This window comes from Cyanistes caeruleus, chromosome 1 (genome assembly GCF_971803275.1).
Source record: "Cyanistes caeruleus chromosome 1, bCyaCae1.hap1.1, whole genome shotgun sequence".
NCBI lineage: Eukaryota > Metazoa > Chordata > Aves > Passeriformes > Paridae > Cyanistes > Cyanistes caeruleus.
In genome coordinates, this window is record NC_141701.1 from 11,310,629 (window position 1) to 11,382,717 (window position 72,089).

At 41.4% G+C, this 72,089-nt stretch overlaps 1 protein-coding gene and 1 long non-coding RNA gene across 5 annotated transcripts; one reads left to right on the plus strand and one right to left on the minus strand.

The window, feature by feature from the left end:
- The first annotated feature begins 11,931 nt into the window (after positions 1 to 11,931).
- On the plus strand, positions 11,932 to 19,120 carry LRATD2 (LRAT domain containing 2). Of its 3 annotated transcripts, none has more exons than XM_086879340.1 (2): positions 11,932 to 12,343; positions 13,114 to 19,120. In XM_086879340.1, exon 2 carries the CDS (start codon positions 13,119 to 13,121, stop codon positions 14,013 to 14,015), a length of 897 nt encoding a protein of 298 aa, XP_086735466.1. In that variant the 5' UTR covers positions 11,932 to 12,343; positions 13,114 to 13,118; the 3' UTR covers positions 14,016 to 19,120. The 3 variants fall into 3 exon arrangements, with proteins under 3 accessions (XP_086735466.1, XP_086735475.1, XP_023777271.1); XM_086879349.1 differs by lacking the exon at positions 11,932 to 12,343 and adding an exon at positions 12,598 to 12,682; XM_023921503.2 differs by lacking the exon at positions 11,932 to 12,343 and adding an exon at positions 12,712 to 12,942.
- A 36-nt stretch (positions 19,121 to 19,156) lies between these two features.
- LOC111925125 (uncharacterized) lies at positions 19,157 to 38,884 on the minus strand. Of its 2 annotated transcripts, XR_015283916.1 has the most exons (4): positions 29,403 to 29,590; positions 26,490 to 27,015; positions 21,924 to 24,149; positions 19,157 to 21,235 (listed from the first exon to the last, which is right to left on the minus strand). It is a non-coding gene; the product is annotated as an uncharacterized LOC111925125 (long non-coding RNA). The 2 variants fall into 2 exon arrangements; XR_015283917.1 differs by lacking the exons at positions 19,157 to 21,235; positions 29,403 to 29,590 and adding an exon at positions 38,809 to 38,884 and having other exon boundaries at positions 21,926 to 24,149.
- Between the last annotated feature and the right edge of the window lie 33,205 nt (positions 38,885 to 72,089).

Below are 72,089 nucleotides of genomic sequence, written 5' to 3' on the forward strand. Positions count from 1 at the left end.
CAAGTGCATAGGGGAAGAACAAAGCACTCTGCAAAAACTGTTGTGAAACTGGAAACAGGAAGCAGCACAGGGCTGCATGAAAATGAAGTGCAGCAAGGAGCCCAGCACTTTAGTTCTCTTCCTGGCAGCTGCCACCACGTATGCCAAAGATTGAAAGTGGCTCTATGCAGTGTTGATTGTCTGAAAAACAGGTACAGGACTGGACACACACAATCCCTTTCAGCAGCATCTCATTCTGGTGGACTGGTGGAAGGACACCATTGCTATTGGCATGAAAGGGGAGGGTGAAAGGGCATTGCAGAAGGCTCCATCCAGGCATGGGCACCACAAGGGCCCTCTGGCACAATAGAAGCAGATCATGGTGTTTGGAATCTGGTAGGCACAAGGAGAACTGACCAAGAGGACTAAGGATGGTAAGGTAGTGGTGATGCTCTCTGAGGCATCAGCACTGCACACTTGAACTTTAGCAACATATCTGGTTTTTTTTATTGTACATTTTGTTTGTAAGTACATCTCAAGCTCATATGCATTTGAAGCTGGGAGAAATGAGGATGTATCTGTTCTCCACATCATAGGTCTATCTTCTTCCAAAGGGATAAAGCAATCCTGCACGATCGGTGAACATCAGCAGAAAACTCCCTCTTCATGTAAGCAAAGGGATGGATGCACCCTCCTGAAGGAATTCCACAATCATCTTCTACTGAAACCTGGCACAAGCAAGCCCAGTGACAATGATAAAAGTTGGGGCCATGCTTCCCTGAATGGGGAATAATGCAACATTAATTCATCCTGGTTTTTAAAGAGGAAAGCTAATAACATCAGCCAGGAATTTACGAAAATTGAACTTAGGCCACTGACCCAAGACACAGCAATTTGGAAGCTGGAAGAGAGATAAACAAAATCTATTACATGGCAGCAGCATTTAACTATAGCAAGAGTGCTGATATCTGACATCTGAGTCTTGGATCAGTAGCTACAGATACCATAAAACCACGGTGTGCAATTAGACACAATCTGTGATGTGCATTTCATAATAAGGCCAGCAGTACCACAGCATGGTTACTGACTTCGTTCACAAACTACAAGCACAATTTTTCCAGGTCGCACTTAAGGTCATTTTTAGCAACAGCAAAAAACATTCTTGTTTCCTGACAGGTATTTACAATCTTCCTGAGGTCTTCTTAATTAGTCAGATTTTATTTTGCTTATGGCATTAGCCTTGGGGAGGGAAGGGGGTGGTGAACCACAGGAAAAAATGAGGAAAAAAAACCCTGTTCCAGAAAAGCAAAATCCATAAATCTGATAATATTCCATTTTTTCATTAGTATGCAAAAATAAAACACATTCTAAATTTTTACTGAACCACAGTAGCTGTTTTTTCTGTCTTCATTTAAAACAGCTTAACCCCTCAATGCGTTAGTGGTAAGTACTGCTTTTCTCTTTTTTTCCCATATGAGTTACAAACAAAAAATTAGATCTGACCCTTCCTTCCCCAAAATCATTATCAAAATCACATGCAAAATTGAGCCTCCTGGAAACCAAATTTACTTGAAGCACCTTCGCTCCACTTGGCTAAAGAAGGAGCAATAATCCGTGTGCTGGTCTCGGCTTATAAGCCATTTCTAAGAAACAAATACCTTAATCTTAGCAACAACAGGGTTTGGTATTTCTAACCAGAAGCTTTTAACAGAGAAACCTTTCTGGAAAAGTTAAAGCCTAAGCAATCAACTTTTCAAAGCCTCTTTTGTGGAGTGAATAAGGCCAGCTTCAAGCCAGAGGAGCCCAGACATGCTCAGCTCAGTGACTTCACCCCAGATGCCACCCAGCTGCCCATCACAAGCACTGAACACAGCAGTACCAAGGAGACCACAGCCCCTGAGAGCCAAGCTCCCACGGCCCTGCCTGCAAGAGTAGCACCTTCTCACAGGCCTGTTTAGATCAGTGAAGAATGGAGGCAACCTCATGCCTTAAAGCATGAATTTATTTGGGATTTGTAATGCCTGTCTTCCGTAAGACCTGACGCTGCCGTCACTTCAGTACTGTGTCGATTTCCGACTTAAACCCATCAGTACCAACATGCCAAAATTTCTGATGGGAAAGGGAATTCATGAAACCCTTGACTGTAGGAAGCTGTGAAAGCTCGTGTCAGCCCCATCCTAGGGCAGTGACAAGGTCCCCTGGGTACCACCCACAGTAACTGAGAGGGTGCTGCTCACTGTGAATAGGGTGCACACACAGCTCCACAACAAACAGCTGGGGGACAATCAGGGGAGCAGTTTGGGGCCATTTGTTCAGGTGACCCAGTATATCTGCAAGGATAAGGAAAGTTATATCTCAGGCATCCACAGACAAAGATATTTCCAGGCAGAAAAGTGTTTCTGCCTTTGAAGTCCAGGAAATTCAGAACTTAAGTAGACAAGGAGAGCCTCGAGGATTTCTTTTCTCTTCAGAGTTTCAAACTGAGCAGAAGATTTTATCTAGTTCTTACTGAACCAGATTCCAGGATGGAATTGAAAGAAGCTGCAAATTATATTCACTGGATCTGGTAGGAATTATTAATAAGCATATTTATTGCGACCTGTGAGAATCATAGAATAATAATTTGTCCTGAAAGAGATCTGCAGAGATCATCTAATTCAACCCTTTGCAAAGAAGGTCTGCTTAGATCAGGTTGTTCTGGGATGGATCCAGATGAGTCTAACACTTTCAAAGATGAAGACTAAACAACGTCTCCAGGAAAAATATTTCCATATTTGACCACTCTCTTGGTAAAAAACCAAAACAAAAACCAAAACAAACAAACAAACAAAACCCCAAAACCTCCAAAACCCCCATCCTTTTAATATTTGAAATGGAATTTTCCAGATTTCAGCTTGTGTCTGTTGGCTCTGTCACTGTCCTTCTTCTGCTGGGGAGCCCAGAACTGAAGCAGAACTCCAGCTGCAATAAGTGTTGAACAGAGGGGAAAGATCACTTTGCTGGACCTGCTGGCTACACTCATTAATACAGCCCAGGACACAGTCTGCCTCGGAAGGACATGCTTAAAATCTGATTATTATATGGCTTTAATTAGTCTGTACTGGAAACCTAGAACCGGCAATGTTTCCACTCTGCACTTATAAAAGAAAGTGCAACAGAGACTGTGACTCAGGCCACAAATTGTTCAAAGTTTCTCATGGATGAAAAGTGAAATGAAAAAAAATCCAAATTAAAACCAAAAACAAAAATCCCCAAACCAAATCAACCAAAAAAAAAATAAAACCTACAAAAAAAAAAAAACAAAAAAAAACCAAAAAAACCCCACATATTCACTAGATTGGTGAGTCTTGCTAAATTTCATCAATACACAAAATTATTCTGTGTGGCACAGTCATGGAGGCACTTCTTTAGAGGATCTAAAATCAAACTAATTTGTCATTTTTTTCTGTTGTAACCAAGTTACAGTTCATTAATATATCCCAAAGTCACCACCTTTATTTGTGTTTTACTGTTACTTTGAATAAGGAAATGGCATAGACTGTAGGAATTGTTTTAGCCTGATCTATTCTATAGCAGCAAAATAACACTGTCCTTTTTCTGATTACTCTTAGGATCAGTAGATTGTAAATGTTAAAAAGAGAGGGCACCCAATAGAATTAGACAATTGAATCAATGTATCCATGAAAGAGCACAATGTACACAATTTTTCTTCCTTTGAAGTAATTTGGAATTTTTCCCTCAAGTTGACCAGGGGTTGGATTTACTTTACAGCAACATACTGTCAGGTGAAAAAAATGAGAATCTGAATCTTCCATACAGGAAGGTTTTTATACAGCTCATTCTGATACAAAAGTGCACTGAAAAATGGCTTTGCATTGAAATGACTTTGAATTTAAGGCAGTAGAGATTTAAGCTGATCGCTACAGACATTTGCTGCAGTGTTTTGGTCCCTTGGCATGGTGGCCTCATTGCCTTCCAAAAAACAGTGTTTCTATCTTCTCCTACAGATGATTTATCTTTACCCACAGCTTTGCTCATGCTGTTATCTCCTTCATGTGGAACCACAAAACACTTGTATCAGAGCAAGAGAACACCATGTTACACAGAAAAAGCCAAGAAAAGGGATTTGGTGTTGAGCTGATAACTTTAACTTACACAGAGATGAAGCACTGCCTGCAAGCATGAGCATCAAGCCCAGTCTTCAGCTGGTATCACATGTGAGGATGGAAAGCATCATCAAACTACTTGGAGTGCTGCTGAGCTGAGACAAATTCAGAACCCTGCCTGAGTCTCCTCCTGTGCCCTGATAAATGGCAGAGGAGGATGAACTCGGATGGCCAAGGGGCTTCCCTGAAGCAGCTGATGTGATCTGTCAGGCTCCTGCCTAAAAGACAGCCCAGGCAAGGAAAGAGGGAGGGAAGGAGGGAAAGGAATAAAAAAGGGAATGAAATAACAATAACAATTGCTCATACTGTCCTCTTCCCCCAGCTGGAATCAACCCACATAACCAGGCAAGAGAACATCTGTCTCCAGAAAGACAAACACATAGGGCTGTCAGTTATAACAAGTATGAAAGTCATTGTTACTAACACTCACATTATTATCCAGAGACAGCTTTATAAATCCAACCCAGCACTGCCAACCAGCAGGCCAGAAGCTTCCTTGACAGTAGATTCTACTAGGAATATGGTTTTTATCTAACTAGTTCACAGGACTGAAGGAATAACCATCTGCTCCTTGCTCTCCTCCCACAGGCACTATCTAAAAGGGCTTAGTGGAAGATAAGGATAGTACTGATGCTTTCTTAAGAAGCAGCACAGCGGTATTTCCTCTCACTGCTGTACCTTCCACAAAGGGGCAGCAATTGTTTAACACAGCAGATGCTGTACCTGCTATTTGTCTACAAGCCAAGGAGGTTGTCTCAAGGTGTGCATTTAACTAAGGTAGAAAATGGCTCTTGGTAACTAACAGTAGTGAATGAATCCACAGGAATTACTCCAGCCTGCCTGGGTTTGGCTGATCCCCTGCAGCCTACAACAACTCAGCAGCATCATTAGTGAGTTACAGAAGAGGGATGCTTGCAGCTGACCGAAAACCACCTCTCTGGAAGGTGTTTGGTGCATGTGCTGCAGGGAATTTCCTTCATGTTGTTTCCAAAGGCAGGCCCAGATAAGGAGTCAAGAACCACCCTGAACACTGTGGACATCAGCAGGCTGATTCAAATTTGGATACTCCTGCTCCTTTGAAAAAAGTGTCACCTACCTAGCAATCTCCCTCTCTGCCTCCATGGGCCTTGTTAGCAGTTCACCTCAGGACCTTAATGGTTTTATTAATCATTGCAGCATTTCAGTGCCACAAGTAGCAGTAGCTGCTATTCACAAATGGAGACCAGAGCCCTGTAAGCACTGATCTTTCCATTTCATTTTATTAGAAGTCCAAATTCATTGCTAAAGTACACTTGGTGCCCTCAAGGGTGTCTTACTGCTTGCATCCAGCTTTGCTGTGCCTTTGCAGACCAAAGTCTGATGAGGGTTTGTGCAAAACTGCCTCAGACTGATGCAAACTGCAGCCCATGAGCTTCCTCCAGCTCTGCCTCAACAGCAATACCCCAGAGCAGATCCAGCCTGTTCCCTCCTTGTCTTGTTCAGCAATCCTCCTTCCACAGGCATACCCATAACATACCTGGGCTGATGCAGGTTCTGTGCTGAGGGCCATGGGAGATAAGCAATGTGACAGGAGGCTTCTGAGAGGCCTACATGGAGGGCAAGCTGTGCAAAAGCCCTGTCCCACCCTCCACACACACATACCATGAGCGTGGTTAGCCCAAGGCTTTCCTTGGTGCAGGTGGCTGTGCACAGCCCCACAGCTGCCACCCCTGCAGCACTGCAGCCTCAGCAATTGAGACCAGCCAGGGGCTGGGTCCTTCTCTGCTGGATTTGGAACAAGTCCAGAAGAAAGCCCTAAACATCATCTTCACAGATGGTTTGAGGCTTTGCATTTCTGTTGCTTTCCATTGGCTATGGAAGAAAAAATATTATCCTGTTTCTCAGTCTAATGGTGAATGACAAGGTGGATTATCTGCTCAGTATTGCTCCTGTACTTTGCCATGGATCTGCAGCTGTTGGGAGCAGCCATGGCCAGTATTTCTGGGCCAAGTTATCAAGCATCCAGAGCTGGGCTGAAGAGAGCAGACCTCACACATTCCCAGCTGTGTTACCACCTTGAGTAGGGCCATGTGGTCTGACCGCACCAGCCCCACATTCTGGCACAGACACCACCCACGGGAGACTTCGCTCAGTGTTTCCTCTGTTCCACCCCATTTAAATGGGGGCATTAACACACAGTCATAGAATCATAGAATGGTTTGGGTTGCAATGGAGCTTAAAGCTACAACCCCATGCCATGGGCAGGGATACCTTCCACTAGATCAGGCTGCTTGAAGTCCCATCTGGTCTGGCCTGAACGCTTCCAGGGATGGGACAACCACAGTTTCTCTGAATTACCTGCAGTCATACCACAGATTTACTGGAAAGAGTGATGTATTTACCTCATATTAATATTTTCATGTTTTATCAGCAGTATGGCAACAGCCAAAGAAAAGACTCCTTCCCTTTACTAATGGCTTCTGCTTAGGGACTACACACCAGGAGCAATCATCAGAAGTTTCTTCCATCAGAAGTCCCACCCCTTCCCAGCTGCAGGGACATGCTGTGCTACCAAGGCAGCCAGCAGTCCTGTGACGTGCTAAAAGACACATCACAGGAGGAGCTTCCAGGGCAGAAGCTCAGCATGAGACAGATGAGAGATGCAAGGGATGAGCAGTTCTCATGCTGGAAAGATGTGTGAGCTGTATCTCCTTCCTCGTTAAGTTATGTTTGAAATATAGTTACTATTTTCTGGTAAAAGAAAAAATACGGACTACATTTTAATTAAGCTTTTCCTGCTGCTCAAGTTGGTTTGATAGCAATTCCTATGAATCCAGGCCCCTACTGACATATGAATTACTTAGTTTTCATTTGCTGAAATGCACCAATTAAAAACTCACAGTGGAAGAGCTTCTGAGATACAGCTTGGATGTCTCAGTTAAAAACTCTGTAGCTTTGGCAATCTCAGCAATTTATTTTGCCACAGATCACATTTAGTCACAAATTACAGTGTTGAAAGTAGATAACAGAGCCATAAGCTTCCAGTAAGAGTTTTAGGAAAAAACAGAATTTTCTCTCTGATATGGGTCTCTCTCCTATCTGCAGTTTGTCTAATTTTCATTTCTTGAATATATGGTAAGCCATGCTACACTATAAGGAATAGCAAAGATTGTATGTGTAGAAGTACACAGATATCAAACTCTCTACAAAATGTAATCAAAGTTTTATAGGCTAAATGCAGACAAAACCTTCCTGACACAAGGCTTATTATCTCACGTTATGTCAAATATGAAACTCAAGGTTCAGAAATACCAACATTCTATGACAATTCTCAACATTTTGAGGTACATAAATTTTCTGGTTCCCAAAATTCCTGATATTTCTGCTGGAGACACAAGCAGAACCTCTGAGTAGTGCCAGCATATTTCCCAGAGAAGCCCAAACTCATGTCAAACTCTCACTTCTGCATTCATGAGGCTTGGCCCAGCAGAGATAGCAGTATGGCAGGGCTGTAACACAACAGAAACCAAGAGGACCTGATATCTAATAGCATCTGAGTTACACCAGTCATGCAGGTTGAGACCCAGAGGTCCAATCTCTTGCAGGGCAGACATGAAGAAAACTCTCTCATGACCATGTCCTAAACCAAAACTTTCAGATCTTTCTGGTGGGTCTGTCTGAATGGCTGCTGATGAAGATACTGCATCATTGTAAGACATCTGAATATTCATTAGAGAGGACCTCAAAGCACTCTCATCACCTTCCTGCATCTGGTTTAAGAGATGTTGTCATTCTTTTCTTTCAGACAGATTGAATGGGTATTTAATGAGCCCATACAAAGCTGAACAGCTTCAGTGGGACAGAGAAAGCAAGACTTGCTCAAAAAGAGCTTACAGTCTGGTGGCTTTCAGTACCCTCCTGGGAGATATCAGTTCAAATTCCTTCAGTGAGATAAGAGACTTCAACCTTGGTCTTTCATACCCCAAGGAAGCAATCTTAAATATTAATGTTTTTTATTAACTGACGTGGCACCATTTCTTCTTGTGTGTGAGAAAATCCAACCTCATTAAAGCACTTAACCTTGGGAGAGTATTAGTGTGACACAAGTGAAAGGAAGCACCATATTCCAACAGCTGTCAGGACACTAGCTCTCTGTCCCATTCCCCACCAGCTACCGCTGGCATGCCAGGTTTGATGAATCTCATTTTAGGTGGAATTCCTGGCTTTACAGGACCTTGGTGCCTGACTCAGGATTGCAGCTTCCACTGGAGGACAAAGAGGTCACAAAAGCAATGTTACAATTCTGAATCCAAATATCCTTGGAGGACATAGCTATGGCTGTCATGGAAAGACACCATCCACTGAGTGACTCCCAAGTCAACTTCCCTCAATTAAGGGCATGATTTATTTCTACAGAACTCCATGGAAGAACTTCCATGGACTTCACTGGGAAGTGGTTTATTTCTCCAGTGCCCCTAATTCCACCACAGTGTTTGAGCATTCTGGTTCACTAGGTCGATGATGTAGAGTGCTTACACGCCAAATGGAGCATAGTTTATCTCAGTCCTCATAAAACTCTACTAAAAAAAATGAAATGGAAGCTATTAAATAATTCAAGGGTGTCATAGCCATCAGCTGGCTGAATACCTGTGAAACAGAATGTGCTTACAGAATACAACACTAAACCTTGTCTTACTCAGAAGCACTGCTAAGAAAAAAAAAATAAACACATAGCAAGATTTTTTTTTCTCATCCTGGCTATCTTTTAATAAGAATGTGATCACAGCATTTCATATCCAACTAAGGATTGTGATTTTAAATCCACATCACCTTTTCAATCTCTGGACATAAAATATGTATATGGTTGCAATTGGAGGAACATGGCATACCATTGGGACAATAAAATACACCTAATTCTCAAAGTTAGCTTTAAGTTTAAAGCAATCACAACTAGCACTACAAAGGCCCCTGGATCATAGCAGCTACACAGATTAATAGAAGTTTCTTGCTCCACAGGTGTCCCATAGTCTCTAAGCCAAGAACTGCAGTCCCCTCATCAATGCATATATCAATGGACTTTATGGCCAAGCAGCTCTGGCTTCCCAGAGAGCCCTCCAGCATGGCAGGCATTTTTGCCTTAAAAGGGGCTAAGTTTCAGGCATATCAAGTATCATACAAGCCATACTGAGACCCACCAGAATGGTATTTTTATGTCAGGAACCTGTAGATATGTGTTGCTGCATTCAGCAATAGATTGAGAGCATATGGATGTGAAATTCAGCTGTGGAAATGTTGGAGGGCTCCTGTAGATATGAGCAAGACAAACCTCATGTAGATTCACCTTTGCTTCCTTGCAGTCGTTGTGGGGGTGCAGTAAGGGAGCTGCTGGAATGAACCTACTCCAGAAGAAAAACTCTTTTGTCTGGGGTAGAGCTTTCTCTCCAAAACAGAATTTACAAAGAATAAATACTTCTGCAATCTGAACAAGACTGGAAACTGGGAGTGACCCCAGGGAGGTATAGTATTTAACAGTGTGGGCTTCCCTGTTGACTCCAGTATGTGTGCAAGCACTGCTGTCTCTGTGGCATCCACGTGTTCCCTCTGCAACATGTGCACAAAGCTCAGTACCTCAGACTTGGGTAACAAATGCCAGCACGCTGAGCAAGGACTCACCTAACTGAGAACCCGCCAACAGCAAGGTCGGAGGTTGTTGCCGCTGAAGATGAATAGATCACACAGACACAGGTCGAGGTGTGGTAAAAGGAAGAGAGAGTTTATTTTTCTTCCCAGGATTTATAGGTTTCTGACCACGGCCAGGGATTGGATGGTCAGGGTAACACTTTCTCACTGCACTGGCCATGAGAGATGCCCATCACAAGACATGTAACCGAAAGAATGTACACATATCTATGTTTACAGTTACTGTCCTGGGAAAGTCTTTAGAAAACCATGTCAGCAAGCTTAGAAGCTGAGTTTTCAGAGTGACAGAGGTGTGCCTTCAATTCTGCCCTGCTGCAGTTTGGGCTCCCAACTCCTTAGAACTGCACAACCCTTCCTGCCTCCACTTGATATCTAAAGCCTGCATTATCTTTAGCAGATAAGCACCAAAGTCCTCTTTTTTTTTTTTTTTTTTCTTCCAACACTGTACAAGAGGCCAATTCTCTCTCCAAAAGTACAGCCACTGAGGTAGCATGCACTGCCACCAGCCACCCTGCCACCCATTTACCTGCAGAGTATAGCTGCTTTGAGGCTTAGAAGTTAAGCATGAAGAAGTTTTAAGCATCATAATTTTAGGCACTAGTCAAAGTGATATATAGGTACTATAAATTCTTTGTGGATTTTCCATCCAATTCCTTACCTACATGTGCAGTAAGCCATTATGAATATGGTTTATGATACAAAAGTACTCACCAATGGTTTCTTACTCTAGAAAGCAGGTGACTGAACAGAGGATACAGATTCCATGGCACAGTCCTGGCAAGGAAACTCAAGAAGATCAAAGAGATTAAAGCAGCAGACAAGGCGCAGAAAATTAAGCACTGAGGTGAATTGAAGCAGACAAGAAAAAGAGAAAACATGAGGGAGAGCTGCAAATCTTTGTGCATATGCACAAACACACAAGTGACTGCCTGGGCTTTCCACTCGTTCACAGACACATCTTTCCATGCATTGCAGAAGATTCAGAAAGAAACTCGGCCTTGAACAGAGGGCTGACAAACATTTTAACAAAGAAGTATGACTTGTCCAGAGATAGTAAGATACAGTGCTGAGACAAAGCTTCCAGTGGAAATGGGAGAACATCAAAAAATCACTTCTATGTTCAGTTTAGCTCCTCCTTTTAGGAAACACTCACACATGCCCATCTTTAATTAGTGAAGCAATTTCTGATTTCACAATCCTCTGACTATGAAGCAGGGCCCTCTTTTGTCTAACAACAGCTACAGAGGAGAGGAACTGCGGAGGGAAACATGCAATGTCCAGAAATCACATCTACATTGACATTTTGGACATTTGCTCAACTAGCCTTGATCCAACCCTGCTGCACAGTACATCTAATTTGGTGGGATGTGAGAAAAACATGTGCACTGTTTGAAAACACACTGGGATGCAAATCAAAGTGCATGTGTGTCAGGGCTGGGGGTTTGGGAGGTTCATTTCAAAATGCTCATGGTCACAGCCACCAGCTGAATCCAAAACAAAAAGGTCCTGATCTGGCAGTCACTGCTGCAATTGCTTGCAATGCCCCACCATCCCAAGCAGGGCTCATCTCCCCAGTCCCAGATGGAGCAATTCTTCCCATCCCAAAGGGCAGGTCTATGTTTGACACCACAGAGACGCAGAATCTGATGGAATCCGTATTCTCTGGGCCTGTGGGCAGTGCCCGGGGCCCTGGTAAGCCTACAATTGTTCTTCATTTGCCGCTATTTAGGGGATACTCAGAACAGCAGTTGCAGATGGGCTTATAAATTAGAGACAACAGACAAAGGGAATAAATGAGACAAAATTAAAGACATTACTCCTACGTCACATAAATTATCTCCGTAGTCTATTTTAACAGCGTGAATTTACCAGCGTATGTTAAAATAGTATGAAAAATAAACCCACCTAGAACACTAACTAGGCATTAATGAAAAAGCAAAATACTGTTTTGTGTTCTCCAAAACACAGAAAGCAAAATATTCCCACCAGATCTCATAATGCCTTTCCAGGGGAGAAAGAATCATAATCTTCTATATTGAAAAAGAGACTGAGCTCTCGGAGTCGGAAAGAAAGTAAATTAATAAACCTAATTACACACTCCGCGCATGGAGCAATCGAAGGCGCTAAGTCAGCCCAAGAGAACCGGGCGCTTTGATTGTTCTCACTTTACAACTTCCCCGTCAGCGTGCGCGGCCCCAGGGAGGCAGCTCCTGGCGCTCCCCGGGGCAGCTCCGCGCCCCTCGCACGGCCACGCTCCGCGGCTCCGCTTCGCCTCCCGGCGCCGTCCCGGGCAAACTCCGGCCGCGGCGGCTCCCCCCGCACACAGCGGCGGGCTGGGCTGCTGTGGCAGCGCTCCCTTAAAGGCGCCGCGCCTGTGCGAGCCGGGGCTGCACACACACCCGCTGCCCGCGCAGAGCTGCGCAGCGGCCGCGCCGACAGCCCCGCGCCCGACCTCCGCCTGCCACCAACCTCGGCGGGGAGCGAAGCGCTTGGCATGTAGGAGCGGAGAGAGAGAAAAGGTGCGGGGCGGAGGGAGGTGAGGGGGAGGAAGCCTGGGGGGGAAGGAAAAAAAAAAAAAAAAAAAAAGAAAAAAAAAAAAAGATAAAGAGCTGCCTCTTTAAATGCTGGGGGCTGAGCGCTTGCCGGGGCGTCCGCGGCGGATCCAGCCTCCCTCCCTCCCCTCGGCCGTGCCTCTCCGGAGCTCATGCCGAGCCGCGGAGCCGGCGGCGCTCGGGCGCTGCCGCCGCGCGGGGAGCAGGAGCCGCGCCGGGCCGGGGCCATGATCCGGGCGCGCCGCCGCCCCGCCGCCCGCTCGCCCTGAGCCGCTCCCGGCGCCGCGCAGCCGCCGGCCCCGCGGGGTAAGTTCGCGGCCGCCCGGTGCCGGGGGAGGGCGGGGGAGGCGCACCTGGCCGGCGGCCCGGCGCGGCTCACCTGGGCGGCGGGGGGGGTGCGCTCTCTGCCGTCCCCAGCTCGGACCTCCCCACCGCCCCAGGCGCCCGCAGCCCCTCTCTAACAGGTGGCTCGGTGCCTGCCCGCTCCCCGGCGGCTCCCGTGCCTCTCTCCTTCTCCTCGCCGCCGCCTAACAGGTGGTGGTGCCGGCGAGCCTTCCTCCGTACAGGTAGGGAAGTGTCGCGTTCCCCCTTCCCCCCGTCCCCGACGGGCTCCCGCAGCCCCGGGGCGCTGCTGGAGACTGCGCTGAGCGGGGAGAGCCGGGGAGCCGAGTTACGCCCGCGCTGCTTCGCTGGGAGCCGCTCACCCTCATGGCCCCGCCGGGTGTCTGTCGTTGCAGCGGGCATGGGGAACCAGGTGGAGAAGCTGACCCATCTCAACTACAAGGAAGTTCCCACGGCCGACCCGACAGGTATGGACAGAGATGAAGGGCCCAGGATCGGGGTCTCCTACATCTTTTCGAATGACGATGATGAGCTGGAGCAGCAGCAGGATTCCGTGCATGACCTGGGGGGTGAGAACCCTGCCCTGCAGCCCTACGATCCCCAGCTGCACGAGGTGGAGTGCTCAGTCTATTACCGGGATGAGTGTATTTACCAGAAGAGCTTCTCAGAGGAGGACGCGCAGCTAGAGGAGGGTGATGAAGGAGGTGGGGGGCATCTGAGCACCTACACCCCGGAGAACCTGTTGAATAGGTGTAAGCCGGGTGACCTGGTGGAGTTTGTGTGCCAAGCCCAGTACCCGCACTGGGTGGTTTATGTCGGGGATTTTCAAGTTGTGCACCTGCATCGGCTGGAGGTGGTGAACAGCTTCCTCACCGACGCCAGCCAGGGCAGACGGGGCCGCATTGCCAACCAGCTGTACCGCTACAAAGCCCTCAGCCCGGCCGCGGTGGTGCGCAATGCCCTGGAGCAGGTGGGTTGCAAGGATCGGGACTTGAGCTGGAGAAACTCTGAGTGTTTTGCTGCCTGGTGCCGATACGGCAAGCGAGAGTTTAAAATCGGCGGGGAGCTGCGCATAGGCAAGCAGCCCTACCGATTGCAGATCCGGCTGGGTGACAAGCGCAGCCACACGCTGGAGTTTCAGAGCCTGGAGGATCTGATCATGGAGAAGAGGAGAAATGACCAGATTGGTAGGGCTGCTGTGATCCAGGAGCTCTCCAGCCACCTGCAGGCTGCCGAAGAGGACGAAGAGGAGGAGGAAGACCATCATCATCCAGGTTCTCAGACCGCTGTGGAGTAGCAGCCTCAGCACCACCATTCTGCTTAGCCTGGGTGATGGGGATTAAAACTGAAGGCTGCGAAATTGAGCTGTTATAAGCCCTTTGGGCTGCTTCGGTGCAGCTTCATTCCAATCACATGTGAAAGGAAGGGGGAAAGCTGATTAAGTGTCTGTGCTTTAGTGCTTAACTCCTTCAGTGCTTGATGATAAAACCCCTGACTTATTTGTAAAGGATAAAACTCAGGGCAATTCTACCCCTCTCCTCTCTCACTTCTTCCCCTTCCTGTCTGCCGTGTTCGCACATAGCCTTTTCCTCAACCATCTGCCAATAGGCCTGACCCTACAAGATGCTAAATGCCTTTGACGTCTACTTATCATTACAAGTTAATAGTATTTAATACCATTAGGAAGTAGCCAGCAACTTCCAGGACATGACCATGTAGCTCTGAGCATGAGGATGTTGTTTTCCCTTCTCTGCTACTGTCTCTCTTTAGCTGTGGCTTCTGTTGGTATTGCAAGGAGCTGCTTCTCGCCTGGTTCCAGGCTTCGTGGGTTCGGTAACCAGTTCCCCAGAAAAGGTGTAAGGCAGAAATCTCCACTGAGTTTAATGAAATGGGTTTGATGTGCCTGGTACCTTCTTAATTGGTACTTGGTTGCAGGTGAGCTGGGGGACCTTCTCCTTTGCCATCAGCATGTGGCTTTGGGGACAGTAGATGTATTTATTGCTGACAAGTCGCAGAGAAGGAAGTTTGCCACCCCAGTTACACTCTGCTCACCGGTGTGTGTTGGGACTCCTACAGGCAGATGTGAGCTGAGCTGTGGTCAGGGCTCCTTACAGGCTGCTTTGACTTCTAATGCAAATGGCAGAGCTCCTGATTCTGCCTGTGATACACACAGAGGCAGTAGAAGCAGGTTGCTTATGTGTAAGAGTATGTCTTGAGTAAGCTGTCCCCAAAGAGGGTGAGGTGACCTCTTGGCTGGGCATTTCTGGCTGTGAGTGTGCCACAGGTTCTGCACCACAGTGAACACGGCTGTGATGTAAGGTGAGGGAAGGGAGCACAGGCTGGAAGACATTACAGGCAGGGGGGTTTGGGTGTTCCAAAGCAGTTTCCTCTTCACTAGGGATCTCACGTTTCCTGGTTTTTTTTTTGCTAATTTCTCTGGTATGCAGCTGAGCTATAGCATTAGAAGAGAGGCCATGCCTCCAAAGTTGTGCAAGTCCCTCAGGAAGGGGGAATGCAGTGCTGCTTGCCCTGAATATTCCCTGAACTTTTATTCAGCTGTTGAACTGATCTCCCACACAGGCAGCACTGTCAGATCTTTGTCCTAGGATCTGGGGTGTGTAAACAAGTACTGAATTTGGGGGCAGTTTCTAATTCAAAATTCCTTCCCCTTAAAACCCAATATGATCATGTGAGCTTGAAGATAAGCTTCAGTACACTTAAATAATAGAGACTAACAGTGTGATGTAAACTTGAAGCAAAACCAATATGGTCTTCCCTGAAGTTGTTTACAGTTATACCACAAATAGCAAAGTACTCCATGTCCTTTCCGCCCCTGTGACAGGAGCAAAGTTTGTTATTTAAGAATAGGTAGATTCAAGCTTTTGATTAGTTTATATGAAGCAACTTCGCCAATTTGAGCCAAGTGGATTGTGGTGTCATGTTTTCTGCCCAAAATATACAAGCTAGGATTTGGCCCATGAAACACTCAAATCCAGGGGAGAGTTTAACACCAAGCTCCCTTAGAATGCTATAGCTTGGGTGCCTACACTGTTGTTTTTTTCACCAATATGCAATTGAGTTATACTCAGGTTACTGTGGTTGTTGAGCAGATGTCTAACCTTGTTTTGAAAGTATATCTACCCATATCTAACTGTGATAGGGTTAATATATGAATGTCTGTGCACAGGTTTTATACAACTACTAGTAACTACTAAAAGCTGAAATGTTCACTGAGATGGTCTGACAAAGAGTGAAGCAGAGTCTCTCTGTTGTACTTCTGACTTGTATGAGACAACAGATTATCTAGACCATGAGCAAATGTCTAGCTGTGGTTTCTTTCATACTGAAACCTTGTACATAACAAAGTTTATTTCACTGTGTAATATAGCTATGTAAAATAATATTTTCCTAGAGATATTTTTGGAAGTTTAAAAAAACCCTTCATAACCTTGCATTTGAAAGTAAATTGTTAATGCGCGTTATTTTCCAGTCCTCTGAATGGGTTTATTTTTCATTCATGATCTAAAGTATATTCTAGGTCATAAAGTATAGAAACTCCTATAAATGTCAAATACTATGTATCTACAGGGTACTAAACAGTAAACTAGTTGTGAAAATATTTTTCCCTTGTGTCTGAAACATCAGAACTAGGACACTTAGCCATTTCTCTCCTTCTGAGATATCCTGAATAGTCTGGCTTTGTTTTCTATTGTTTTTTCTTTTGTTTTAATTAAAAAAAAGGACCAAATCTGCTTGGGAACGCAGAGCAAAGCTTCTTTGACCAACTGAAATCTTGTCTTGTGCTGGTCTTGGTGCTTCTCTGTACCGGTCATGCCTTTTGGGATAAATTCCCCCACAGGCACAAGGCCTTAGCAAAGAATTCCAGAGCTTGCAGTGCTTTGCTAGGACAGAGAGTGAAGGGGGAGCTTGCCTCAGAGCAGAGTTTGGCATGCATTCTGCTGTGTTATAAAACCTCTGTGCTCCTCTGACACCTGGGATACAGGTGTTTGATACGTGGAATCTTAAAATTTCCCTGCAAACTATGTTTGGGAATTTATTGTCCCCTGATATTCCATTATGTGTAAAAGTAGAAAGTAGATGGAAAGCTTTGCATCTTTTTAATTTTGTCTGAAAGAGGGCTACCTTCATACAGGGATTTCTTATTCTAACAGATAAAGATGCAACTGTTGAATCTTTAACAGGCAGGTCCTTTTCCTCTACCTGTTGATTAGGCAGTGTTATTTAATAGGTGCTACTAAACACCACTGCACACATTTCTAAGCAGTCTGGTTTTAAAGCCATGGACCTGTAATGACCTGGATGTGAGAACAGAAATTGCTCATTCATTGAGAAGCACATCTCAAGTGCTTGATTTCTTGTCTTTGCTGTATTTTGTTCAGTTACTGTCTGCAGAGTAAGCTGGGGTTTCTGGAGCTTGATTTAAAAAAAAAAAAAATCTCCCAGGAAAACTGACACATGTGTATGTGTCTACTTCAGGACTTTCACATAGATCACAAAAGAGAGGGGGAGGGAATAGATAAAGTGCTCTTCTCTGCATCTGCTTTAACGTAGAGAAATGCAGGTGTGATCCTTCAGCAGAGCTTGTGCTTCAGCAAAGGTCTTAAGCCTATATTGAGTTTAAAGTTTTGAGTAGACCTTACCTACTTGAGGCCACTTGAGAATCAGTAAGCCTATTCTTGTGCTTGAAATTAAGTGTATATTTGCATTTCTTTATGAATGAGGGTCTGGAATTTCAATGTGATGTCTCTGGTGGGAGCGTGGAGGATCTGAGGTTGCATAATCAACAGGGGAGAACAAGTAGTGCAGTGAAAACTGTTTCTCAAAGGGCCTCTTGTCCAAACAGAGCTTGTGGAACCCAGCCCAAACTTTGGCCTCAGTTTCCCCCTGGAAATCCAGGAGCTGCACTGATTTGGTGAGAGGTGTGTTACACAGCAGTTGTAAGCTAAGCTGGTGATCTGCTGCAGACTTCTCTGGAATCTTTATCTTGTCATGCTTGAACTTTCCCTTGCATTTTTAACATTTAAAGTTAATGTAATTTGTTTTAAAAGCCCTTTGATTGTGCAAACACTTAATCTATATGAATTTACTCATTTGGGCTTATCTACTGCTGTGAATATCAGTATGCACATGTGAAGGCTGGCAAGGCTGAGCCCCAGATGTGTAAATGTAGCTCCAGCTAGGAAATGCAGATGAGCAGTCTTATTTCCCTGGAGTATTGGTGTGTTGGATGCAAATAATGCCTTGGAAAAGGCGTTGTAGTGAAACCTACAATTATCTGTTGATTGAGTAATTTTAAAAACATAATTTAGACATTCACCTTCCATGGCAGTGAACAAAGGCATAAACTGAAGACTATTTTGTTATCCCTGATTCCGTGTGAATGCAAGGTATTGATTACAGCAACTCTAGAACTCCTCTGGCCAATGTGGTAGGCAGCTGCAGAGTAGGCAGGGAAAATTCCCAAAAGCTACTTCAAAAACTGTATTTTCTTACTTGGAAAAATATGTTCTTCAGACTGAAGGACCATAGACTATGGAAGTAAACTTTAAATTGTTTTGTATAATGAAACCATAGGCAAACTCCTTTTGTTCATTTGATTTCACTATTCCACTCAGTACTATAATAGGTGATATTGTATGATTAATCTGTTTCAGATTTTGAATATAATGGTGTTTTTCTCTTCTCCTTTGGTTAAGTTTTACCAAAGGTCTGTCCTTGGGTATGTGAAGTGTGTTATCGAGTGGTTTCCCACCTGTGCTTTTCTGACAATTAACAGCACCAACCATAAAGCTAACAGCCATGTAGGAACAAATATTTTTTGAAAGCAAAATTTTAATTTTGTATAAGAGATCAGAGACTAGTAACTAAGTAGAGGTAGGAAATACATTGTTTCCAACAGCAGTTTCTATTTGTAAGAAATCTACTGTTAATTGAGTATGCTTGACTACTCTTAAAAATTGGTGTGCAGTGATAAGGCCAGGAGTATTGTATCATGGGCTTAGACTTTCAGATTAGGCTTTTTCTTTAACTGTGAATAGGAAGAAATCAGGGTGATTTTGAACACCAGTGGTTTAGATGGTTTAAATTCCTTTGCATTAATACTGGATTAGAAGCTTTCTTTAAATGCACACTTGAAATTCCTGACATTGTAACACTTCATGAAATCATCCAAAATAAGAAGTGTAATCACAAATATGATTTTTTGTCCACCATGAGCATTTTCTGTAAGCTGTCTTTTGTCAGTAAATGTTGAATTGTTAGTGCTAATATCTTCTTTTCCTGAGAAAGAAGTACACATCATTGATTGTACCATTTCCTTCAAAATGAAGGGCATTGCATAGTAACTCAAAAGAAATAAAAGATTTATAGTATCTTTTACAACCTTCTTTTCTTTTCCTTGTTTTTTTGAATGGCATGTTTTTCTCCAGCTTTTTGGAAAAAGTTGTAATTTCTCATGATGGATGCATTAGACACAAAACAATATTTTCACTGCCTTCACACATCAGATCAAAATCTAACCCTTTGGTTGTGTTCTTGCTACAAAGAGAGAGGAAGAATAATCTCTATACAAGACCAGGCCATCAGATGCCTAATAGGTGTCAGCTGTATTAAATCCAATGAGGATCTGGCCCATAATTTAATTTTTAAGTGGAAAATTAATTCAGCAGCAGATCATATAGTATTAGCTGGCACTGGGGCTTGTCTTGTCTGCCAGCAACCGCTAAAGGAACAGATGTAGTGTCTGCTAGAGGGAGAAATGAGAGAACAGAACTCACAGGGAGTTTTTGGGGAAATCTGTACAACTGTTCAGTTCGTGTGTTTTGTCTTGTGGCAGCTCCATGGCTGGTGTGGGATTATTGTTCTACCCACACCAGGATTAGGCCATTTCTTAATCAAGGTGCCAAGGGTTATGTGTTGTGGTGAAGTATTACACCCATAGGGTAACCATTCTTAATTCATTAAAGCCTTCCACTAGATGCATATTCACAATGGCAAAAACAATGATACAACCAACAAACTGTACTTGTCCTCAAGATCCTGACCACAAGGAGCTATTTGGATCTCACACAAAAGGACTGAGTCAGCTCCAGCAAGACTTTGAGTGATACCATCCTGAGGAAATCTAGCTGTAACAAGATGAGACTTCTGCTGAAAATATTGGTGGAGCTTTAGCTTTTCTGTGGATGGCAGCTGTCTGTGACAGCTGTCTTATAGGTGTGAGAAAGTGAGACAAATTTTTATATCAGAGACAGCAGCTTTCAAGGCTCAAGGCTGCAGGTGTGAATCTACCATAACATTGAATTTGTAGCTCTGGTATGGACTTAGGTGGCTTTGAACAAGATGTGTGAGGCACCCAGCTGTGCTCTATGTGACTACAAGAGTGCCTGAATTTTCAGGTGTCTGATACTAGATTCAAAAACATGAAGAACCAGAAATGTGATTTGGATGACTGGATCAATTTGTGAAAATCCCTGCTCAGTTATCACCTAGCACTGGAGGCCACTGAACTCTGAAGTTTCATAGCTTGACCTGTTTTGTTTGTGCATGTGTGTTTATTTAGTCCCCATAGTGTTTTCTTGAGGTTCTGGGCCTTTTTTCTTACCCTGAACTTTCTCCAGGTACCTAAAGCAAAGCAGTCAGTGAGTTCTCACAGCCTGTGCCCATAGGGAGAGAGATCCTGCTTTCTGGGTCTCCTTCACTGTGGCTGCTTCCAGAATGTATGTGACATCAGATATCAAAAAAGAAATATCTTGAAAAGGACATTTGCATTGCCCTTTTATGTCAGAATGCACCTGAGCTAGAAATTGGGTAATATAAAATGCATGTAGAGGGACATGGATTGTGATGAGGTCTCTGAACTCCTGGCTGGTTGCTCTGGGCCACTGGACTTACACAGAGAGCTTTTCTCTTCAGTTCCCTCTTCAATGCACTGTGGATCGCTTCCAGTACAACACCCATGAAAATCCTCACCCCACAAAAATCTGGAAGTGATGGGAAGTTTTAATCCCCATCATCCCTAGGCAGAAGAGGAAATCAGTTTTCAGTCTTCATCTGTCCTGAAATTCTGCTCAGGTCTCTAGGATCTCGTATAAAATCCTACTGCCCACCACTAATGCCTCCATTGTCACTGTAAAGGAAGATGCCCAAGCTTCAATTTGAGAGTGATTGCTTTGTGCTTTTTTCCAAAGAGCTCTACTCTGTGGCAGGAGGCAGTGCCTGTAGCCAAGGGCAAGGTGCCCAAGGGCTAGAGGGGAAAGGAAGGGGACAGGGAACAGCAGACTTGCATAATCATGGCAAATCCATAGCAGTGGAAGGGGCCTCTGGAGATCCTCTAGGTCCTCTACCCATTTGCTCAAGACACATGCAGGTTCCTCAGGACAGAATCCAGTCCTATATTTCGTAACTCCAATTATGGAGACTGAGTCCTTCTCAAGGCAGACTTTCACCACTTATGTGGTGAAGGCTTTTTGTATTTGAGTTTTGTCAAGGACCCCGCTGTCGCTGCCCGCTCGGCCCTTCACGCCCCGGCTAGCTCGTGCCAAGCGTCAGCGGCAGGAGCGGGGAACCAGGTGAGCACTGTGTGGCTCGACCTGGAACCTCTAGAGCTCCTTTGGGCTCGGGCTCTATAGTATGCAGGGCGACACGAGGTGCAGTAAAGGGAGAGAGAGTGCTTGGAGTCCTCCAATTTCCCAGGAACAAGTTTATTCCAGCAGGTGCAGGGAGAAGGCGATGAGGGACAGGGCTGGGATCTCGAGGAGAAAGTCCGAGCCGAGACCCTGGGCACCTCTGTGCGCCAGATTTTAAAGCCCGTGGGCGGCTCATACAACAACCAATAATATGGCAGCAGGGGAGGTGTTGTGGGAAGGGGTTACAATACACAAATCCAATGGTAGGGACTTGGGGGAGGGAGGATAGCCATACAACCAATAAGGCATCGAGTAAGGGATGATGAGCAGGGAAGGAACCAGAACAAAAGGTGTGGTGTACATAGATTGATAGGGCTTGGGGGTAGGACCAAAGTGATGGATGGGGAACAATCTGGAAAGAGGGGAGAGGTTTACAATGACAGGCACCTGGGAACAAACTATATGGGGATAGTGGGGAGTAACTGGGGCAAACCAACTCTAAACTCAACGAAGGTGAACAACATACTTAATGAAGGTAAACTAACAGGCGGCAACACCCCTTGATCATCCATGACACCTTTACTTGGCTTCTTGCACGCAGAATGGACCATTCTCTGTTTTACAATCCAATAAGCAGAGACTGCCTGTCCCTCCTTCAGCTGGAGGGTCGGGCTTCCCTTGTATCCAGAAGAGCATCCAGTCAGCTTTCTTTTCTTCATCTGTGTGTCTCCACAGCAAGCTGACCTCCTGCTGCAGCTCCTTCCCTTGGCCACAGAGGTGCTTCATCAGCACAGACCTGCAGAAAAGGAGCCCCAGGAGCACCTGCAGCCTGAGATTGCACAGCTGGGTCCTCCCTGTGGCAAGAGCCCCAACCCTCCAGTTGCTCTCTCACTCTTACTGAGCAAGAGAAGATGGAAAAACTCATGGGTTGTGATTAAGACAGGGACATCAGTGACCCATGACTGTCACAGGCAAACCAGACATATAATGGGGAAAATTACATGTATTGTCAATTAAAATAGGTTTGAATGGTAAGAAATGAAAAAACCAAGCCTTTCCTCCCTTTTCCCCAATCACACTAAGGGGCATAGGGGTGGAGTGGTCTGTGGTGGGTTCCTCCAAGCCTCTCCTGTCCACTCCTCCCTCCTTCCCCTTCTCCCTGTCTTGGCACAGGCCCTTCCCTGGGCTACAGGAGTGTCTCTGCTCCAGCTGAGGTGCTGCCTGAGGGGGACCTCTGCTCTGGGCCTGCAGCCCCTCTTGCCCTCCTTCTCCTCCAAACCTCTTTGGGGTCTCTCTGCAGGTGCTCCCTTCTTGGATGCCAGTGGCACATCACCACCATTGCTGAGCAATGAGTTCCTGGCCTCTTCTGGGCAAGTGACTGCCCCTGTCAGCCACAACACGCTGCTGGCTGTGTGCCAGGGCCAGGCACCACATAGGTCTCTCCCAAAGACCAGATCCAAAGTCCAGTGGAAATGAACTCCACAATGAAAGCACCCTTTGGTCAGGAAGATCTGGCAGATCTTGTTGGAAGGGTCTGCAGCTTGCTAAAAACCCATGTCAAATGATCAGTGAGGCACATTTGTCTTACCCCAGGTCACTGAGAATTGTGGTCAGTCCCTGTGTCAAAACCAGAATATGTTCCTTTTATTTAATCAGTCAGCAAAAATGGACTGGGACTGTTAAGAATTGAGTACCATATAAATGTCTATGTTCTCTAAGTTCTCCTTTCTCCTGAGCTTCTTCCTTCCTGTCCTATTCAGAAGAATCATCCTGGGACAAGCCCTGCACTTTGTACAGTAGTAAGTTCAATGAGGTCTCAAGGTGTTTGCAAAATATTAATTAACTCAATCACCAGAGGGCAGAGGAAATGAAATGAGTATGTTCTGGACCATGAAATAGATGACTCACATCCATGAAACAGGTTTAATTGAGCAAAACAGGTACACAAGTGTACCTGGCTCACCACAAAAATTGTACAGAGGAAGACAAGCCTCGAGAGAGAAAAGGATCGAGGCACCCTGACAGCACAGAAACACTGTGTGCAGTGCTTATGTAAATCCTGTCTGTGGAAAACAGGTCTCTGCACACAAATGATCCAGCTCCCAGCTGCAGCTGGCAGCACTCTCCTTTGCAAAGCTTTCATTAGAGCTGTTGCTCATGTCCAGTGGGGAAAAGATGCTCTGCTGGGAAGCTCAGCACTGCACACAGTGAGGAACATATCCCTGATGCCCACAGGTGTTACTCCCTTCATGCTGTTGTTTTGTCTTTGTGTTTTCTATGCTTTTGTTCCTCAGCTTGTCAAGAAAGCAGCGCACCCTTGAAAGGGATGTGCAGAAGAGGGAAATACTCAGTAGTGGGGCAGACTGGTGTGCACACTTAGCCATGCTACAGCCTGTCCCCTGGAGCTGGGTTCTGCAGCTCTCACTGCAAAGTGAAGAAATGAGATACCCACACCCATGTTTACAGGTAAATGGGCAGCTCACTCAGCTGTGTTTTCCTGGAAAGGGATTTCAAACCTCTGCTCTGCCTAATCCAGAGCGTGGTCTTGGACATTAAACTTGAGCAAATGCTCTAACCAGTGCTTAGGGCCAGACCCATTTGTGCTTTCTGGTTCATATCAAAGCAGAATAGCACTACCAGCAGGAAACAAGAAACCTCATGGAAGTCTTGAAGTTACAGAGTTCTCTGGAGAAGTGGGACACCAAGGCTTCAGTTCTTGCAGCAATTCAGGATGGCAGTGACAGGTCTCATCTCTTCCATGTCATAAACACAGCAGCACAGCACTAAGCAAGCAAAAGAGACAAAATCTCATGGTGGATTGTTCAATGTCAGGCTCAAAGTGTCTGTAGTATCTGCTTGAGGTATATTTCCAGGAGGTGGAAGTGCCCACAGCTCCTGGGCATGCACACATGCATGTAAGATGGTGTTTAGAAATGTTGGGCCAGATCTTCTCAGCCCAGGAAGTCAAGGATTCCACTTTAAATGTCAGTGGACAAAAATTAGTTGCTTTTACTACTATTATAACAAACTTCAGATATGATTGAAAGACACATCCAACTATCAAAAAATAGTTTCTCATTACCCCCAAGGATAAAATAATTTATTTTTTCTGCACACAGTTCTGCATTTGCCCACCTTAAATAGGCCCTAACACAGGTTTTATGGCTGTTTACAGTCCTTGCGTGTTCAGATGCATCTCAGATCCCCAAGTCTAATGAGTTCCCATCACATGGATTAATTATACAACAAAGCACACGAAAGAAAGCTGTTAAATCATAAATTAAGTTATTAAAATATCACTTCAGAAATTCAATAGCAGCTTGTAGCCTGTGCAAAGTGGGTCTTCAGGGAAAAACACCATTTGCAGGTGAGGTGGCACTTGGAGCTTATCATATTCATGGGGAGGAGGTGCTGACCCCTGCAGAGAAGCTGCAATTATAATGAGTCTCTTATCCAGTTATCCCAGTACATTTATGATGGAAGCTGAGGTACTAAATAAGATGCTAGCAGGATATAAATAATGAGGTGGTACATGGCTGTGTGTTGGAACTGAGCCACTAAAGCAAGATAATGGCAAAGGCACAAGCTTAACTCACATTGTGTTATTCCTGTGGGAAAAGGGGTGGGAGGATAAAGCCACATGGAAAGCTGATTCCTCAACTTGTAGTGAGTAACGTAACTCCATAGCCCTGCTTGTCTTTGTTCAGAGCTGGAACAAGCAGAGTTGCATTATTGCAGAGGTCTAGCCCTAGGTGTGAGGCAGGATTCCAGCTGAATGTGCTCTCAAAGTCTAAACATACAAAGGCCATTTCTGGCTTCACATAACTAAACCCATGCTGAGAAAGGGAAGAAGCTGCTGAATGCCTGGGCCTAGATTCATCAAAGGATGAATTAATCAATGTCCCACTGAAAAGGATTTGAACTTATGCATGACTGCTGTGATAGTCTGAGACTATCAGAGTATACATTATTTTATGATGGCTTCTTGTTACTATGCAAAGCATAACTCATATTTCTAATTAAACATTTTAATGTAACACAGCGTGTATGTGTCTCATGGTACAGCCTAGTAAAGACTCAAGTTGGGGTTTTAAAAAAAGAGCAGTGATTTTTAAAGCCACCAGCACCAGCTTTTCAACACGATTGTGTTCTGCCCTTACCCTCTGCTGCAAAACCTGTGGCAAGAATTTCTAGCAGGAACATCAGTCAATTGTACAGCAGTGTGTGTTGTGACGGGTTTGCTTAAATATCTTTCACTGAGATAAAGCAGTTTCAAAGAAAAATGGCACTATTGTGAATTTCCCTTATATTGTAACTCTATATGGCCAGATTTACAGATTGCTGAAATTCTTTACTGCTCTGATTAAAGGACAAAGAATTAAGTAAACTTCTCTGCTGATTTTAATGGAGAAAAATACTTACTAGTAATCACATTCATTTTTAAAGTACATTACGCTGTTAACTGGCCTGGCCTCCCACAAGCTAAATATATAACACAGCAAAATGAAAAAAAAAGACTTTCCACTGAGACATGATCAAGCATGTATTGTGCATAGCTGATCACTGGTTAACTGCAGCAGAGAAAAGCTTTTTTTTTTTTTTTTATAAATGAGATGGAAGCTAATGCCTTATAACTGCTCTGTGCAGTATTGCATGGCATTCCCCTTGTGAAAAATGAGTACATGACAGCACGGAGCTCCTTGCTAACTGAAAGGCTGAGGTTTTTTGAAGTCTCTGGTGAGCCTGTCAGCTCCTCCCTGACCGTGGTAAAAAGGGACATCCCTTCACAGCCTGTGTTAGAAGCCAGATATTCCATGCAGTCACATTTGCAGACCATAGCTGTGACTGGCATAATGACTGCAACATACTTGCTGTCCCAGTTATCCCATAAAGTGCCATAATGAAGAGTGAAGAGCTGGAGCTGGGAGGCAGCCCTGGCCACCTTCTTTTAAGGATCCGCTTAGGAAGGGAAAATATTCTTTTAGTTTCCATCCAAAGTGCTCCTGGATACCAAATTAAAAGAAATCCTCTGTTCTCTGTTCAGTTGTGGCTTTTCCTAGAGTCATAGCTAATTGTTCTGACCAGCAGTTTTCCTCAGGGAATTGTTATTAGGTCTCTCTTACCCTCTTTTTTCAGTCACTTCCTCTCTACTAAGCTGATGGTTTCTCCAGCTTGAAAAGATCTATCCACCCTCTTTGCTTTTGCTCTGCAGCTTCCACTTCTCTCAGGGCAGCAGCAGGGTTAACTCATCACTCAGTAGCTCTGACAGAGCTATTGGAACAGTAGCATTGTTGCGGAAATAAAGGCATTATAAAAAGAATCATTCTTCACATAATACAAAGATTATCAGAATGTCTCACTCTATACACTTCTAACAATTTCTACATGTAGACTGAGAATGTTTCTTTGCTGTTCTCTAGGGTTTTTTCACCCCAGAATCTTGAATATGTAGCACACAGTCCCTCTTCTGAGTCAAGCTGGTCTTGCTATAAAGTTTATACTTCTCTCCCTGCCACCTTCTTGAACCACATCAAAATAGGATATTTCCTCTGTGACTGAAGTTTTTGAGGCATAGGAGACTGCAATTCCTTTAGGGAATGTACTTCCTTGCCTGACCCATTTAACCAGGAGCTCAGCTGATGGCAGAACCTGTAGGAGACATATAAATTCATAACACTGATGAACAGTCTGTCAGTCCTGAGGATGCCCACAGCATCTGTCCCTTCACCCCATCTAGCTTGATAGACCTTGAATAATAAATGACATTGCAGCTGCCACAGGTGGTCCCAGGATGAATATTTTAGCCTGGTTTCTTAGGGGTGTGAGCCTAAGCAGCTAATGAGCTGTGTGTGTGTTCTACCTGGGATACCAGCTCTCCTTCTGGGAGAGGGTTAGGTGAGGAATCCCCACCCAGCACAGGCACCAGCACTGTTCACTGCTCAGCTGAGCACTCTCAGCCTCACAGTCTTCCAGGCTCTCTGCACAGACACCATTCCCTGGGCGTGGGATCTGTGCCAGCATCCCACCCCTGCACTCTTCCTGTGTGAAATACCCGATGCTCTTTAGCTGCTGCTTCACATTCCTGGCATAGACTGTGGTTAAGGTGACCATAAAAACATGGCAAGAGTTCTTTTTTCTTTTCTCACAAGAAATTGTCACTGAGATTACAAACACCTTTTGAAGATACTTGCCTAAATATGCCACACAGAAACAACAGATGATAACATTGCAAAGCAAATGTGTTGTCTGTGTCAAGATCTTCAAAGCACAAGATGTTCTTGGACTTTTGGACTGCTTTGCTCCAGAGACTGTAAAGACTTGAAAGAAGTTCTCTGGAAGATTTTGATGTCCTGATAAATAACTATTTATTGTTTACCAGTAGCTGAGGTATATCAATGTATTAAGCTTATGAACACTACTTTTGGCCTGGTAGAATGTAACTTTACATTCCACTAAGATTTTTCTAATACAAATCAAGAGACTTACTAAATTTGGTCATTTGTGTTGCAGGATAGCATTTTGTGAGCCTGATGTTAGTCAGGCAAATGATGCATCTGGTCTGACAGGGTTCCCTATCTATGAAAAATGACAGACTACTTTTAGATTGATCCCATCACCCAAATGAGAAACCTTTAAAGGCAGCCTGTCTTTAAAGGCTTCAATGAGAAACAACACCTAATTTGCTGAACCTCACATTCCCACCCAAATAAAACCTATTGCTCACATGTGGTGATTCTTTCCTCAGGAGAAATTTTACATGATTTTAATAGGATCCCATTTAATTAAATAAAATCTACTTAGAAGCAAATGTAAACTTACAAGCAAACTGCAGAAAGCAAAGACAACAGTAGGGGAAATGACAAATTTCATAAATAAAGTTTACCAGGGCTGGATCTTTCTTTCTCTGCCATGTTATGAGATCACAGCCCTCCATATTCTCTTCTGAATCAGAGATTTAGACATAGAAATGGCCTATGTGTCTTCTAGGTGATTTTTATTTTCTATTACCACCATGCTTTCCCAAAACCAAAATGGAACAATTCTAGCTTGTCTGCTAATTAAGTGTAAAGTTGTCTGAATGTATTTTATTATACAAATTTTAGCATATTCATTGAATGGAATATATTTTGCTTCCCCTTACTTCTGAGTTTACCAGATTTTGCTATATTTGTACTGTAATCTTTTCCACTCCTCTGCAGATGAGAAGGAAAGGCCCAGGCTATTGCATATAAAGAACATCAGTTTGTCAAGCATTTTGTGCATCCTCTGGGATTAGAGGAGCTATGAAATTGTATCATTATCATTGCCTGCTGCATTACTGAACCACCAAGCAGGGCCTGAGAGAATATGCATGCATGTTTGTGCAATGACATTTTTAAACCACCCTTTGCCTTTTCATTTCTTTACTTCCTGCATACTAATCCAGCCCCGAAGTATTCCAGGCTACTGCCCAGAACCAGAATTTCCTTCTCCATTTTAAACAAGGATTTTTTCAGGTATTTGAGCTATTTCAGCCAAGCCCATTATTTACAGATGGGAGAACTGTTGCTTTTTGCTTAGACACATTTATAGCTCCTGAAGAGAGAGGCAGACTTGCAGACTGCTGTGAAGTGATTTGGGTTTCAACCTTTGTCTCCACAGCATGCCTTTGAAAAACAGGCCACTTGTAGACACAGAATGCGTCCCTGCAAACACTGAAACGTGCACATAAAGATAAATTGCACTAGCAGAGCCATGACAGAATAGAGGCCTTACTTAAAAATGTGCGCCTGGAAGCACTTAATTTTTGACAAATTCAGGTTTTCCACTTTGTTACAGCAAAACATGTTTTAGAGCTAAGTAAGCCCCGAGCTGACAGGAAATTCGTGAACCTGGGGAGGGAAGTGCACTTGAAAGAACAATCTGACACTGCGGAAATTCTTGCTTCTTTGCAAGCCTACACCCCAAAAAATGCTTCTGAATCAAGAGTCTGAAAAGGAACGATTAAGTGATAGAAACTCGTCTCGGTGTTTGCTGTTGCTCCAGCTCTGCCTCACCAGGGGATTCTGTCCCTGTTGTTCCCTGGGGACTGCACAGAGAGCTGGCACTGGGGGAAAGCTGTCACTGCTGCCAGGGTGGGACTGTGCTTTTGGACACAGCCCTAAACAAACAGCGGTGTCACACTTTGCAGTGCTGCAAGGGAAGTCACCATGACGAAGCTAGGCTGGGCTAGGCTGGGCTAGGCCGGGCTAGGCCGGGCTAGGCCGGGCTAGGCTGGGCTAGGCTGGGCTAGGCTGGATTAACTCTTCCCAAGGCGAGCTATTTTCCTCTGTCCTGGCGTTCAGACCTGAGCAGAGGGCTCGTTCGCACACTTCTCGTTCTACCTTTCCGCTTCCATTAGCTTGGTTAGCAGAGAGGCAAAGACTTCAGTGGGTTGACAATATGTGATTGTGGAGGGTGTGAAAGGCTTCAAATCCCTCATGCACTTGTGCAAAAGTAGGAAGGTTAAAGCAATGTGAACACTGCAAACTGAGCAAACTGGGGAAACACGGCCCCGAGAGCCTGCCAGCTCTGCTGATGCCCTGTGTATTTCCTGCAGGCTAACGTGGCAGGCTGGAATGATGAAAGTTTTGAAAGATGAAAATTGGGTGATTGATTACATTGTATCATGAAATGTAATTCTAGAGAAAATTTCATAATTTTGTACAAAACTTTTGGTTCATATTTTTAAGCTATAGCGTTATATATAGCTTCTGAAAAACAAGGTGTGTAGTGCAAATAAGTGGTGTGTAATGTTAGAGTGGGAAATAGAGATCTTAAACAGAAAAAAAAAAATATTTTGGGTATTTTCACACAAACATGTTTTGAATTTGTGGATGGTTTTGCCTGTTTTTTTCAAGAAGGGAAATTACAGTAATTTCCTGCCAATTTACTGCCACACTTAAGACCATTATTATAGGATACTGCAGTTAGTGTTTTGTGACTTAATAAAGAAGCCCACCTACTAATGGGGAAAAATATATATTGTAGATTTTAAAGTGTTATGTTACCAAAAATGTTTTGGAAATTTAAGGAAAGGGCAGAGAAACTGAATTTGAAGAATTTAATTTGCCATTGGTCTTTATTCTCTTTTGTCTGCAAATGAGACATCCTACTGTGGTGCATGAAAAGAAACAGAGATAGAGAATATGAGTCATTATTCCTGGTATATAAAAGCAAAATGAATGAAGCTCGTGATCTGGACTTTGATCTCAAGCAGCCATTTTTTTCTTTAGGTAAGTTTTCAAAAGTCTGTTATCATTTTTGGCTGGTGATAACTAATACAAACTGTTTACTTAGCAAGCAGAGGCTGTTTCAAGCAATGCTGAGAGTGATTTCTGTTCAGGCAGTAACGTACACTTCGGTATCTCTGGTGGAGAAACAAAAATACAGCATAGCCAAAGACAGGCTAAATGGAAGCCACATCTACAAGGAAAGGGCATGTGGAAGGTATTATTTATTAATAGCAGTGCCCAGTATCTAATCTCTCTGAGTCAAAGTTCTTATATTGATGTGAACTAAATCCAGTGCAATCTTGAAATTAAGGTTTTCTGCTTTCAAGTTTCTTGCAGAAGGATCATCTGCAAATTAGAAAGTGGAATGGGGCCAAAAGTGATGCAGATCTGTACACAGAACAAAGATTTTGGCTTGAGGAAGGCTCAGTCTTGTCCAGTGGCTGCATGGAAGTGTCGTCATGGATAATGTGAGCAGCATTGTGCCATTTGTACACAGAAAGTTGATGTGAGATCAAGGAGTGATTCCAACACTCAGATTTGGAAGAAAATGGACATTTTCAGTTAAACATTAACAGTTATACAAGTTAACAAAGTTTACCTGGCTAAAACTCCACAAAACTGAAACACTCATCAATAGGTATTCTCACCAACATAGCAGGTTCTGAATAACAAGCTGAGTGCTAGGAATAAGGAACAAGAGAGTTAAATTCTTTCTTCAGCCTCCTGCACTGCCCTTCCTGTGACTGATTCTGCCCTGAGACTAGGAAAGGGGGGAATTAAACACCCTTGTTCTCATGTGTCAAATGGTCACTAAATGCACTTACGTTTCTCCTGTTCTTTTAAGATGTACTTCTGCAACAGTTTTATCAACAGGTAGATACTGCCATTGATTTAAGCAATGTTTTATCAATACAATTTTTCAGTATTAAATAACGACAGACTTTGTCAAAAATGGACAAATGTTCCTCCTTCTTGAAGAAGCAGTCATCTCAGATGAAGGCTTTAAATAAAGAGGTTAAAATGTCAACAGTTCATGAAGCAGAAAGGAGATTGAGAAGGTGTCCTGTTGTGTACTCAGTGTCACTGTGCCTATTGTGGAAAGACAAACCATCTTATGCTTTTGGGGCTTGCCAAAGTATGCAAAAACGAGTCTGGACAGGCTGGAGTTGAAAAAAGGCTTGGGTGGTGTGAATTCACTTGTTTGGCTCAGCCTTGCAGCACTGAGAACCATTTTTATGTAGAAATTATGAAGTGTTCTGCATGGACCTCAGACTAGTAGATCCCCCAGACTAAGACCAGAAATATGTTAAACAATAAGTTTTAAAGGCAGAATTGAACTTGAATAGATTGAAAGGTAATCAACAGAGACAGTTTTCAAAGCTTACAAGGTTCCCTGAATTTCTGTTTATTTAGTTCTTTCTGCAAACAACATGTTTTGAATTCAGGAGAAATGTCTGTACTCTTGCACAGAAGCTCTGTGTACGTGTCTGAGAATGCAAAAGTGGAAGTGATTGGGCACTGATTGGTAATAAAGGTGAAAGTACAGAGCTCATTTTCCCTGCCCACAGTGGAAGAAAGAACAAAGCAAACAATCAGAATTAAAAGCCAAGTTAATTAAATCTCAAACACCTTTCAGTGTAGTAAATTACCTCAGAATCAGTAGCACAAGCTAGGAAATATATGACTAAAAATAGCCTTTTTTCAGCCCCCCTAGATTTTCTCAGTACTTAGCAAAGAGTGGCAAACACATCCAGAGGATATTTTGGATCTTAGGAGAACTGAATTATTTGCTCATATGTACCCAGTCTCTTTCCTTTTCTCTCTATAGATGTGTGCTCACAGACACACAGTCACACACACAAGGAAAGATTTATGTGTACACATCTGTGTGAGTATATCGGTTGTACACACACTTCTGCGTGCGTGTGCAAGCTTCACTCTGGAACCAAGACTGTCACCCAGTCCTTACCTTGGATAAATCCAATCATAGAAGTTTGACAGACCAAATTATGATTCTGCTCTTTTACTGTTTTTATTACTATGCTGCATAGAGGAGTTTCATCTGATTTACTCTGATTTAGTTCATATTAGTAAAAGGCTTTGAAAATAAGCCACATCAGATAATACCACGGAATCATGGAACCACAGAATATTCTGACTCGGAAGGGACCCAAAAGGATCATCTTATAATTTATAAGGTTTTGGATAGAAGCTGGTAGGTAAGTAGTTAACACATGTTTCAGCAAACTAAATATCATACCTGTGAGATATGTAGTCACATCTTAAGCTCATGGAAATGACCCCAGCCCTCCACAGACCAGTTGAGGGACTAGTCAGAGCCTCCCTTGATCAGCATTTGGGTTTCCTTACACGTCCCTATGGGATCATTTTGCCTCAGGTTTTCTTCTGCAATGCCCTTAGACCAGGCAGATCCCTCCTTTCTAGCCTGGGCTCTGCCCTTGGTTCTCTCTGACCCAGAGGTGCCATTTCAGCTCTGTTTTGAGCATGGTGGAGAAACAAAACCCTGCTGATACCAATGTAAAATGCATGAGCATTACTGAGCTGCATACACCCTGCACAGTGCTCAGGGAAGAAAGCTTAACCTCCCACATGCAGGAGAATAATATTTTGACTCTTGTTTGCAGGTCACTACAAGGCTTATAACAGAAAGTAAATATATATCCTACTCCAGTCACAGACAAGCTTGGGCTGGAGCTGTTCCATCTCAATCAGATAAACACAAAACATTTTACCTTTTAGTAACAATATAGTTTCTTAGTGTGACTGTTATCATTGAGTTTCACCATCTTTTAAGATTACTAAATATAATCAGAGATAAACAGGTAAACTCTACATCTGCAGTCTTTGCCTGCATAAGAAATACCACAAATATCAGGAGTGCCAGGCTTATCTTACTGCAAATAGTTGTCCAGTTACCTAATGCAGCTCCCAGGATTTAAGGGGATTCCTTAAATTGTGATGTCTGAGAGTCTTGAGTAAAAAGCTCTGTAGCTGCAGATGTTATCCCTGTACAAGTGGTTGATATTACTTAGAGTGATTCCTGTCTTCCCTCACCTTCTAGCTAAAAATTCAAAGCAGGTTGGCTAAAGGACAGAACCAAAATTTGGGTGGCACACATAGGTGTGGAGTGTCAGCTCCACATCCTGATCATAGTCCCCAGCTTCCATGTGGCAGCCAGTGATTTTTAAGCAGCATTGGCCAAAATCAATTCCCTCATCTTTCCATGCAAAGGAGACTGCTGGGCCTCAGAGATTATGCCAAATCCTCCATTCAGAGTCACCTAAGTAACAAGGAGTAAATATCAGAATGTGGGTAGATACTCTTTCCACTAATCGTAGTTGCAATTCTCATTATTCTTTTTATATAATCCAACAGAAGGAGCTGGCTCTAGGTTATTAATTATTTGCTTTGTTTTACTGCAGGGTAAGCCTGTATCTGCTGTGGAAATCTATAGAGACCACAGTAATTTTCACCCTGGTGTGTAAACTTAGATTTACACTCTAGTAGCTATGGTTAAATGTTAGAAGAGCCATCACTACTTTTACCACTGAGTGGAGCTGGTTACTTCCAGTGTCCATAAACAAAATGGGATTCTAGTCATGGGAAAACAATAGATACAACTTATTTTTCCTGCTTGTATGCTGCCTATTATGTCATCCTCCTCAATATGAACTTTCAACTCAGGTTATCTTATCATGCCAAAACCTTGATGCCTGGGGAAAAAAGAGCATTTAGCTTGATAAGGATTCTGTTCAGGCATAGAGGTGACCTCTAGCTACAATATAAACAGCCAGGTCACTGACTAGAGTAGATTCTTCTCTGTAACTCCTCAGAAATCAGGAGGTGCTGAAAAAACAGCCAAAACAAACTGTATAGGTGGTAAAGTTCTGAGAAGATAAAGGTTTACTGAGCATATCTTAAGTTGAGATGGCTTGATGAATACATCATGAGCTGATAGGCAAGTGGCTCATCTCTGTGTCACTAGTAACTTACTTCTCTGTTAACTACCTTACTCCATAAAGATGGTTTCATGTGTTTCCCTCTGTCTTTATTAATGTTTCAAACTGATTGCTGAAGGATTTCTGGTTTTCCAAACCTTTCCAAACCTCCAAACTTTAGCTACTTTCACTCTATTGATATGAATTTAGTTTTGTAGCTCATTAGAATCCTTGCAGAGTTGATGAGCATTTTTTCTTTCCCCCTGTGGGTGAATCAGTTTCTAGGAAGTATGGAGATATTTAGTCCAGCACATAAACAGGATATGGCATGCATTTGTGTTCAGTGGCTTTAGTACATCAAATCTAGTAGTGGACATGGTGAATTGGACATCTGTTCTGAGATGTCCTAGCAATGCAGCAGAGAGAGGAGGTCGTAACAAGCCAAGAAAAATGCCCTCCCCCCAAAAAGGTGAGCACTCACCAATCATTCTGAGATGGCCTTTCTTGTGCTCCTTCATCCTCCTTTCCTAGCTGCTCATAACCTGCTGTATCACTTATCAGCCCATCTCCAAACTTGTTTTTCCTCTTGATTTAGACTTCACTTCTTGATTTTTCCGCCCACGTCTGTGTTAATTTGCCTCCCTCATGTTGAGCAGAGAGCAGATCAAGGGCTGTCATTTTGCTCAGCTTAATCTCCAAGCAGAAAATGTACAAAAACAACCATTTCAGCAACTCACTGATTAGTCAGCGGAACCACTGTCTTGGTAACGGCCAGGGAGAACACACCTCTGTCACTGCACCCACACATGACAGTGACAATCGCCTCAAACAGACCCTGTCAGCCAAGAGACTTCCCAGCCCCCAAGGTAAAGTTTGGGTTCTGGCAGCCTCAAAATGGCTGTGCAATTTTCTCAGCAGCATGTGGAACAGCACCACACAAACGAGGGCTGCTAAGCTAGAGCTGCACCTGCAGCAGGCTGTGATGAATGTGCTGTGCTGGGCATCCTTAAACTTGGTGCTCCAGTGTCACCTCCTCCAGCTCCTTTCACCACCCAGGAAGTACCGTGGATATCCTTGCATACAGAGAATGCTAAAGAATCCTAATAGACCAAGTCCCTCTTTGCTTAGTGTGGATGATTAGCAGTACTACAGTACATTTTGCCATGTATTCTAAGTTGTAGCTGATATCCTCCAGTAGAAATGAGAAATGGAGTATTTGGTAGAGCTGCCAAGGGTTTCAGGAAGGAAGCTGAAGAGCCCATTGCATTCAACATGAAAAGCCTTGCAAAAATCCTGGCAAGTAAGGGATTAAATTGAATCAGGTATCTTTCCACAGATGTTTTTGAGGCACTGAATGGCTGCTCAGTGCACATACTCTGCTGGCATGGAAAAGTGCACAGCTTTATAGTACAATCAAGCATCAGCATCATCAACCTCTCTCTTTAAAGAACACATTCGGGTTGAATCCTCACGAGGGATTTATGCGCCTTTCTCTTAAATAATGCACAACTTTGTAGCTGGTGCAGTCTCTAGGAAACACTGGCAACCTGCAGACAGGAGAGGAGAGGGATTCTTTGGAGACAGCTGTTTTCACACATTTTCTGTTCCCAGATCAGCTGTAGGGGAAGCAGATACTCTAATTGATATTATATATACTTTGCATAGCACACACGTATGCACATGCACATCCTCACTCTGAAGACACTTTTGCATGCATACACATATAATATATTCACACATTTCTTGTCAGGATTAAACTTCTGGAGCAGAGTCTTTGCTGGATCTGTTTCTCTTTGCTGTCAATAGTAAAATAAAAGTGCTGTTCCATGAAGTCACCTGGACACTTGTACCTCATCTATCAGCTCTCCTTTTCAAGTGCCAGTAACTTGACAACTCAATGAACATAGATACATAGCATATGTAGAGGTTTCTATAGTTCTTTTATGTATGAATGTATCTCTACATATAAAGTGACAGATTTCCAGTTGATATATTGATTAATAAACCAATACTGCTGTGCAGATGCCACTGAATCCCTCTTGATTTACATCTGTAGAGCAACTGGTCTGTGATATACTATGATGTACACAAGCCACAGTATTATGTTGCAGTTTACTTAACCTTTTACGTATAACTTAATAAACAGACAGAGTGGCAAAACAGAATAAAAAATGCTAGATGCTAAAAAAAGATTAGCCTAAGTCTAGCCTACTATAAATTCTGTATATGAGCAGCAATGCTTTTTCTTTTCTTTTTTTTTTTTGTTTATTTTTCATTTTGCTAGTATTTCTGTCATTCAATCTAAGGATGATTTACTCACCCTGATCCAAAGCAGAACTTCTGAGTGAAAAGAAAATAACAGATATTTCACATTCCTCAGACTGGATCCATTGTTTAAAAGAAATCCTCATATTGTATATCCAGTACTCACTGTGATCAGTGATAAATGAATACTCTGCTTGTTACTCATACATGCAGAGATTAAATATTATCTATTTTGAATTCAGTCACAGTAGTTTGAGGAATGAAATTCTGTTTGGGAACAGAAGATAACACTTCATGGACACATTGATTATAAAAAAGAAAGACAGTGAAACAGAGCAGCTGTCTGAAAGCATACAGAAGTTCAGAAGGTTAAAAAGGTTGAGCCACTATTTTCTCACAAATAAGATTATAGATAAAGATAAACAGAAAGCAATTTTCTCACTATCTGTGGCAATAAATGTTAACGCCCTATGAAGTGCCTTGTTGCAATCTCAGAAACCAGGAACCATCTGTCCACAAGACCTGTAAAAGTTCCCAGCAGAGCACTGTATGCCCAAAGCTGGGCAGCATTGAGGACATCTTCAAATTTTGTAATAGAATGAGGAAGTTAAACAGAAGATTAATACCATTGCAAAAAAAATCAACATGAATAAGTACTTTGAAATTATTTGGATACCATGCTTCAGTGCAGCTGTACTGTTAGTGATGAAAGACTTCAAAGGCTTTATGTGACAAAAGGAAACAGAACTTGACCAAAAGATGCTGTATGTAATGCCAAAAGCAGCAGTCAGAATTCAGGGACACACAAAGTGACTCAATAAACAAAGTAAAACATAAAACCAGCTCTGAAGATCATGAGTCATGCCCCAGGTTATTCTGTCTCTTGTGTTAGGGTTCATTTGATATGAACTTGTACATGTGAATACTTGTACATTATCTACAAGTATCACATCAACGTCAAGGGCAGGACCTTAGGTGGTAGACATCAACTGGCATCTGTCCTGAGGGTGGCCCCTACCTTCAGGTAATACAGGGAAGGAGAAAAGGTAAATTTTTGTTTTGAGAAAGGAAGGCAGAGGAGGCAATGTACCCTATCTTGTAAATAAAAGAAATGACAACCAACAAAGCAGTGGTGAAACTAATTAGTTCTAATGAAGGCTCTAAAAGTTCTGCATTTCACTCCTCAGTAACCACTGATACCAGCAGCACCAGGCTGAACCAGCCATCTATAGAGATGGGCTTGCTCCTACCCAGGTGGTTGTTATCCATGTGAATGCATTGGTATCCATCCCACCACAACAGAAAAGACAAAATTGTACTGTATCTGTTAATGGTGTCCTCAGGAAAACAAACTCAGTGGAGAAGAAAGGAGTCAATTTGCAAGCCTTTTCCATGCACCCAGCCTGTCAGGTTCATGAACAGAGCAACTCAAGACCCTTCACATCCCTGAGAATTATAAAGGTAAAAGTCCACAAGTTTGATAAGCATGGCAGTCCCCAGATTGAAGGTTTCCTGGAAATGGAAGGTAAATGCCAAATGTTATGTAAATGTAGTGTGGTGTATGTGATAACTGAGGAGGAGGAGCCTGTCTGTGCAAATGCTGAGTGGGGTTCATGTGCCCTGAAATTTTGCAGTAAACCAGGAAAGCTTCATTGAAATTTTCTTGGGTTGAGATTGACCTCAGACAAACAGGATCCTGTGCACTTCTCAGCACTGGAGGTGTCTCCCCTTGGGCACCACAGGTTCAACCAGGGACCAAAGTCACAGGCATCACTTCCCTGCCTGCCTCACTCCTATCACATCAAAGATACTTAAATTATCACCATAGATTAATCAGCATCTACAGGAATATTTTCTCTGATATGGATGCACAAGGCAAGTTTAAACCAATCCCTACAAAACTGGAGCAAGCTATACATAGGTGAGTGCAGGAAATTATGTAAATTATTCTATTAAAAGAATACCTGGAAGATTTATAGGAACTGCAATCTCAGAAAAAAAATGGTTCACACTTTGATAGTGACCAGGCATCACTGATATCTGGGAAAAGAAAAAAAAAAACCCATCAAACAAATAGCACAAAATCTTAAAACCAGGGAAGCAGAGCTATCTGTAGAGCTAAGGCACAATGGGCAGACATGAGAAAAATATGCCTTCATATTTAAAATGGGGAGAAAAGGTGATAGTTTTAGCAACCTCCACAACACACGCAAGCTAAGTGAGATCTTTGCTGCTGGAGACCAACCACAGTACTCGACACAAGCAGTATATGAACATATAAAGACTTCCTGAGCAATATGGCAAATTCACATTTCCCAGCAGCTTCCTAGAGCAGGAAATGGTAAGTGAAACCTTGGCAACAAAACTCATTAGATGTGTTCCTTCCAAAATACACAGAAGGAATTATGACAGGAGCAAGCACAGCCCAAGTGTTGATGATGTAATAGAAAGTAAAACTTAATTTGTATTTATTCATGCTGCTGAGAAGGGAAAATACTATGGAAGAGAAGTCCCAACTTTCTTGTTTAAGTGGTCTTTGTAGTTTAATGATGCAGAAGCTGCACGTAAAAAGAGCTGGGCTCATATCTTTCAGATCATGTCTTTAGATAAAACCTCCTAGAGGCCATTCTTCTTGTCCTAGTAAGCACAGTGCTAACATGGATTTTGTATTCACACACCTAGTTCCCTGTCTCCAAGCCCCTGTTCTCAGCATAAGATGTTCAAGCCCACAGCAGCTGCTCTATGCTGGCCCCAAACCATTGCCAGGGCAATCTGTGGGCAACCACTCTCTGGTGTGGACCAAGGATTGTGCTCTTCATGGAACAGAACAGCCTCTGTGCCGTGGCTGCTTTGTTTGTGAGCATCCAGGCAGCTTCAGAGCCCCTTCAGGCTGTGAACACATTCCAGGGAAATCAGGCTGGGGCTCATTCGTAGCACAAAATCTGAGCCTTTTTTGTGATGAATAGGAGCCAGTGCCAGAAGACTGTGAGGAGCACAGAGTGCCTTCAGAGCAACATCACAGGCGTGGAGAGCTGGCACTCATTGCAAGACTACACCTGGGTTCTGCATTGTAAGCTCAGTAAAGTGGTCAGCAGGGTTATCAAAGTTAGGCATCTGTTTGGTGTAGCAGAGCCTTTTATTCTCCTTTTACTTCCTGTTTTTAATTTGATAGAAATTACACAAACATACATATTCACACACACTTGCCATGCTTGGTGATGCAGTTAAGTAATTCAGCATATTCAGGTGTTATACTGGAACTCAGAGGCCTTTTCAGAGGCTCTATTTAAAAACTCTCTGCACAAGGATATATACATCAACACACAAGCATTAGTCCTGCAAACACTGAAGTCACATACATTTCCTTGACTGTATATATCTGCAAAGTAATTACACAATTTGCTTCAGCTAAGTAGATGCCATAAAATTTAGCATAACTGTATATGGTATTTTATACAAACATTGACAATATTTGGGTGAGAAAGGAACTGGTTAAAAAGAAAATGTTGTTGTTTTTTTTTTTTGTTTGCTCAGAAGATGGTACAGTTACCTGAATCAAATGCAATGATATATTTGTCTCTGTAGGAGATATTTTTTGCTTTGGGCAAAGATTTAATTTGATTTAAATCCTTGATTGAGGGAATCTGCAATAGATGCTGCAAATGGAAGTATCTATGCTTATTACAGTTTCTGCAGCCTCATTTCAACACTGCTGGAGAAGGGAGCTGGATCAGTCTGATTCACTGCAGTTGACTCCTTCTTTACAGAAAAAACCCACAAAATTATACTTTTGTATGATTATTGACATCTTAAGTGAATTTTCAATTTAGGTAAATTATCTAGGAATGCACAGAACAAAAAATGTTGTCATCTGCAGCAAGCATAGCAGAAAACATATTTTAGATCACTCAGATGATAACATCCTGTTTCCTTAGGTGTCATTTAGACCAATTCACTGTTTGCAAACAGAATGGTTCCAATTGCTTATTCAGAGAGTATCTGACTCACATGTGCCATGCTTGCATGACTTTCAGCTTATTTACAAGCCAAGGTTGCATGAATACAGAGCATTTCACTTCAGTCACTGTTTCTTTTAGGAGCTGTTCTGTTCCTGGAAATGGAAAGGACTCCATGTAATGATTAACCATCAAAACAGATTCCCTCTTTATAATCTCCTAGGGAAACGGTAAATCGCTTTGACCAGTATACTTTCAGAACAATTAATTTCAAACAAAGAGAACAGAATAGCCAGGGTCTCTAATATAGCTATAGAAAGGGCAAATTGGAAAAATTTATATAAAGCCTCCATTGTGTTAGAAACCATTCTGTCCTCTGTATCTCAGGGTGTATCACTACCTACCAAAAAGCAGCTCTCTGCCTCCAGCAATTTCCTGCATAGTTCTTCCAGTACTGGGAAACCATGTTGGTGAGATTGGTTTTCTTCCTCTAGGACATTTTGATATAGGAGTGTTGTTTTATGCATCTTTATTTCAATAAATAAAGTTGATCATTGCTGTGTTTGCTTTTCTGGTTTCAGTATTTTTACTGTGTCTAACAGATGGAGCTGCTAGCAACACTGAGAGATAAGGTTGCTTAACGTTTCCCATGCTAAGTCTCTGTTTTCAGTTGCTTATATCTCATTTTATCCACTTGGGCTACAGTGTTTCATGCTTGCTTCTTGCCTTGGATTGATTTTTCCTCCCTGCTTCTCAGTACATTATTTTGTTACATCTGAAAATGAAAAACCCACAAAAAAATAAGAATAAAAAAAAGACACTTCTCACCTCCCCCCCCCCACCCGAAATAAGTACATTTCCTAAGTTAATTTATTTCTTGTAATATCTTTGTATTTGGACAAGGGTGTTGCATTTTGGTAGAAATATTGTTGTGGAGAGAACTAAATTAGCAGGTAAACTATTTCTAATCCATGAGTTAATCTCACTAACAATGAAACCACTGTGAACAAAGTATGAACCTTCCTGTGCTGAACTGGGTTTTGAACTCTGTGTTTTTAGAAACATTAGTTTAATGACATAAAAAAACTTGGAGTTAATACAATCACAGCAAAAGCAAACCAGAGACTTTATTATCCTGCCTCTTTGGCTAGTATATAGTCACACATACAAATATCCAGGGAGCAGATCATAACCTTAGTTTTGAAGATATGCAGCCATGACCCAAAGATTTTAGGCAAAAATTTGCTACCACCAAAATATTTGGAATATTTTCCTGATGACTTTGCTGGGAAAATTGTTGTTTCCTTGGTGAAGCTCCCTGAAACCTTACATTTTTAAGTAAAGTTATGCAGCTCAGACTGCTCCTACACAGAAAACACAGCTTTTGCCTTCCACGCTTCCACATCCTCTGCACACATGCCACTGCAGCAGCAGCTCCTGCTCTTTCCTCAGCCATTTCCAGGCTCAGACAAGCACTTGGATGTTAGAGGATTACTCTCTGCAGGGGCAGCTGTTTTCCACATTGTTCATCTGAACAACTTTAATACTGGCTGGTGAGAAAACCTCTGAGGCTGGTAGTGTTTTGTCCCTGAACAGCAAGGGCCGTGCCATTGTCCAGGACATTAGCTATACGTGATATATATTTCTCTTGGAAATGCAGATTCCCCCCCCAGGGAATGGTAGCTATAATAATGCCTTCCAAAAAAAAAAAGTAAATTAATCAATTAAGATTTGTCAAGTAATTACTCTAAGAATTGGTCTACACAACTGAAATTAATCAATTAAAATAATTAGCCTTACACTTTGTGCGTCTGGCTAATTATATAAATGTTTACCATGCATATTTTCAAGCTAAACTTCACTAGTTTCCATACAGAAACTCTCTCAGTGTAAGAGATTGTACCACAAATTACAGAGTTCACATGTTTAATATATGTCAATATATTTTCAAGGACATTTACATAATATATGCAAATATATTGAAGAGTCTTAGCTCTTGCAAATTTTAATCCCATCCTTAACATCTAAGTCATACACAGCAATATGTGATGTGGGTGTTGTTTTTTTAAAAATTTTAACTGACCAGCTCCTCCTCCAGTTTAACTAAATTAGTGAGGCTGCTGAAATCTGCTCCACAGGGGACCCTGCTCTGGGTCTGCTCAGGCACTGGAGCAAAGGCAGGATGCAGCTTGGTTATTAAATGAGGTGGTTCATTGGAGACATGGTAAAGTAACAAACCCATAGTCCTTGCTGCTTGCCATTTACCTTCCAGTTAGCAACCAAGGTGTTGGTCTCAGCCTATAAAATCTTGGATGATATGGGCTTGGTCACAAGGGATTGTGTTACTCTCCTCATGACAAATAGCTGGAGTAATGCCTAGAGATCAAGTAAAATGCACAGGATTAATTATGCTATATGAACTGAAAGGGATATTGGCCTCCAGGCAGACAGACTACAGTGCTTCCAAGCTCTCATATTCCAGGAATTGCTATAAAATACATTGCATTATCACATACATTTTTCAGTTCTTTAGAGCTAGAGTTTTCGAGTTTGAGGTTTTGACTTTCCAGCAATGAGCCAGCCTTCAATAGCAAAGTCATGGCACAATGTCACAGAATCATAGAACTATAGATTGGAATCAAAAGAGAAATAAACAACCTCCTGCCAGGTCCAGTATTTAGAGTCAAATGGGAACATCTCACCTTGTCTTCACTTTAAATCTTATTCAGGGAGTCAAAACTGTGTTAACAAGCCAGTCCAAATGTTCCCAATGCATTTACAATTCTCAATGCCTCAGAGCCAAACCCCAACATCACTTTGAGACCTTTGTGCATTTTCTGCTATTGCTCTAGCTCAGCTAGTCTCCATCATGGAGAAACTTTTATTAGGTAATTAAGTAATATTAAGTAGAATGAAAATGCTTCAAATTTAAACTTCAAAATATCCCTCAGACTTTTCCCAAATGCCACTGGGGTTCCCACTGGAGACATCACAGTTCCTACAGTAACCTGTCACCACTGATTATTGTCATGGCACTGAACACACAGAATTAATCTGTGGCATGCAGAAGGGAAGAGAGCTCCAGTGCAAGCCATTCCCCAGGCTGCAGCTCTTCAGAGACAGCTGCTCCTGCCAGGACTCTCCATGACCACAGTTCCTGCAGGAAATATCCTCCTGCTATGGCATGGGTTCCTCCCTGGGCACCAGGGTCTCTCTAGGGACCAGCTGTGGCCATTTCTGCTGTACTCCAAAGCCACGCAAGACCTTTCCTCGAGCTGGGGAGGAGTGCAGCTGGAAAAGGCTTTTGCACCTGGATCCAGCTGCATGGGAAAGCTGGGACAAGAGACAGGTGGCTGGGGACCTGTGTACTTGGGTCCTGAAGCAGCTCCTGCAGACAGAAAGGAGGTGCAGATGTGTGGCTGCAGATGTGGGAACCAACAGCATCAGAGAGAGGGGGAAGATTAGGAAGCATTGAGAAGAAGGAAACAGTCCTAAAGTGTGGCCATAGTTACAGACTGCAGAAATGCCACAAATCAGTGTATTTCTATGATTTCTTTACACCAAATTGGGCTCAGTTGCATAGACAGAGACAACCATGACTTATATATTTCAAACTTACACAGTATCATTCACAGATTCTTTATTACACAAAGTTATTTTCCTTATCCTATCTGCCACAGATGATAAAACTAAACAAATGGATGAATATAATTCATTCACTGGTTTATGAACCTGAAGTCCCACAGAGACAGTAGGATATAGCTATCCAGACTTCAATGCTGCTAAAACTGAGGGACAAAATGCAGCACAAGATCAGAGTGTACCAGCTTACAAGGATTTATTCCAGGAAACCAAATGTGCTCTGAGATTGATGTTGTTTCACTTCTTTCTGGGTTTGTTATCCTTACTGTAAAACATTTACCTATAAACACCAAGCATCAAAAAAGGCACCGTGATTTCAAGGCAGTACATGAACTCAGGATAGAAATGGATAGGGTTTACTTAGGGCTTTGAAATGTTTTGAGGTGTTAAGATCAATGGTCCCTTTTAATAGAAAAGCCTGGTCCACCCCTTTGGACACTGTAATAGTGCAATACACACACAACAAGAGTATTTCCTCTCATCACTCTATTGTTCCATCTGCTTTGGGACGCACTGCTCATGTGAAAAGGCAATCCAAAAATATCAGATGAACTGTAGATTTGCCATCTAGTTCAGATCATTGTTAGCTTGGTGTGAACTTTGCACAAAAGCAGTGACAGCAAAGATAACTGAGTGACACTGACGTGGCTCGATTTGGGAATTTTTACATTAAAAAAAAAATAGCTAAAGAAGATGAGTATCCACCAGTGCTCAGATGGAAACTGCATCATGCAGGACAGGGAGCTCATTGGAAAATACTCTTGAGGGCATCGGGAATACCCAGACTGACACTGAGGACATTTGCAAATGCAAGTTAATGCCTTTCAGGATTAGTTTTTAAACACACAATGATCCAAATGTTTATTTATCCACAGAGTGGCAGATTGTTAGTATTGCCTATGCCAAAATATGCTTTGGCTGCAATCCAATGACAAAGCCTTGTCTGAGAGATACTGATCAGTCTGGGGAGCTGAAGTGACACAGAAGAGATTTAAAAATCAAGGGGGCTTGTTCTCTGAGGCATACGCAAAGTATTCATTAACTTTTATCAGCACGTAATTCTCTCCATCCTGTCTCCTGCACTGCAACCATATGGGAAATATTTTGGGGCAACAGATATAAGGCAGGCTACCCTGCCTCTGGCAAAAGGGTTCAAAACTTCCTGATCTTTTTGTCTGAGTACCTGTATACTTTCTGTGCATAGATTTAGGGTCTAGGAAGCAGTTCATAGGGTTCATCTTTATTTGCACAGTTTCAAAAGCAGCACAGCACACCTCACCTGCACATACAGATTTTATACCATCACACCTACATTTACTGCTCCTGCAAAAATAAGACAATGTTGTGGCACTACAACTGCCCTGCCATGCTGAGAGTGAGGAATCCTCAGGCTGGAGCACCTCACATTCTGCTTAGCCAAGCCCAGGGGAAATGCATTTGGTGCCCAGCATAGATCATTATCCACCTCTGCCTCAGCTGCCTCCATCTGCCTCAGCTTTCAAGGCTAGTTTTAATAATTTTTCAAGTTACAGTAAGACTTGCTTCATTATGCTTTTATTAGTGATTTGTAATGGTCCCTAATTAAACATAACACTGCTGCAGATACAGTTAAGAAAGGCTTTACCATCCCGTCACACTCTGGAGTACTGAAAGAGTGCAAGCCTGCAATTTTCTTGGTTTGGTCCCCACAAGTGTGACACAGAATTTATGGTTCATCACCAAGACTGGATTAACATCATACATTCCCCAAAGGTGCCATGCACAGATTTCTTATTTGAGTTTTGCCATTGCTTGAAAGACCAAGAGATTTCCCTATGGGCTGAGGAGCAGTTAAGCAGCTGACAGCAGACTAGAGAGTGGGGAGGAGTAAAGTGACATGGCAGAAAAATCTCGTGGATGTAAAGAAACTTTTACTGTTATCATGCATTTAGATGTGGCTTGCTTATTCGAATTCCACTTTAAAAAGTCATCATTTAATATCATTTAACAGGAATCACCTACTTACAAAGCTTTGAGCTACGAGCTTTGTTACCCTGTTATCATAATGGAAAACACCAACCACAAAAATGTATGTAGATATTAATGAGGAACATAATACTGAAAAATGGAAAAGCTTACTTATCAAATACATGAAAATAGTTCGTGTTATCTGTCCAAAATTACTGTTAATCAAGAAACTCCACATTCTCATTGCTAGCTAAGCAGTCTCCCATCATCATACTGCAGTAGAAAGAATGTTGGAGGAGTCTAAATTCAGCTGCTGGAGATTAGACAGAGTAGGGAGGACGGGTGTGCACAGAAAGCTCTCTGTATGTAGCTTCATCATTAAAATTTCCCTAGCATGAGCAGAAAAGTTATTAAATTCCCCAATAAAAAATGTTTAAATGTCATTAAAAAGTTTCAGTTCTATCATAATTCTCCTTAATGGTAAAAATTTCAGTGCTGGTTCTCAGTCCCAAAATTGCATTTTCAAAGAACCCTGTGCTTTAAGTCTCAAATTGCCTAATTACCATATTTATTGCTGGATTCTGTTTTCTAATCCCTGATGACTTTGTCAGATATATTTATGTTCCCTTCATTTTACTCTCCTGCAAGAAGGACATACAGGAGTTAGCAAGGATGGCATGTTGCAACCTGAGTTGGATAGGAGGTTGTTATCACACCATATTAATACCTATTTAGCTACACAACATTAAGACTGCAAACTACACAGCCCTGGGTATAAAAAATCATAGCAGATACATTCTTCTTAACATTTATCCATATGATACTCACAGGATGGTCATTATAATTGATAAAAATTAAACCTCAAGAGTAAACCATTCAGTCTCATATTGACAGCACCAAACCCCATTTTGTTTCAATTGAAGATCTGAAGAACAATTCTTCTGCTTCTCAGCTCCCTTTAATTAAAGCATTGCCACGAAAAATGTAATTCAAGGGAAGAGGCAGGATAAAATATTAATACAAGCAAGTATCCAGGCAGTCCAAAAGTAGTAAAATCTCTAAAATGTTCAAATAAAGGCTCTGGCTTCTGTAAGTTTAGGAAAGGAAGAAAAAGACATGGAATTAATTCCTTGTTGTTTAAATTAAAGTTTCATTATATTACAGTTCTTTTTTAAAATGGAGTATATAAAACCACCATGATAATATACGCATTTATTGTCCTTTCATATTTAATCAGCAACCACCGCTCAGCCAAATTTTCTTAGCATTTAACCTTGTCAGCTCAATGCACAGTCTGCCAGGTTAGATGCTTTTCCTATCTTGTAAATGATTGTTGAAATTCTGGTATTTCTTCCCATCACTTGTTGGTAATAAAATTCAAGATAGTAGAATTTCTGCAAATTACAAGTGTTAGAAAGGTCAACAGCAAACCTCAATCATGTGTCTTGTTTCAACTTCACCCTCATTACACTAAAACCACAAAATGTTAGCTGTACCATTAAAAAAAAAAAAAGGAAAAATTTAAATCTAAATATTTAAATATTAAGTATCATTTTGGCAGTTTTAAACTACACCTTTGAGGCAGAACACTATTTAAAAATGACCCTCTCTCTTGAAAAACACATGGATTTGTGGGCTTAAGAAAATCTGTCAAGGGACCTACAAACAGATCTGTCTGTTAAAAGTTATCCTATTGCTATCACAAATTAAGAATTTCCAGATGATTATGAAATGTGTGGTCATTACAAGCTACCTCATGCTGGCAGTAACACTTAGCAAAGAAAAAAATTTAAAAAAAAAAAAAGATCCATCACTTATTCATGTTGATACTCTAATTCTCCAAATGTGAAGGAAGATAAAATCTCCTGTAGTCATTGCAATCAACAGATTTGATACTGAATAAACAGAGCAGGTCTGTCATGCTTAGGTTTCATTTCTAACTCTTATTTCAGCACAATTTTTAAACTAGACGTAAAGTCAAGCTGTGGTATTTTAATATGACCAGTTAATGGCATACAAAATATTCAGAATTTGGGGGTTTGTGGAGCAAAAAAAAAATTTGTGGTGGAGGGTCTATGCTGTCCACAGTGCTGACAGTGATCAGAATAAGGTGGTTAATTTCTTTACTTGAAGTTCCATATGAACAGATCTGTACTTCTAATAATTACTGAATAAGAAAATACATACCAGAGAACACCCTTTAAAAATAACAGAAAATGAATGACAAAGTATGAACAGTAGGAGCATAAAAAAAATTCTGGTGCACCTTAGGGGATGCTTTTTCTTACATTCTATTCCAGCTGAAATCTGCTTCATGCCACCATTTAAATTTCTTCGAATTTTGATCAAATATATGTGAAAATTTTATTTTTTCAAATAAACTGAAAGTTGTGGGTACTTTTAAAAAATATTCTGCAAGCATAATTTAAAGAATGCAAAAGTATAAAGGATGTAGGATCTTATTTTGCAAAAAAGCAGCTCATTATTTTGGTTGGACCTTAAATAAAAATATTTGAATGCATTCTATCTAGAATATAATTATATGAATCACATATCACTTTTAGCAGATCAAATCTCCTCTCGAGTCTCACAGATGGTAAAATAAATGAGTTCAAGCAACACTATTTTCTTGTTTCATTTACCAGGGAAGTAACTAGCACAAAGAGAGAAGGCAGTTCCTCCTGTAAAGGACAATACCCAGTAAATAAAATTCAGTCAATCGCTCTAGTTACAAGCACCTTTTTAGTGTCAAGTATTTTTAGCATTTTCTGCTTCTTTGGTTTTCTGGCAGTGGGCTGTATCCATAGTCAGTCACTAATTTTGGGAGCAATACATGACACCAGCATAGCTTCACTGTGTGCAACCTGCCTGCTTAGCCTAGGGAAACAAATACAGGGTTTTGTCTAGAAAACAAGACTTATTAAAAATGGCTAGTGTATAAAACTAGATAATTTTCCACTCTGCTAAGAAACTTGAGGAGATTTATTTTTATATCACCTTGAAAAGTCAAACAGACCAGAAACTGGGGACAGCTTCAGCAAATCATATCAAATTCTGTCTGCAGACAATTTGGTGTAGAGCCAGCAATCAAGAATTGGGATATCTTGGCTCTCCAGTCAGTGAAGCTCCCACAGCATTTTTATGAACTGGAATGGGTAATTCTATTCCCCCAAATTAACTTTAACTATGGTTTCATTTTCTCAGGAATCTCAGCTAAAATCCAGTTCTCATTCCACTGATGTTTTTAAATTGGCAGAACTTAGGTGAAAGTGTTTTCATCATGTTTTCATTTAACAAACAATGTTTTTCATCTTGGATGTAGCTAATTTCAGTGGCATCTTCTTGGTGTCAGTCTTATGGGTTCCTTTCCTACCTCATGGAGGAACTGGAGTTTGTCCAAAGAAGGACAACAATGCTGGTGAAGGATTTAGAAAATAATTTGAATGAGAAGTTGCTGAGGGAACTGAGGCTGTTTAATCTGGATGAGAGAAGGCTTGGGAGGATCTTATCACTCTCTACAACTTCCTGAAAAGAGTTTGTGTCCAGCTGGGGGTCAGTGTCTTCTGCCATGTCTCAAGGGAAAGGACAAGAGAAAATGGCCTTCAGTCGCACCAGGGGAGGTTCACATTGCATATTAGATTTTTTTTTTTTTCACTGAAAGAGTGGTCAGACATTGGAATAAGTATGTAGGATCATATTTTGCAAAAAAAATAAGCTCATTATTTTGGTTGGACCTTAAATAAAACTAAAGGACTCAGGGAGGTGGTTGGAGTCCCTGTCTCTGGAAGTGTTCAAGAGGAGTCTGGATATGACTATGGGGTGAGGGGTGGTTATGGTGGTGCTGGGTAGATGGTTGAACAAGATTATCTTGTAGATTTCTTTCAACCCCAATGATTCTGTGATTCATATGGACTTTGGAGGATGCAAATACGAGCAGCTTGCAAAGTGGATTGAAAACTGGATGAAGGCTCTCTGAAGTGAATTATTATTAGAATAAGAAAACTAGCCTAGATGGTCAAGGTAAAAAAGCAAAAATTGCATCTTGCTGTTAAAAAAGAGGTTACGGAAACTACACAAGCAATAGCTGAAGCAATTAAAGCTATAAATAAAGCTAGAGAGGAAAATAATTGTAATCATGATAACACACAGCCAATTTGTAGTCATCTGATGTTAGATGCCTTAGGCAGGACATAAGTCTCAGGAGGCTCCCTATGTGGTCAATGAATAGAGAGAGCAATTCAGTCAAGCACTCAATTTACGTTCCTAAATAAGCCTGGAAAGGCAAGGCAAGAGCTCCTCTTCCTCCCCTGATTGCTCACACAGAGAAGAGGAAAAAAGCTTTCAAATTTAAACATCACAGCTAGTTGTTTTGTGTCATGAAGCAAAGATCCCCCGAGGACCTGAACTACTGTAAGGGTCCGGCAACAGTGTAAATGATACAAGGAGGTATGAAACAACCTTTCCCCAGAGCATGCACAACCAAAACAGCAGCCAGAGGAGAGGAAAAAACCACAATGGATGTGGGAGAACAGAGGCAGTGATCCCAGCAGGTACAAAGACCTGGCATGGTTTCATGAGTCACTGCTGCTCTGTGCCCCATTGCAAGAAAGAGTGCTTGCATTAAAAGTATTTTGTCACTAACAGGCCCTTGTTTGTATGTCAAGGCAAGCAAAGGTGAGTTTCCTGATTTCTGGTTCCAGAAAAAAATCTACATCCTATTCCATTAGCTAACAAAAACCTGAACAGAGGTCTGGGTGGATTTTTAAAATTCTATTATAATCCCCTTTTAGTGGCTAGGGAAGTACCTTAATACCTCAGATGGAAAAGGTCCCACTGTCTGTGACAGAGCATATAATTGAACTGAACTCTCTGAAGTCAGGGAAATCTGTCACACTTCTCAGAGTGTGGGCATTAATCCTAATACCTTTTGCTTATGAAGGAAACAGTCTTCTTCGTAAGAAACCCATATACCTGGAAAAAGGTACCACAAAGATTAAGTTTTGGCCCCCTCACAACAAGAAGGAGGTGCTGGAGCATGTGCAGGGAAGGGCAGTGGAGGTGGGAAAGAGAGCACAAGTCCTATGAGGTGCAGCTGAGGGAGCTGGGGGTGTTTAGAAAAAGAGGCTCAAGGGGGACTTTATCACTTCTACAATCCCCTGAAAAGAGGGTGTGGCCAGGTGGGAATCTCTCCATTCTCCAGAGTAACAACGGATAGGGCAGGAGGAAAGAGCCTCAAGTTGCACCAGGGGAGGTTTAGATTGGATATTAGGAAAAATTTCTTCGTGGAAAGGGTTATCAAGCACTGCAACAGGCTGCCTAAGGCAGTGGTTGAGTCACCATTCCTGGAGGTGTTAACAAGATGTTAAAATGTGGCACTTAAGGACACTTAAGGACACTTAAGGGCGGTTTAATGATGGACCTGGCAGTGCTAAGATAACAGTTGGACTTCATGACCTTAAAGGGTTTTTTCCACCCTAAATGATTCTATGACTCTAAAGATCAGTCTTTCAAAGAAATGGTTTTAAGAAAGAATATTACTGAGGATGCCAACTCAGATGATGCCATCTCCAAAAGAATCTAAAACTCACAAATCTAGAACAAGCAGTTCCTCACAAATTTAAATCTATCAGCTATCCCACACTAATGGAATTTATGGCACAAACTCAAGGCTCAGTAGCCTGAAATAAAAATCTTCATGTTTTCAGAATTTTCCTTTTATTACTTAGCCCACAGAGAACTATGTTGTCTCAAGAAACACTAATTAAAACAATCACATAGATTTTTCCAAGTCTTAATCTGAAATAACTTCAAGACAAGAGTATTTTCATATCCATATATCTACCCATACACTTCTTTAGTGCTCACATTTTGTAATTAATTACTTCTCAGGATATTAAAATGTACCTTATTTTCAAATTGTGTACTGCACTTTCTGCTGAGTCAAAACATCTAGACCTTCTTTAAGTCAAAAGTCTGATCATTACTTTCGCTATTGATCCTTAATCTTCACAGAGACACTATATAAGATCATGCTAAGATTCATGCTTTCATCAAGAGGTGAGCACTACCTCAAAATCCAGTAGAGAATAATCATAAGAAGCCCAAGTCCTTGTGATAAACACTTCATTTTTTACAGTCATATTCTATAGCTGATTTTGAAACACAGACTGTAAGATAATACAGAGAAAAAGAATAAATGAACATTTCACACGTTCCCTCAATTACAGCTTTTTTTAAAAAAACACCATAATTCACACAAAATTACTTATGCCATGAAAATAAGAAATATTATAAAAATATTAGTGAACAGAGCATAACTAGATGGCAGCCAATTTGAACATGGTTTTAGTGCCATCAAATTAAGCAGGTTAATTAGGTAACTATTGAGGTATGCTGTAACTTACAGAATTTTTCAGTCTCTCACCTATTCCTGGCACTGTGCTGAACATCTTGGTTCTAATGTTTGGGCTAAAGAGAAAGGAGGGTTGATAAGCTATATCACAGTTTATTACAACAATTACCTGTCAGTCTGAACATCAAGAATCACAGAATCATAGAATGGTTTGGGTTGGAAGGGACTTTAAAGATCATCTTGTTCCAGCCCCCTGCCATGGTCACAGATGTCTTCCACTAGATCAGTCTCAGAGCTCCACAGGCTGGCCTTGGACAATTCTAGGAATGGAGCAGCCACAACTTCTCTGAGCAACCACATCCAATGTCTCACTACCCTTACTTACAGAGAAGATTTTTTTTCTAATATCTAATCTAAACTTACTCGCTCTTAGTTTGAAGCCATTCCCCCTTGTCCTGTCACTATATGCCCTTGTAAAGAAGACATCAAATAGCTAAATAAACATATTTCTCAGCAAGGCAGTAGATGAATAATGCATTCAGTGGTCAGTAAAGGGATAATCACATTTCAGCTTCTTTGCTGTTCCTTCCTGCCCTAGCATCATTCCTCAGGCTGTGCCTATACAAGATGTTTTGGTTCATGAGTGAATCACACTGAAGAACTGATCTGTCTGGAAAACAAACCAAGGAAAATTGGTTTCAGCATTCAGCTGGACATCCTCAAAATGGCTCACAGCACAACTGTGCAAAGATTCACTTTAGCACAGAACAAGAAGGCTCAAGCAACAGACAGAAATTGCAGATGGTAGTTAAAGCAGCCTTCCTTCCCGGGTTCTTTGGCTCTTTTTTCCCTTTGAAAATATTCCCAAAGTACATATACATTTTAGACACTTTTTCTCTTGGACACTATGATTTGATCTCCAGAAATAAGCTCCTTCACTGTCATGGAATTCAAGTCCTGGAAGATGCCCCCCAGTGCACCAGTTTAAATAAGGTCAACTCATTGTCTAGACAGGATGCCAAGAGCAGGGCCTTTGCCTTTTGTTCTATAAACCTACTTACATGTTCTCTGGATTGATGATCAGCAAGAAGGTTGAGAATTTTAATTATCCTCTGAATCCCAGCCAGCAAAAATGTGCTAACTTTTGAACCATATTCCTTTACATGTTAATTTATTTAATTTGTGCATTTGCGTTTAAATTCATCATTATGTAAATTCCCTTGATATCTTAAGCAGAATAAGCTCTACTATGCTTAGCTTTAAATTGTTTTGTGAGACTCAGAAAATGGAATAATCATAAAAGAATATCCACAAGAGTGTGTCTGATGGTGGGGTAGCCAATGCAGGCTTTGTTTTTAAATAATAACAAGCCACTAATACACAATCATAATTTCTCTCTGATCTTTTGAGCTGCTGTCTTTGATATATAGCTGTTGAACATCAATAAAATTCCTACCAATCATCATTTAAGAGAGAAAGCCAAGGTACAACATGAAAGAATATAATTTTCCATGCATAATATAGCCTTGTATTGCTTTGATGAGTTGCTTGTCAAGGGGAAGTCTCTGTTAACTCTGGGTGCTTCCTCTCACTGAACTGGAAAACAGAATGACAATGTGGAAATACAATTGCTTGATAAATTATTTTCCTTAGTATGTAAAAGTGAAGTATATGCAGTTCACTGAAATTGGTGGACTAAATGTACCCTTACAGCCCAGCCTATGTTCAAATCTTTTCCTTGAATAAAAACTGCAATAGCTGCCTTACAAACTTAAGTCCTGATTTTGTAAAACTTGACTTCTTGGAGCAGAGATTGCTCCTCTGAAGCCCAGGGTGGTGCTGGACCTATCTCCAGAGTTCCACTATATCTGTCACAGGGCACCAGTGTCTGGCCCCACTGAGAGCCCATGCAGCACACAGGGCTTGCAGACCCTTTTCTGAATTATTCCTAAGTGGTATTTTCCTCTAGGATTAATCCCTTGATTCCAGGTGTCACAATTTATTGCCATTCCTTGGGTTTACTTCAAGCCCTGGTACAGCACCTCTCCTCAGGAAAAAGAGCAGCACTAAACCTGCGATAACTTAGCAAGTTAAATGCTGTCTGTTTAGAGTAAAAGTATTCTCTTTGAAAAACACATAACAAACCAACAAAAAAAACTTTAAATTCAAGCCAGTTTGTTAATATTACTTCAAAGCTCCTTGAAAGACCTGCCAAGGAACAAGACACCGTGTCTCCTTCTGGACAGGACCATCTTTTGGCACCATATTTTGCTAGCTCTTTTGAACCAGAACAAACCAGGATATGGCTCCTCTCATGATGCAAACCTCTAATGGGATTATAACCAGCACAGGGAACTGGCAAGAAATATCCCCCACTGACTCTTATGCCCAACAGATCTCTCCAACAATTCTTTTTTAAATATACATTAGCCATCTAAAAGCTATTTAGTTAAAAAACTTATCTGAAAATCTCAGGTTTTCAAACTTTTGCTGTTTTTACTAGACCTGTTAATGTAATTTAAGGAAAGAGGGGTGTTTTTCCAGTGTCTTGGGAGAATATTCTATCGCAACATTAGAGCAGGAACTAAACCAACAGTATTTTTAAATGCACACTACCAGGTGCTTTATTGAAAGAATTGCTTCTTGGATGACTTTACAGGACACAATATTTGCCTGTGATGCAAATTTGGCAAAGGCAAAAAATACATATATGTGAAAACTTCCAAATTAGGCCCTTTCAGAATGCAGTAGTGAAAAATATTTCTAGACAAGACTGTTGAAATCAAGAATAAAAAATATTAAGAAAATTATTACATGTAATAGAAATTAGATGATTATTGCCATCTGGGCTAATAAGTTGGAGAATGCATTCTTCCCAAGAGAAGAACAGTGAAAGAATTGGGAATTTTCCCTGCATCACTTCTCCTGATCCAAGCTTCCCTGAACCTACCAAAGGGTCTGGACCACAGATCTGATGAGAAGCAGCTGAGTGAGCTGGGGATGTTTAGCCTGAAGAAAAGAAGGCTCAGGAGGGCCCTTATTGCTCTCTACAACTGCCTGAAAAGAGGTTGTGGTGAGGTGAGGGTTGGTCTCATCTCCCAGGTAATGAGTGACAGGATGAGAGGAAATGACCTAAAGTTGCTCCAGGGAAGGCTTATATTAAGTGTTAGGAAAAATTTCTTCTTCAAAAGGGTTATTGAGCATTGGAACAGGCTTCCCAGGAAAGGGGTGGAGTAACCATAACTGGAAGTATTAAAAAACCTATGGATGTAGCACTTGGGGACGTGTTTCATTGGTGGAGTTGGCAATGCTGAGTGAATGGTTGGATACAATGATCTTAAAGGAATTTTGCAAACTAAATGATTCTATCAGTCTATGATTCTCCAGTCCAGGTGGAGTTTCATGATCTTAATACTGGCTGGAGGAGTCTATCAGACCTTAGAAGATCCTAAATGGGGATCAAACCTCTTTTCCTACTATAGAAATCACTCAGAAAACCACCAAGATGATACCGAAACACAACCTCTCTACACAGTATTCCCCTCAAAGCTAAAATAAGGTGCCACATTATCAGTCCTTCAGTAGAGACTGATGCTACCTCTTGCTGTCTGTCTAGAGAGGTGACAGAACGATGGCAGCTGCACAGCCAAGGGGCTGTCAGGGGTGCAATGATGCTGATCAAGAGAGAAAATGGACAAGTTGAAAGCAATGTGAGAAGCAGAGCTGTTGGACTAGGCAAGCAGTCCTTGCAGATACAGGAGAATACAGTTTAGTAGCTTTGAAGCAGTACAGCAATTTACTCCCAAATTTCTATTAAAGCTGCTGCCTTTAATGCATAGCTCTAATGAAAAAATTCAGAGTCCTAATAAAAGTAAGGCTTTAAGCTTTTTAAGCATCTTTTTAGAGCTAAGGCCTAATGCCTTTAAGATTCACTCAACTGCAATTTCTAAATCTCCTCAAATACAAGCACATAGATATAATGCATAGGTCTTCACTATATGCAGTCATACTCATACAGAAATAAAGCAAATAATGGTGATGAAAGTGAGTAAAACTACTTTTGAATATGTGAATTACTTCCTTTAAATGGTCAGAATCCTGTAAAATTTTCTTTTTCTGCCTCATGGGACACCAGAAATTTTTTTCCTGCAATTTTCAGGTTACAGTCAGGAACCCTCCACTGGTAGAGAAGGATTTGCCCACCACAGTCTGGATACTATTTGTATTCTCACTATATATAGTGCTTGATAGCAGAAGCCCTATCTCCTGGAATTCTTGAGAATGATAGTCCTTGCTTACAGTGGGAAAAAGGAAATACTAATCCAAACAGACCAAAATCCTAAATTATAGCAGCAAAGAGCAATTAAAAAAATGTACATTTAAAACTCTCATTATTTTTAATCTATCTGAGGAGTTTCATTATTTAGTCTTTGGGGTCTGACCATATTGGTTAATAAACTAAGAAAAAACATGATGCTACAAAGCAAAAAAAACCCAAAAGAAAACAAATGAGAAAACCCAAAAACATAAACAGAACCACAAACAAAACAAAAAAAAAACCCAAACAAAACCCAATTTAGAGAAACAAACTGCATAGAAAGAATTGAACACCTTGCATTTAGCTTTAATTGACTTTAAGGATAGATTACAAGCACTTTTGTTAACGTGTTGAAAATTGATATAGTACTAGAGAGTGCCCTCTGGAGCACCAGCTTTATTCATTTCCACTCTTGTCATATTTAAGTTTAATCAAACTACCAAAACTAGATCCCAGGACAGGATCTGGGATTATCAGATTGATCCCACATTCAATAAGTGATCATATTTCACATACTGATCAACTGGTATAAGTTGATCATATAAGTACATATAAGTATCAATTCACATACTGATAAACTGGTTGCTGACCTTGGGTTAACCTTCTGATATTAAACCTTGTGCTCCTATTCACAGTCTACCATGATGAAGGTCTTGTGACCCTCATCCTCCTGGCCTTTTTCCTGCCATTGAGAAGACACAATTAGGCAAATAACCCTGCCAGCAGGCAGAATGGAGCAACATCCTTCATTTTTGCTTCCCATCTGCAGCAGAGGATTTTTCAGGGATAGCTGGCATCTGTTCCTGAGGCCCTTTGGCTTGGAACAGAAACTGACCAAAACTGAGAGAATATTGCCTTTCAAAAGAAAACTTCATTCTATTTAAGTCTACAAAGTAACTAAACAGTCAGGAAGCATCAAGTCATTGAGCAAATTGTTCTCTGTCAGCAAAGGAGGAACTCTGCACAGAGAAAAAAAATGTTTTTGTCTAACTTGTAACACCTTTGCCCTGGGTTCAAGGAAGAAAATGTCCCTAACCCACCAGGGTCCATACTGGGAAGCTCACACAGCTGTGTACTGCAGCTACCTTGTAGTCTGAAAGGAGGTCTCACTCTGCTGGACAGATCCTCATTTGCAGACACAACCACACTGCAAGTATAGAGAATGCAAAGAGAGCTGCCCTTTCTTTGGAACCTATAATAGAGATTAATAATTAATTAATAATCTTAGTCTGCTGACACTTTTCATCCATCCCAGTGTGATGTGCCTTGGAGGCTGTGCCCATTCTGCTCTTTCACTGGCGAACTCATTCACTGGCTCTGACTCTGTTACTCCACCTCCTGTCTGCTGCCAGATGCACACCAGATGGTGATTCTTCATTTTGTACATGAAGAGTGCAGGTTTTTGGGAGTGGGGATGATTTTCTAGCTGGTTTTGGACACCCAAAGCACAATGCAGTTCTGGATACTGACAATTTTGCTAGCCACTACAACCCATAACACAAATCATAACTCTGAGGCTGGCTGTGATGGATCTAACATCCATCCCCAGAGAGTGACTGTGAGGCCACATGAATGGCTTCACAGCTATAGAAACCTCCACAGTGCTTGAGAAGCCTATTAGTGGCAAATGTGTACAAATTGGCAGTTCCTACCAGATTTTCCAGCCTGTTAGACAAATAAGCTCGTTAGAGTAAAATTTACTCTAAATATGTGAAACCTGATGGTTTGAAACTGAGATGTTTTCTGGAACAGTTCAGCAGCTTGTTATAACTGTACCATGATTCAGTGCTTGGGCATCCTCCATATCTCAAGTGCTGCCTAAGCTACCAGCAGAGCTTCTGACAGGAGCTAGCCAGACTGCCACCCTCAGATGAACATCAGAGCAGTTGTGCTTCCACCAGGCAAAAAATTCCTAGAAGAATGCCTTGCTTCCTGCAAGGTTGGAAACATCTGATGAATAAATACACTATACCTGCTACATCCTTCTCCCTGACCCCTTCCTAATTGTTATAGGTATTCTTCCAATCTTATCATTACCATAATTTTTAAAAACTTCACCATCATCACTCCAGAGGGTAGGACAGCGCTGGGATCCGCATGTTCTGTGTAGGGAAGTCAGTCACAAAGAAGGGGTGCCTCTAGGAAGAGACCTACTAAGGAAGGGAGAGTAAACCCAAGTCCTGATTTAGTGACCCTCTCATTAGGTAAATTTTCTTAATAAACCATTTCAGTCCTGTTGTTCCCAATTATTTTCACAGCATCTGTAACCACTGTCATTAACTTCTGGGTTAAGGGATGGAGCACAATACATTGAGTTATGTATTATGCTTTCAGAGGCATTTTATCACATTCAGCATTGCCTTTTCCGCCCATTTCCATTGCAATTGGATTTCAGTAGAGGTAAAGGGCTATTAGAAGAGACACCAACACTTGCAAGTATGTGCCAGATCAGAATATCAGCTTCAAACATTTCATGGCATTGTCTCTAAGTGGGTCAGTTCATAAAATATCATCTGTTCAAATGATGCCTATGCTGCAGTAAGAAAAAGGGGAAAATGCAGCAGTAATTGAAAATGATCTGATTTTAAAAGTCTTGCACCTGGTGCATGTTCAAAGAACATTTCAGTGTTCCATTAATAATGCTTCTAGGACAGAGGAAATTTGAAAAATGTTGCTCCTAAGATCATGATCAGAAGTTAAAAAAGAGAAATAAAGGTATTTTTAAGAAAATTCTGTGTCTGGGTCTTGCGACATTATTATTTGCACATATCCTTTCCTTTTTTTTCAAGAGAATGGGCTTTTGGGTGCATCACTTCCTCAAATGTCTATTCAGTGTGCTAATGAGATAAGAAATATATAAAGAATATGTTGTGCAATAGCAAAGCATTAACTATTGCTCCATTTTCACGTATTCTTGAATAACACACATTCTAATTCAGCAGAAGATTATTTTACTGACCTTTCCACTTATTTCTAGTTCACTGGTGTGTCTAGAGCTATCTTGTCACTTCATAACTCATTTTTGTTTTAGCTTAAGTGACTGCTCAGAAGCAACAAGCCCTGCTGGAATGTCAGGCACAAACTCCACTCTGGAGGCATTGAAATGAACCCCACAGCCACTGGGGAGCTGGGAAAGGGGCAGAAACTTGTGTAGAGGAAGTGACCCATGAGACAAAGAGAGACATGCTCCTGCAGTCTGTACCAGCTGAAACCCTGGCAGGCAGCGTTTCATCACGGTTGGGACTCTCAGTGCTGAAGCCTGGAGGTTGCAGAGGTTGGACCACATGGCCAGGTCTGCTACTGAGAACACAGCATGTTATTTTCTGCTCAAGCACAATGGGAATTATTATTTTTCTTGGTGCATCTCTCTGAGTATTCTATAACCCCCGGTCTCAAAATGAGGTAGGCTATGAGAGATGGGGCCAGATTCCCTAGAGACTGGAAGAAATAGAAGAAATTCTTCTAGTTCTTTTTACTTTACAGAAGTCTTGTTTTCCTCTGGGCCTTGAAGAAAAAAAGCCACTTTGGTAAATTAAAAACTAGTTCAACTCCCCTGCTTAATGGTCTCCTCTAGAAAGAAGGGAGAAAATTTTATATTGACTTCAGGCATGGACAAACTCTTTCACCCCACTCTTTATGTGCTCTTTTACTGCTCTTGGACCTAGTCAATGATGCTATGAGCAAACCTAGTCATGTCTACGTGGTGCTAATATATCTCAGTGTCTTCCTGAGCAACACTTATTATACTGATAACCTCTCCAGATCTCATGATCTTTACCTGATACTTCAGAAGTTACTCTTTAAAAAAGAAACAACACTTTATTGCTTGTGTTCACAGCCAAGAAAAATCCAAGGCATTGCCACACACCTTGTTAACGTTTGGGGTTTTTTTAAGCATTCCTGGGTGCAGAGCTTTCAGTCAATGGGAGCATTCATTTGGTTCCCCTATGGTGGACCTGAAACAAATAACCTGGCAAAAGACTCAGAAGTCTACTCCAGAATTTTTTGTCCTCTGGTAGTATATTGGGTTTGGATAAACAAACAAACAAACAAACAATATTTTAATATATTTGATATCTTTTGGAGTCAGCTGTAACATATTGCCCAGGACTGCATCCATCTCTGTGGGTTTTAACCATCTCCAAGGACTGAAGCTCAACAACTCTGGGCAATCAGTTTGAGTGTTTGACCAATGTCATAATAAAAAATTATGGTTATGTTTAAAAGCAATTTCCCACATATCAGCTCATGCCTTTTGCCTGTTGCCCTTTTGATAAACATAACTGAGAAGAAACTGACCCTGTCTTCTTTACTGCCCAGTTATTTGGTCCATACTTCACCAGTTTATCTATGAATATTGTAGGAGTCAGTATCAGCATAGAAGAATATCAGTTTGGTCAGACTTGATTTCCCCTTCAAAAATTTATGCTGACTACTCCCAGTAACCTTCCTGTCACTGATAGGTTTGGAAATGCTTTCAAGGGTTATTTGTTCCAACACCTTTCCAGGTATCAGAGTGGGGATAACCAGCTCAGAGATTCTCAGATCCCCCTTTCACTTCCTAGTGAATATATGAAGTGACATTTATTTCTTAGTATATCTAAACTGATCATTCTACCTCTCTGAGGAGTTAATGGGAACTCTAGGGCACTAACATTTCTAGGGCATTACAAAGCACAGGTTCATTTGATATTTTCTTCATTAAAATCAAGAAAGATGAAAGAGAACTGTCTTCTCCTTTTGACTGTAAAGGAAGGGCAGATGGCCAGGTTACAAGTGGATGCCCATATGTACACACCTGCATCTGGCTCAATAAATCCAAAGAACTTAAAGAACCTCAACTTTGCCATCAAGGACAAGTGGGTGATGATAATAAAGTTCATTTTTCCCCATAAACAGAAGTCTTCCCCTGCAGCAGAGTCATACACTAGTCAGGACAGTTAGATGGATGAAACAATATATTTGATGGCAAAGGGACTTTCTATTTCTTTCCATTTGATCAATTCTTCTTCAGAGAGAAAGAAATGCAGTCCACAGTCAGGTCCCCTTCTAATCTACCCTGTTTTGCTGAAACCCATGAAGTGCTGTGTCAGATTGGCTAGCCTTGCAAGGTGATCTGCTGGCTTCCATCAAGCAATAGAAGTCATGTGTTAAAGTAGCACAAGCACCAGTCAAATTGGAAATTGTTTCTTTTCCCACATTTTTTATCTATTATGAGTGATCACAGAAAGAAACAAAAAATATTGGTTTTTTGCAGCATTGCTTTCTTATGCAGCAGTGGAGTTTTACTTGGAAAGTAGCAACAGTGTCTTTGGATACTTAGGGGTATCCTTTAAATGACTGTGGATCACTACCTTTCATGTTATAGTCCCTTTGACTACAATAAAGAGTGCTACCTTTCACTTTTTATTCCAGGATATATAGCCTGTCTTCCAAATTCTACAAATTTCAGCCTTTCACTTCTCCATGTTAAAAAAAGCAACAAAACACAAAACCAATCAAAAGGAACACAGAGAAACATAAAAAAAAAATGTCTGTGAGAGAAATACACCCTGAAGGGCTGATTCTTCCCTCTAGCACTGATTGCTTCCCAGCCCAGATTCTCTTGCCGAGCAGCAACCTTTAAATTTTGTTTCTGTCTCTCCTGATATCTGGTGGAATCTGGATCCAAGGCCAGGTGTGCATTCATGGCTGCCTGCCCTGCAGTGAGTCAAGCAGCCCCTGCAAGAGACCAGTTGTTCAGACATTCAGGAGCAATGATCCCAGGTGGGTTTGACATATGATCTAAGAGTGGTGAAAGAAAAGCATCCAGCCCCAATGTCATTCCTTTCCACCAGAGACTTTCTGAAAGAAAATGCTGAAGAAAATTAAAAAGCAAGCAAACAAAAAATTACCAAGGGAACAAGGCACAAGAGAGGCAGGACAAAGGGGAAAAATGCTTGGAAAAACATTTCCTTCTCCTGACAAGTCTCAGTTATGTACAGAAAGCCTGTGAGAAATACTGAGCCTGTGACAGCAGGAACATCCCAAAGAGAGCAGTGTGCAGGGGGAACACAATTAATAATAAAGCCCTGTGGAATTTGTGAAGGTTCTGCACAAAAGCTTGAAGCCGTCTTTTGAGAAACCAAATCAGCTTTAATTACTGTACTCTGGGTTATTATTTTAAAATGCTTTTGCAGTGAAAGTTTCTCAGTCTGAGGGAGGGAAATGCTGCTTTGCTATCATTTCCCTTCATTGTTACAGGCTTCAGCACACAGTGAATGTGTGCGAGGACAAGCAGGTCCTCAATGTCTTTCATTTCAAGTGTTATTTTTTTTCCCTTTTCATTAACAGCCTTCAAGAAGAAAAATAACTACTTAAGGCAGGGTTTCCTTTCTCTTCTCTACTTTTTATTTTTTTATTTTTTTCCCAGAATGGGTGAGGCCCTTTGCATTCACTACACCTTGTTATCTTAAAACCAGCGTAATAGAGACACACATGTGCTCATTACTAGTAGCTGTGCTTTCTTAATGCTTCCTATGATGGTATTTTCAGCTCATAATAGACAGTGGATGATCCGTGCAGAATAGTGAATGTGGTGTTGATTTTTCCCTCACTTCAGCACAAGCAGTGAAGGATCTCCCCAGTTTGTAACAGTGAGAAAGAGGGAAGAATCCACTCCCTGCCATGGCTTTCCAGGGTCTGGTTGCTGCAAAGCCTCACACACCAGCAGTAACAGAGTTTACTTCTGCAATAAGGTAGAAAGCTCTCAGTTTCTGCACTTTGGACACTGATAGAAAGAAGTTACGTTTTTTAAGGTGACTAGATATATTATTTGAGAGGACAAAAGTAAGAATATGAGGGGAAAGCAAAGCGGGAGGAGGAATCTCATTCTTCAACTGCTGCTGGAAATGTTCGTAGTGGGCAACACAGAGGGGAAGAACACCGAGCAAGAAAAACAAGCTTAGACAAAACATGATTAGTATTCCTCTCTGTCCTGTTGGGTAGTGCCTTTTATGTGGTTTTCAGCGTAGTGTTTTAATAAAAATTATAAGTGGCTACATGTTATTATGTGCCATCACATAGTAGGAGGCACAGCTGAGTCCACATTTGCCAATGTCTTGTAAAATATGTTTAATGGGAAAATACACAGATAGAGAATTTCATAAGATGCACAAAACCCAGTAAGTAATTTGCCCAAACCTGAAATAACAATACAAACAGATACGTCACTGGTTGGGACAAGAGCTACCAGTCTCTGAGGCCAGACATTTCCAGTGTGATCAGCTCCAGCAAGTACAAGATTTGAATTGAAGTTATTTTCTTTTTGTGCAGAAACTTAGAGCATTCATCAGGCTTAACTGTCTCTCAAGACTTTGATAAAAGCAGCAACATGAGTGCAGGGAAATAGCAGCTGTAGGATCAGAAACTGCCCCTCAACAATCCAAGTTTCTCTTGTGCCCATAGGTGATTAGCTAGAAATGTTGTGTTTTTCCTAGACATTCCTAGACATTGTTTCCATGCTATGCAGTTTAAGATTACACACTAAATCCCATGGATGGCACTTCTTTATTCCAGTTGAAAACAAAGAGAAAGATAGTGAGTATAGAAATTAAAGTAGGGCATGATGTTTACAAAAGAAGTATGATTGGAGCGTCTTCAGAACCAGCACTGAGGAATAGTTTCGAGGATGATTCAAGTGCATTTCCCTTATTTCAAATACAGCCTCATTCATCACTGTGTCTGTGCTCAATTGCAATTTCAAGGTTCAAAAGCCCTTGGTGCCACCCAGCAGACAGTTCCAGCTGTGGAAGCATAATTGTTTCTTCAGCTACCATCACTACCAAGCACTTGTTCTCAAGAGTGTCTAAACAGTGGATGAGATTAAGGCTAAAAAACACTTATGAAGTCATTGCCTACTCCTTTAAATATATATAAAAAAAAAAAAAAAGAAAAAAGAAAGGAAAAATCCCAGCAGCAAAAAACGTATATTCCAGTAACTTACCACCTTAGGTAAACTCTCTCACTCTGAGCTCTTTTGAAATCTCATCCCACCCAATTCCACCTATGTTCCTCTCATTACCAGACATTCATTTCTAGCAATAGCCATCTGCACTCTCTCCTTTTGACTCTCTAGATCAGAACATCAAGGTTTGGGATTTATTTGCTAATCTGACTAGAGCCAGACAAACAGACATTCTTTAATTAATATTTTCTCATTGTTTCCTTGAGGACTTCTGGAATTTCCTCAAGTCATATTCCATCTTTGTTATTGTCTCATTTCCTGCTCATGCCGCCTCACTGTCTCCTTTGCCTGCACCACTGGAGTAAACACGGAGTAGACTGCAGTGCAGTCACACAGGGTAGCTCCTGTTCAGTGCAAGGACCTTTCAGGAAAGCAAAGAAGGAAGTCTGGAAATAACTTATGATAAACAGCAGGGAACTGACGTACAAAAACTGACGTAGGATCCCAGATAACAAAGTTGGATTTTACCCAACAGATAACTGGAAGATTTTAGTGAACAGGATTCTATGGTGAAAAAAGACCCACAGAGCAAATATGCTGCTATCGTTCAAGAAAAGCTGTCTTATTATTAAGGAAAAGTGATTTTTCCCTTTGTAGCAAGTTGTTCTTGAAAGCATAAAAGTTATCAACAAAGTTTCATGGCTTAGCACTTCTTAACAAAGCCAGGAAATTCTGCTTTGACCCTACCAGGAGGACTCCACTGCATGCAGGCAGGGTAGTGTGCTGTACATTGAATAAGTTATACACATTTAAAAAATATTTGATTCTCATCCAGTTCTCCCATATTTAGGATGTTAGTAAAAACTTAAACTTATAGTCTTCCAGATAAGATTTTTAGGTTAAAAGATTTTCCTTTGATATCTTTTAACATATTTAGTGTAGTTTTGGTTTAGACATCATAGCTTTACTTTTCTGATTCCAAGGTGCCTTGCTTCTCCTAATTTATCATGAAAAGCAGTGCAACAGTTATATTAATACAGTGTTCATATTATCGTCATCTTCAAACTGAAAAAAGAAAGCAAAATTTTTTGCATGTTTTGATCACACTTTGCTTATTGGAATGGAGATACTGAATCAGTTTCTACCCCCAGTTTCCCTTCAGTAGGGGCTGCCCTGCGCTGATGATCCTGGTTGCCCTGCAGTTGTGGCTTTTATACAGACAGGAAACTGCTTGTCAGCACATGGTGAGATCTGAAAACACAGTAAGACTTTCAGAATAAATTCTGTGTTATGGCTGAAGGGACCCTGTGGGGACCAAATTATTTCAGTTTAATGCCCCTTGCATCATTTTTTTAAGTGTCAGATTCCCCTGGTTAGACTCCTCTCATAAGAGGAACTTTGGTCTCTTCTGCTGGAGTGAATTTTACCTAGTGCTGAAGCCAGGCAGCTGTGAAAAAACCTGGCAGAAGGAGCTCCTGCTGCTTTGATGAGGGAACATACTGGGTCTTCAGCTCAGCAATAGCTAAGATTCTATAAAGAATCTCTGAAGAGACTCACCTCTTCATTCAAGATGGGAAGGCCTATCAGCATAAGGACAAAAGCATGTTTTTAAAAAGCTAAAAATGTTCTGTGGTGGTAGAACAACACACTCCTTTGTCTTCTTCAGGAGCCAGTTTGTTTTCTCTTCAAATTCAACAGGGAGGGAAAAATTTGTGGATCATTTTGTTTAGTTTTAGAATGCAGTGATTTACCTTTGGTCCATCTCAGACTTTCAAGCTGACAATAAATTGCAGCAATTGACTCCAAATTGCCTATAAGTGGCATTTTCATGAATTTCTTTTTCTGTTTCAATTTGAAAAGTGTTCAGGTTAATTGAGATGCAGTCCTTAACTAGCAAACATTTGTTAAGAACACCACTATATAGACACAGTTGAAGTGGGAAAAAATTTGCCATATTTTTCTGAGATGCAAACTTACCTTCTATCTTTATTAGTAGAGAACATGATTAAATTGTTAGTGTAGTTATTCTGTCATAAATGCTGCTCATGTCATCAGTATACCCTGAAAAAATAAATTAAGATTACAACCTCCTAGACAAATATAAATTTTCTGAAGTTTCATCTGATGAAAAGATGAAGAACGCCAAGTTTCAGACCCCACACAAGTGATGACTGTCAAAGTATCACAGTACAGACACAGCAAATTTATGTGACAGGATGTGTTGGGAAATCTTAGTATATGCTTAGTGCACCACAGCAATATACCACAAACAGTGGCCACCAGCAGCAGCAGTGTGGTAGTCTCATAAATTAAAAATAGCTGGCATATCCCTCTATTTAAATCGAGGGGAGTGTTCATGTAGTGAATTCTCATCCTGAGCATGACTGGCAGAACGTGTGATTTAGCATCTGTGATTTAGTGTAGGGAGCTGTGTATGCATTTTGCTAGGGTGATTTCTCTGTTGTTAAATTTGGCCTTCAGAGGTGGCCAAGAGTGCCTGGCTTAAACTCCCATCCAGAGAGGATAGAAGAGGATGGCTGAATGGGGCTAGGACCCCACGATATAACTGCTGAAATGAAAGAAAATGAAACACATGTGGCACCAAGGCAGAGATGCCAAATAACTGATGTGGCACTCTAGCTGAGGAGCTATCAGTGCTGCACCGGGTGGGACAATCCCATCCCAGGTCTTATAGGAAAGGTGGGGAGCAGAAAACCAACAGAGAAAGAATAGAGGGATGGAGAGAATGGGGAGGAAAAGCTAGGAGAAGGAGAGAAGGGTTTATGTCTAGGAGACATTTGCCATTCTGGGCTGGTGCAGAGGATGTGAGAAGCCACAGAAGAGGACGTGTCAGAACTCATCTTGACCTGTGCCTCAGTGACAGCAGTCCCAGCAGCAAGTTCCCTCAGCCACTGGCACAGGTAATGGCACTGCAGGCAGCAGCACTGTGATGCTCTGCCTGCCCACACACCAAACTACCAGGGTGCTCCCACAGAAAAATTAGCCCTTACACTCAATTTCTACATGCATGTGGGAAATGTGAGGGATGGCTACTGCCTCCAAAAGAGCCCAGCACAAATGGCAGCAGCCAAAGGAAAGATAATTTTTTGTAAGTATAATTATCTTTGTGACTCTCTCTGGCTTCAGAGAACAGTAATTTGCTGCTGGGTTATTCCTGCAACAGTCAAGTGCAGTGCAGACAGATAGTAGTTTTATTTCTGGGACAGCTTTAAAACTTTTCCTGTCTTTTCACCTCACTGCCTCCAGCTATCCCACATCTTCCCCTTGCTTCCCAGTTGGCTGGCACCTTAGCTGTGCTGGGACAATTACTTAAAAATTGCATTCAGCTGAGACAGGAACCAGGGACAGGAATAAGCAGGCAGAGGAGAGAGCTGAGGAGGGGAGGGCAGGTCCTTCAGCTGGCTTTGCCTCCAGAGTGGGTATCCTGTGATAACATGGCCTTGGTAAGCTCTTTTGCATAGGCTCATGCAAAGTGGGTGCTTTTTAAGGGGTAATGATGTGAAAGAAATCGATAGAGAGTCCCTTTCCAAACAGCTGTGCTGGGTGGGGGCACAGCTTCACCAAGCTTTAGAACCTGCCCTTCTCCTAAAGCCCTTGAGGAAGCAGATGCAGCTCTGCCCAAAAAGGACCCTTGCAAAGGTTGAGTCTCTGCTCAAGCAAATCCAGCCAAGGATCTCTTGCTCCTTGCTGCTGAGGGTTTTCCTGCCCACAGCACAATGTATTCACTGCTTCAAGTACAGAGCATATGATCTACCTGCTGCTGTGTGCTTGTCATCCATAGCAGTGTTAGCAGAAGAACTGAATTGATCATACATAAAATTTACTCTCATATTAAGAAAAGGAAAATGAATTAAGCACTGAAAATCTGATATCAAGATGCCAGGATAGGAAAGCTTGTCACAGCTTCCTGGAAGGGTCTGTCATAAAGCTCATGTATATTTTTCCCATTAACACTCAATTACAGTGTACTTCTCTAGTTCAGACATTGTTCTTAAAGTGTCATATCAAGGGCACTAGAGATACTAACCACCAAACATAACAAAAAGAATAAGGATTAAAAAATAAAAAGAAAAAATATATTGAAGCTGAACAACGGGATTTTCAAAGAATGCAAGCAAATAATTTCAGAGTTCAGAACAAAGATCTATGCAATACATATACTATATAATTTATGCATACATTTTATGTAAAATATTTAGTATCTCCAGCATATCTCATGGGGCAAAAGACCCAGTATACATATTATTTCATTGTATATAGGATCTTTTTTATTATTGTTTTTATTGCAGAAGGAAGTACATTAGAGTGAATTTGATATATTCTTTCATCAAATTTTAACATGAAGTCTCTTGAGACATATATCTGGCATCGCTTCTAGCCAGGTGCATGTACAATGTGTGAGCAGTAATCTCATCTGGCATTTTGTGGGTTTTTTTCAATAAATCAAGATAAACCAGCTTATGATTGGACATTATATTCAAAGACTAGTTAGGACCTGTTACTATATTTATGTGGTAATCAAAATTCTTAAAGGAATGTAACTGCTAAAATGCATTAAAACCATATGTTAAATACCTGTTGGATATATTGAGAAACTCACCTACTGGAAAAGCATGAATGCAAGAAATGAATGAATATAAGAATGGTCTATTATGGTCTCTAACCTAAGATCAACCCACTCACCCAGCCTTCCTTTTGAAATAGCCAGGAGCAGACACATAGTAATAGGTTAAGGCAAGTGCAAACCCACAATGATCGTTTTTCTCATGTATATTTTGTTTATTCTATAAAACCTCCTTATAATTTTTCTTTGTGTCATATAGCAACTTGTGATATGATTAGCTATGAAATGACATGTTTTCTGCTTTATTCTTTATTCCTTTCCAAAAAATTCCTGACTTTCTGCTTGCATGTTGACCACCAGAGAACTATAAAAAGTGACCCCAAGGTCTCCTTGACAGCAATAGCTAATTTAGAACTCATGATGGTATATATGTGTATTCCCATGTGCTTTATCTTATATCTATCAGCACTGAATTGCATCTGTCTTTTATAGCACAGACAGCATCTTGGGGATCTAGTGAATTCCTTGCACTCATCTTCAGTTTCAACTATTACTGTTAATTCCATTTCATCAATAAACAATTTAGTTTTTCTTACTTTCCAGTTAAAGAGTACTCATATCATCCATTATAATCTCACAGCTGTGAGAGGTGGAAAAGTGAAATTGAGGGAGACATCCGTTTCAATCACTCCTGCAAAATCTCAGAGAACATTTTTGGCTTGAAGCTTCTATGTTAGTATCTTGCTCCCACAACAGAACTGAATTGTAGGTTTTTCCAAAATTTTCAGGATTCTCAAACATTTTGCTTACTGTGCACTCACCTTTGTTTGCTGTACACAATATAATATTATTTGGTTTTTACTGGAATTCTATCTTGTCTTCTTCATCTAATGCTTCCTGCCATGGTCATGATCCTAACTGATTTAATGGCTACTGAACTAGAAAGACCATGGAAATGGCCAATCTTTCATATCTTTCAATGGAAATCTTTCATAGATTTACAGATAGTGTATCAGGGTCCATGACATGATTACAGCACCTATAAGAAGACTTTGTAAATCTCATGTTTATATTTAATGTGAGCTGGGAGAAAAATGAGCTGCTTCTGATCACTTCCACATTCTCTTCCTAGATCTTAAAAAGTCTTCTTTCAAGAGCAATTTTTCTTCTTTGCCTGAACCTGAGATCAAACACTTTGCAAGAGAGGCTGACCTACAAGTGGAGTGCATATTACAGAAACCTCCACAAATCTAATTTCCCCATAGAAAAGGAGTTAAAGAAGTGACTGGAACAATGGGGAAATTACCACTGAAAAGTCATATGAATGGGAGGCTGAAGTCCATCTAATTTGAAACACACCACCAATTTGGAAGGTGCAGTACTTTGCTAACTCCTTATGTTCAAAATTGTAGTATTCCTTCCATGAATAATTTGGAATTGGAGACCTGCAGCTGCTCACTGAGCTTTTTTCTAAGCAGGTTGTCAAGCCAAAAATTGAAATAGTGCTGATTTGCACAGAAGTCACATTTTAAAATGTGGTACAAATAGCCTAGTATTTTGGTTACAGCAATATCATGGTTATTATTGTTATAATAATTATTATTAAATAACAATAACAGTAGCAACAACAATAGTAATGATGATGATGATGATGACAACATTAATTATACTCATATGCAGGTTTCTTATCTTCTTTCATTGCATCAGCAATATGGGTTGAGAACAGAGCTCCCATAACACCCTGCTCTCCAACAGAAACCTGCTACAGGTAATTTTCACCTGGAGGTGAAAGAAACATTTTAAAATTTTGTATAAACTGATATGTTCAATGTTTTATACTGAGAACAGCAGAGAAATTGTCTGGAGCTCCAGTTATGAAGCAATTACAAAAGTTACAAGGACCATATAAGGGATATAATAGCACTATTCATTGTAATCTAGCCAGCCTGTGTGAAATTTTCCAAGTGAAGGGGAAAGACACCAGATAGAGCACCAGCAGGGAAGAATTAAGACCTGTTTTGGGTGATAGCTAAATCTGAACAAAAAAGGCCACAAAATACTTTATCAGCTTTTACACTGAATCTTAACACACCCCAGAATGTTATCAGTTCATTGTCATTGTCTTCAAATTAGGAATAAACTGTCTGAAATCAAAACCCTGTGGTGCAAAAGAAGCTGGATTTAAATCTCCTCTTTCATTTTTGTTCATCTCCATTAATTTGCCACTTGTTAATAACAAGTGAAGAACAATCAATCTAAATAGAGTTCCAGCTACTGGCTCCCATAAAGCAAGAGCGAAGAAGATTAAATCATCATTATGAATCTACGGGGGGAATGTTATACATGGAGGGAAGGAGATGCAGGAAGGGGAGGTTTATTAGAACTGTGGCAGGAAGTAATTTTTATTTTACAGCTTCTCCATTTGATGAAGTTTCGAATGATCCTAGATCCAATTTCCCCTTTGAAACCGGGCAAATGAACTTCAAGAAATATACCATCA

What these genes read in the sequence shown, in the direction of transcription:
- LRATD2 (XM_086879340.1), top strand. Translation starts at nt 13,119, where the DNA reads ATGGGGAACCAGGTGGAGAAGCTGACCCATCTCAACTACAAGGAAGTT.